Raw genomic sequence first — 72,089 nt, 5'->3', positions numbered from 1 at the left:
AGAAATTAACGCACCATCAGTGGTTTGAATTTTCGGGACTCCAGTAACCATAAGGCTTTGGGGACAATAGACCCGCCCATCAGAAGGGTTTATTCTGCACTTATGGATGGTGACCGGAGCGTGCATCTATGACCGACTGCCTCTGAGGAAGAGGGAGAATTCCTTCGAAACGCGTCAGGCAAAGTCGCGTTATGGCCGTGTGATCGTAACTGCCTCAGCTGACTGCTCATACTCTTGATTAAAGGCTTGCCAACCTTGGTAAATGTTCGAGTGAGGCTCAATCTTTAGGGAAGGCAACGAGCGAACATTTAAGGCGGCGCCCAGCCGTCGAGCCTGCACCACCATGGTATGAGAGGGGGCCATGTAGCAGGATATATTAAGAGCCTCTGCGTGGAGCACTTACCTGAGATCAGAGCAGCCACTGAGGGCGGTGGCCCATCTGAGGGCTTGCAAGGCACGGAAATGAACGCACCATCAGTGGTTTGAATTTTTGGGACTCCAGTAACCATAAGGCTTTGGGGACAATAGACCCGCCCATCAGAAGGGCGTATTCTGCACTTATGGATGGTGACCGGAGCGTGCATCTATGACCGACTGCCTCTGAGGAAGAGGGAGAATTCCTTCGAAACGCGTCAGGCAAAGTCGTGTTATGGCCGTGTGATCGTAACTGCCTCAGCTGACTGCTCATACTCTTGATTAAAGGCTTGCCAACCTTGGTAAATGTTCGATTGAGGCTCAATCTTTTGGAAGGCAACGAGCGAACATTTAAGGCGGCGCCCAGCCATCGAGCCTGCACCACCACGGTATGAGAGGGGGCCATGTAGCAGAATATATTAAGAGCTGCTGCGTGGAGCACTTACCTGAGATCAGAGCAGCCACTGGGGCGGTGGCCTTCTGAGGGCTTGAAAGGCACGGAAATTAACGCACCATCAGTGGTTTGAATTTTTTGGGACTCCAGTAACCATAAGGCTTTGGGGACAATAGACACGCCCATCAGAAGGGCGTATTCTGCACTTATGGATGGTGACCGGAGCGTGCATCTATGACCGACTGCCTCTGAGGAAGAGGGAGAATTCCTTCGAAACGCGTCAGGCAAAGTCGCGTTATGGCCGTGTGATCATAACTGCCTCAGCTGACTGCTCATACTCTTGATTAAAGGTTTGCCAACCTTGGTAAATGTTTGAGTGAGGCTCAATCTCTTGGGAAGGCAACGAGCGAACATATATATATATATATATATATATATATATATATATATATATATATATATATGTATATATATATATATATATATATATATATATATATATATATATATATATATATATATGCAGGAAAGTCGACACTTGAAGGCAATGGAAGGACGACAGCAGACCCAGGAGTTGAAGGTGCAATTTTCTTTATTTGTGCATAAAACCCCGCACCTCAGCCATGACGCGTTTCGGGCCTACCATGGCCCTTGATCACATGACGATTTATATATATATATATATATATATTTAATTAACCAATTTGCAAAATTCGTAAACAATGGTATACTATTATTATTATAGATTTTATAAAGCGCTTGGTTACACCTGCTGGTGTGTCCCCGCGCTTGAAGCTGCTGTCCGTTTCCTTAAGAGTGGAATTCTTGTTGCGGCTCGAAGCCCTATTTGAGGCCTTGAGAGTTGGGAAACAGGATTGTTTTCAGTTCTTTACGGAATATCAGTTCGGATTTTTCCAGTCGCATCTTCATTTTCAATTTAAAAGTAATGGTGATTTTATTATTTGATTAACTTGCAACCCCTGCAAGCCTAGCAAACCACAATTAAATAACTATTTAACAATAAATAAGTAATTGTTAATTAATAATTACTTAATTAACTTCCCACCCAGCAACCTTGCAAGCTCAGAAACCCGCACCTAAAATATAACCAAAATATATACTTATGACACAATGTACATCATTAATAATTAACTAAATATTTAATTTTACATTGATATTTTTTTTAAATAATATATAATCAACTTCTCACCCTATATCCCTTCAAAACAAACCAACCAGCACCTAAAATATAAGTAAAGGAAAACAATATTGCATATTATACATATTTAATATAAATCAAATGCTTCCTTAAAATTATTAATTAATTCATCATTAATTATTACTTAATTAACATTCCACCCTTTCCCCCAAAAATCCCAACAACCAGCCATGACACTATAAATTACCACTAAAAATTACATTCAAAATTCAAAATCACTTAAAATTACAAACTACATTTAAAAAACATAATAACAACTATGCAAATAATAATAACATAAAATTAATATATGAACAATAGCACATTAAAATAATAAAAAAACAATATTCTTTACAACTCTTACTAAAAACGATATTACCAAGAACGATATTCTTAATAACATTATTACTTACCTGAAAAAATGATATACTTCACAATCATCTTTCTGCATCAAAACATTTTTATATACCAATATTTACTCCGTTATTTTTGCCTTTCGAGATTTAAAACTCAATAGCGAAAAATATCGCACCGCTTGGTTAGCGGCCGAAATTATATCGCCGAGCATCGCCGATTTTTATCGCTTAGGAGCCTTGATATTATCAAGGTTTATCTCCTAAGCGATAAAAATCGGCCGAAATGCATGAATATCGCTGTAAAGTCAGCGATATTCATGCATTATCGAGCAAAAGCTCTTAGCCATATAATCCACCTACCATTCGATTACATGGCTAAGAACAGCTCTGGGCAGGCGTTAGCTTTTGGAGATAAACGCGCTTAGCGCGATTATTTCCAAAAGTTGGTAATAGGAGCTAGAGATGTTAGCGACTGTTTCCAGTCGCTAACATCTTGGCACGCCCACTTTGCATGTCATTAGCGATAATTATCGCTGACATGCAAAGTGGGCACCTAAATGCCCGCTATCTCCTACTAGCAGTCGCTAACTGGTGTTAGCGACAGCTAGGTAATAGGGCGATGAAATTATCTCCGCTTTGGCGGGAAAAATTCCTGCTAAAGCGGCGATAAGTCCCTTGGTAATATGCCCCAATATTTTGTTCATATACCGTGTTTGATGACCAGAGTGGATTTTTGGTAAACCGTCTCCAAGCCATTGGTCTGTTTGCTTCTGATCCCTCAGCCATGACCGTCGGACATTTTTTTGTCATTTCTTGGATCAACCAGGCTGAGTATTTTAATTTCACTACCATACTACTGGTTGATTGGATACGTCCTCCTGCTTCAGTGCTTCTATTTGAATTCATGAGGGACTATTTTACATCTCAAAGGACATTCATTATCACTATGTTTTTCGAATTTAATCACACATGCATCTCATACAGAAAGCAACCATTTGTTCTTTTCAGGAATGCAGACATTTTTACATGGTTTTCTTCATAACTTGAGTGTAAATATGCCCGGGAATGTCCACTCCACTGGCGTGTCCCTGCCTGGAGTGAGATGGTTTGACCTCTGTTAGATCTCCTTAAGCAGATACTATCGCAATTTCGTGAGTCTTTGGGTGTGCCTCTCGGGATCAGGCCACTCAAGCTCTAATGGACTCAACCAATCCTGACACCTTGACGCTGCTACAAGCGCTGGTAAATCCGATGAGTCGGGTTTACGACTCAAAAAATGCAGGTCACAACGCTTGGCTTAGCAAATGCTTGGTTTATTCGTTGCCAATAATCCTGGGGCCTCATTTATGAAAAGTGACGCATCGTTGCGTGAAAACAGCGATGCGTCACTTTTCACTGCGCACTCCTTGCGACACCAATGATGCGTCATATTTAATGTATGACGCATCATGTCGCAAGGACTTACAGATACGTCAGTATTTCTGACGTATCTGTAAGCGCAAAAGTGACGCATTGCTGGAGTGTGTCACAAAAGTGACGCAACTCTAGCAATGCGTCCTTTCACATAGGGAAAGCCCCATGTGAAAGGGCTTGCGTCAGTCTTACGCCTGCTGTGAGGCAGGCGCAAGATTTTGACGCAACAGCATCCTAAAAGTGACGCAGTGAAATCTCATAGATTTCACTGCGTCACTATTATGAGGCTTTTTGCGGGGGAACGCCCCCTCTGCATACATTATACCTGAAGCAGGTATAATGTGGAGCAGGGGTTTAAAAAGTGACGCATCTACCTAGATGCGTCACTTTTTAAATATGGCGCAACAAGGCGCATTTTTTTACGCCGCTGGTGCGTCACAAAAAGTGACGCACCGGCGGCGCAAAACTGACGCAAGGCCTGATAAATAAGGGCCCTGGCACTGTTCTTATTAGTCATTAACCGTTTGCTTTCACACGCAGAGTTGGTGCACGCAGTACAAAGTTTCGTCTTTTAATGTGGTTTCATAATACAGTGTGATGTTTTCTGTTATGTTCAATAAAAGTTAAATTCAATCAGATCTTATTCTGCGCGTGTGGTGACTGATTGTTAAAATGGTTGCTTGCCAGGAAAATGAAATCATTCAGTGTTTTCTCACAGACTTGTAGAGCCCTACAGTCGACTCATTATGTAGAATTCAGTAATCTGGCGAAGGGTTGACAAACACGCAGCAGAATCCTTATATATTATGCATGTGTTTTTATGTCTTTACACAAAGGCAGGTGCGCAGGCCATCAAAGTGCAGCTGGATCCTTAATGACCTGTGTAGGAATAATGCGTGGCTGGCGCTCGGCAGCTTTCTTCAGCACAAAGAGCATGTCAAATATAAATTGGGCCAGTCTTGAGGCAGAGAGGCCTGCAGGTTAGGGTTTACACGGACTTAGCTGGTTCAGATCTGTCACATGAAACAGAGGACAGCTTTAAATCTGCAGGAAAACAGACCCTTCATTAAAACCACGGTGAAGAGATACCTTAAGTGGGAGAAAAGCCTCCCTAATGCTATTTATATTTATTAAAAACACACCTGCTATCTGAGTATGTAGTTCCTGCAATGCACAGACTTGAGATTTCTAGGGTTAGAAATTTTTCGTGTTTGTTAAATTTTGTTTTTCTTGTTTCTTTTCCTTTTCATGTCATTATCCATAGAAAGCTTCTTCTCCCTAAACACCCTTTCCTGGTGAATACTGGGGTCCAATTTATAAAGTCTTTGTGTCAGCTTTCCTTTACATTTTTTGTGTCTTTTTATTAAAAGTTAAGGAGACAGACATGCATCACCTGTATAAGGCATATGACAAATAAATGTTGTAGAATATCCTACAAGAAAAGTAGCAAGAGCATTTGACCAGTGCTATACATGCCTAACGTCGCAGGAGCTAAGTCTCAATACACAAGCATATAAACGAACATGTCCATAGCGATGGGTATAAACAAAACACCTTGAATGAATGGACAATTGCTCCCTGGAACTCATTGTGGATACGCTCAATTCCTCGTTAGAACTTTCCACAGGTCTGGCCCTCTGGAAACACTTCATGATAACGCCACTGTTAAAGAAGCCCACAGCAAATCCAGAACTTCCGTCAAATTATAGACCCATATCTTTGCTCCCTGCTTTCTCCAAATGCTTAGAGAGACACGTCCACTCGGTCTTATCCACCTTTGCGGAAAACAACTCGCTCTTGCACCCTTTGCAATCGGGTTTTTGGGCTGGTTTCTCGACAGAAACAACCCTCCTAGGAGTTACAGAACATATCCAGAACCTCCTGGATAATGGTCAAACCGTCGCACTCGTGCTCTTAGACCTGAGCGGCCTTTGACACCATATCCCACGAAACACTCATCAAGGCGTTATACAGAAACGGTGTCCGTGGGAAAGCGCTCAAATGGATCCGGTCCTTCTTGGCTCAACGGACATTCCAAATTACATCCTCCTTGGCCTGCTCCGACACTTTCAAAGCCCCTCACGGAGTGCCACAGGGATCTATCTTGAGCCCTCTGTTTTTTAATCCTTACCTCAGACCTCTGGCCGACCTAGCGGAAAGATCCGGACTTACCCTCATGACCTACGCCGATGATTCCCAAATTATTTTCTCCCAATCAGAATCTTGCCCATCATCTCCGTCTCTCCTCAAATTAGGGCTTCAAAACATCCTGAATTGGATGACAAGAAATCAACTAAAGCTTAATGGAGACAAAACAGAGATTCTTCTCTTAGGGAAACAACGAGATCTCTGGAATCCCTCACACTGGCCCAACCAAATGGGCAATCTTCCGACCCCAGTTACTCAAGTACGTAATTTGGGAGTCATCATGGATAGCTCCCTCTCCATGAACCAACAGGCCAGCAAAGTTGTCGGCCTATGCCTTACCATCATCAAATGGCTGAGGAAAATCCTCTGGATGCTGCCTTCCTCCACTCAAAAAACCGTAGTCAATGCCCTCATAACATCACGGCTTGACTACGGCAATATTTTGTACCTTGGTTCCAACAAAGCTGTAGTCAGTAGACTACAGCTTGTCCAAAACGCAGCTGTTCGACTATTGTGCAGAATCCCCAAAGATTCGGGAGTCTCGAGCTACCGCCGTGAACTCCACTGGCTCAGGGTAGAAAGTAGAATCCATTTCAAAGCCCAGAACTACATGTTCAGAATTAAAGCTGGTACTGCACCCAAATACCTTCTAGCGTTGGCTCATCCTTACACTCCCAAGCGAAACCTTCGCTCACAATCAGCTGCCAACTTCTGCGTACCAAGATTCAAACTGGCAAAAATGGGAGGCAGATCTTTTGCCCACCTTGGACCATCCCTCTGGAACGCACTCCCTCCCTTCATTCGAAAGGGAGAAAACCATGCTAGGTTTAAAAGGCACGTAAAGACTTGGCTATTCAAACAATAACTAGAATAGCCAGTAATTCCTTGCCCTCATTTTGCTGTGTCTCGGCGCCGGGAAACCCTTTTTGGGTAGCTGTTGCGCCTTACAAATTTAAAAAATAAAAATAAAAATAATAACTGGGGAGGGGGAGGAGAGGGAGAGGAAGGGGTATCAGGGAGGATGCCCAGGAGTGCTGTTCAGGGTAGGGAAGTGGGGGACAAAGATCCTGAGGATAAGGAGTAAAAGGAAAAACTGGGCAAGAGATAGAAGGACGATAAGGGAGGGAAGAAGGGAAACGGTGGATGGGAAGGGAAGGGTAGGATGTCGCGGGAGGGGTTCGAGCAGTCCTTGTGCAAGAGCTAGGGGGGTTATCCATCTTCACAGAAATGGAGATCAAAAGCTGGGGAGAGAGGTAACAGGAGTGCTCTAAATCAGAGAAGTGGCAAGCAATGGTTGCCAGGTGTGAGTGAATTTGGATTCAGGATATGTAATCCAGCATGTTAGAAGCTCCATCGCCATGACATGCCAGAGACGTGTGAACCATGAAGAGATAGGTGGGGTGAAAGGCTTCTTCCAATAGAGAGCAATGACTTGTTTGTCCGGCACGTGCACGATGAGGCGCCAATCGCAGTGAGTCATGGCTGCAAACTGATGGGGACAGATTCCCACGAGAATCATTGTGGGTGAGCTCGGCACAGAGAAGCCTATAGTGTCTTTGATGTGGCTCAGGACGTATTTCCAGAATATAGTAAGTAATGGGCAGGGCCATAAAAAATGGAGGAAATCACCCACCATCGACTCATCAGCATTGGGGGCGAAGCGGGCGAAAACATTTTCTGTGTCTGCTTATAAACTTATTCCGTGTCATAAGTTTATAAGCAGATTTGCGGTTGGGGATTCTCCTGTGTATCTTAGGGATATCCCGCCATAGTTTCTAGTGTTCCGGGGCAATTTCCTCTACGAAGTCTGTGCACCATTGCCTTTGGAAAGTATGGGAGTGAACGGGAGAAGAGTGCTGTAAGACCTGATGTGTACGGGAAATCAAGCCCCGCGTCCCATCGAAGGAGCGACCATCGCCTCGAAGGGGTTGATCGGCATTGTTGCCCCCTGTACATAGGCTAGCGAAAGTAGCCAGTGTTAAAGTTGATATTATTGTAGCCTGGACATATCTGTGAGGTAGAAGGCTCTCTTGCATCTATCGAACGTTTTGAGCATATCCCCTCAAAGAGATCCTGGGCCTTATTTATGAAGGCCTTGCGTCAGTTTTGCCACTTTTTGTGATGCACCAGCGGTGTAAAAAATGCGCCTCGTTGCGCCATATTTAAAAAGTGTCGCATCTAGGTAGATGCGTCACTTTTTAAACCCAAAAAGCAAAAAGCTCCGTAATAGTGACGCAGTGAAATCTATGAGATTTCACGGCGTCACTTTTAGGACGCTGTTGCGTCAAAATCTTGCGCCTGCCTGACAGCAGGCGTAAGACTGAAGCAAGCCCTTTCACATGGGGCTTTCCCCATGTGAAAGGACGCATTGCTGGAGTTGCGTCACTTTTGTGACACACTCCAGCAATGCGTCACTTTTGCGCTTACAGATACGTCAGAAATACTGACGTATCTGTAACTCCTTGCGACATGATGCGTCATACATTAAATATGACGCATCAGGAATGTCGTAAGGAGTGCGCAGTGAAAAGTGACGCATCGCTGTTTTCACGCAGCGATGCGTCACTTTTCATAAATGAGGCCCCCTGAATCTTGCGACATTCGCACTCCACTCACGTTGAGAATGATTGGGGCAGCAAGGTTGGAGGAAAGCTAGTATTAATGGCCACTGGGTTGTTGGGAGAAGGAAAAGAAGTGCGGCCCGTTGGGATCGCAATCTTATCCTAGATGTCGAGAACCGCCCTGGTTGGGATGGCTATGTATGCGCTTCGGGCCGGGTATGCCTCGAGAGATAAGCCAGGTCACAAAGAAGTGTACAGGCGACAGCGCAGTCCATGTGAAACCAATGTTTTCATTTTCTCGGACAACCCACTCCAATATATAGGGGAGGTGTGACGCCCAGTAGTAATCCAAAGGATTGGGACAGGTTAAGCCCCCTCGGTACCTGGGTAATACAAGTAGCTTGTTGGGAAACCTAGGGCATCCCTTCCCCCAGATTAAGGAGTTCATGTCACGCTGAAGATGTTGGATATCCACCTGCAGGATGGGTGTGGGTAGGGTTATGAATAAATATAGTACTTTTGGTAGAAGGGACATCTTGACCATAGTAAGGTAGCTGAGCCAATATATAGGGAGCTATTTCTAAAGGTGCAGGTCCACTAAAACAGCCTGTTTACAGGCCAGCCAATTTGCTTGGCATCATAATTGAGAAGGGGTCAGGTTTAGACTTCGGTAACAAATTGAGTGAGAGGCCCACTGAAGTGGACAAGTGATTGCAGGTCAGGCACTTCCTGGGTGGAGAGTGAAAAATTCAGTGCCTGCGTGAAGAGTTAGAGATTAAGCCATATTGCTTTTAAATCCTGAGACCTTCACAAAGGAGCGGAGAAGGGATACTAGCGTGGGCAAGGACGTTCTAGGGTTAGTGAGAGTAAAAGATCATCCACGAATAAGGCGACTTTGTGTTCATGGACTTTGAAGGGGATGCCAGTGATATCTGCCATTGGCGTATTGCTATCGCCAGGGGTTCTACCACTAGGGCAAAGAGTAAAGGGGAGAGCGGGCAACCTTACCTGGTACACCCTTCTATACATATTGGTGGGGAGAGATGGCCATTTACATAAATCCACGCTGTGTGGGCAACGTAAGAAGACATAATTCAAGAGATCACACTCGGCCAAGGCCGCTTTTTTGTAAGACTGCACGCAGGAAGCCCCAGCCATCCTGGTCGAAGGCTTACCAGGCAGGCTGGGATGTCCCTACGTTGGACCTTCTCTACTAGGTGCACTACTCATCGGATGTTATCTGTGCCCTCCTGGTGCTGAAATATTAATCCAGCCTGGTCTGGGTTTACCAGACTGGGGAGGGACAACTCAATGCAATTCACTAGGTTATTAGTATAGATCTTGGCGTCTGTGTTTAGCAGGGCAATGGGTCGGTATGACACATATAGAGAGGGATCCTTTCCCGGCTTTGGTACCAACACAACTTCCACTCCAGACATTGTGGGGTGAGGCCCGAGGTTTTGGAGAACTAATTGAAGAGGCGTAGGAGGTGTTCCTGCATTTGGTGGAGAAGCATGCAGTAAAATAAGACTGTAAGGCCGTCTGGGTCAGGGGTTTTATCCACCAGGAGATCTTTTAGCACCTGCCATAATCCACTCAGCGTGATCAGGGCTTTAGAAGTTGGGCATGGCAGGGATCAAGGGGTTTCCGAGGGCATGTGGCAAGAAAGGAGCTAATGTCCTCTGGGAGATGGGTGTCATTTTTATATAGGGTTGGGTAAAAGGTGTGGAATGCTTGCTCTTTATCATACTCGGAGGTGGCAGATATACCATCTACTTTTTTCATCTTTGAGATGTGATTTCGAGCTGCCCTGGTGCGAAGGCGGCGGGCCAGAAATGATCCCACTTTATCTCCTCTTTCATAATATGTTTGCATTAATGCTATGTGCAAGCGCTCTGCCTTGTTTGTCCGGAGGATCCTCAGCTGTCCTCGGAGCATTGCCAGTCAATTCTTGTCTCTCCCACCGGGCGCTGCATGATCCAGTCGCTCTAGAGCCTTAATGTCCTCAGCCAAAACGATTTCGACCAGGCGAGCCTCCCTGGTGTAGGCGATTGCAATAATGACACCCTGAATGGTCTCCTTAAAGGCATCCCAGAGGGTAGGACCTGATGTTTCAGGAAGAGCATTTGTTTCAAAGAAAGCTATAATCTCACGCCGTATCTCACCTATGTTGACCTGGTCATGCAAGAAGTAAGGGGGAAGCCGCCATCGGGGAAGGGAGCCCATGGCCCCCCTCGGCAGCGCAGCACAACCACAAGATAGGCATGGTCCAAAATGGAAATGTCTGAAATATGAGCCTACTCCAGGGTTCTTTCAAGGAATGAGAGAAAAAGCAATAATCAATACGTGATTGTAAGTGGTGGACATGGGAGAAAAAGGAGTAGTCTTGAGTCTTTTGGGAATTTATATCTCCAGGCATCCGTGAGTCCCAGGTCAGTAAGGCCCCTTTTCAGGGCGACTGACATTGCCTCCATGCCCAGAAAGGAGGCAGCACTGCCATCCAGATCCGGATCCCAAACCAGATTGAAATCCCCTCCGATGAGCACTTGCCCCTCTATCCGTTATAGCTGTGCTTTTAGAAGGGTTCTTAGGAATATGTCTTGTGACTGATTAAGCACATAAACATTAAGAAGAGTGAGGGGCTGGTTGTTGTGTTGAATTCTAATTTTAAGGAAATGGCCTTCCCTGTCCCGCATCACCTGCGAACCCCCATACCTGATTCTAGCTTTGCATAGGATTGTGACTCCTGCAGTTTTAGATCAAGAAGCCACCCAGAATTGAGCCGGATATTTCGGGTTGGCCATGCGAGGTATGTCGGAGTGAAAGAGGTGAGTTTCTTGTAAGAAAATGATATCTGGGTCTTGTATGAGCAGGTAGCGCAATATCTGTTGTCTTTTATTAGGAGAGTTAAGCCCCTTCATGTTGAGAGGGAGGAATTTGATATGTGGTGTTTCAGCCATACTGCAGGGTGGAAGGGTCAAGAGCTATAGCAGGGCAAGATTGGTGGGTAATTGCAGTGGCCACAGTATAGATCAGAGCATAGAGCCTCAGTATGCAAGAGTGATGTGCCCAAAAAGGGGCGTCCACACTACAGGGGAGGAGAGCAGAGTGAAAGAAGATGGCAAAATGTGTCGCAGAGAATGGGAAGAGTCGCCTAGTGCAAGGTAGATGGAAGGAGGTACCCAGGGGGTCCCCATGCCCAGTCTGAACCCTACCAGGAAAAGGAAACAGGGGTTGTAAAATTGGGGTGCAGTAACAAACTTGAGAAAAGTTCAACCAGGCCTGTCAGTTCTGATCATGTCCTAGAGCAGCCCATTTGTCTGGGCAAAAGCCATTCTAAAGAAGTCACTCTCCAAAGGAACAAGGTAAGCACTGGGGGCATGGAACAGAATATTACAAATGGTCTGGTCTCCGGGACCCACACCCAGTGATCAACAGGGCAGAAGAGGAGTGGTATCCGTGGGCCTGCTCCAGTAACTGGCAGGCTACTGACGGAGCACTGGAGAAAGGTGTTCTGGCCTGGGAGCAACAGACTCTGAATGAATGACTCCACCACTGACATTATTCTGAATGCAGAAACCAGGTTGGTCCCACACTTTGGAGGGGCAAAGTATTAGTGCAAGCTCCAGTCAGTGACGGTGTGGAATGTCTACTACTCAGATGCGCTGGGGAGTTGGTCCCGTCCATAGTGCGGAGGTGTTGAATAAACTCCTGTCTAGCTTGGGAGGTTGTTTGATCTTTGGTGCATACTCTGTGTTTAGGGGGAGGCACCGTGGACCATTCATAGCATATAGACTCACCAGGGGAGGCCTCAGAAAGGGATGGACTGGCGACGCCGGGAGTTGTCGGGAGGTTTAGGAATTGCTTTGCATCTCACAGGGAGAGGAGCATCCAGCATTTGCCTTCCTGGATAAAGATCAAAGCGGAGGAAAAGCCCCATTGATATATGATGTTGAGGTCATGTAGTTTGTCAGTAACCAGCTTAAAGCCTCTACATCTGTGGAGTGTCACTGGGGTGATATCTTGGAAGATCGAGATGGGGTACCCGTTGTACACCAGTTCGGCCTTGCTACACTCTTTCTGTAGGATGGACTCCTTTTCAGTGAAGAAATGAACTTGCATGAGAATGTCAGGGTTAAAGCTTGAGTGGCCCCGGGCTGAGGCGACCCAGTGGGCCATGTCCAAGGTCGGTGGGGAAGCATAGCATCGTCATCGCCTCTGATTGTTTTGAGTAGGATTGCCGTGAACGTCATGTTGTTGGAGCACGCAGCTCCTCGGGGGACCCCTCTAATGTGGAGGCTGTTTCTCCTGCTTCTGTTTTCTAAGTCTTCTTGCTTCAACTGAATATCGATATGTTAGTCTACCAGGGTAGCCATTCTGCCCCATAGGTTCGCCTGATCTTCTGATCGGGCGTCTACTATGCGCTCGAAATCATCAACGCTGTACCCAATCTCAGCAAGTCAGAATATGAACAGCATGCTGACACATTCTGTCACAAATTGGAAAGCAGAGGATATACTAAAAAATTGTTGAAAAACTCATTTAAGCAGGCACGATGTACACCACGTGAATGTTTACTACAAACTAAATCAAAGGTAGAATTGGGCCGGCTGGTCTGTGTCACCACATTTGGGCCTGACACTAATAAACTGAGACAGACTGTGCTAAAAAACTGGCACTTACTTGAAAATTTAGATTGTCCTTTCCCCCGTCCGCTGTTTGCGTACCGGAAAAACAGAAGTATTGGACAACAAATTGTACGGGCCGACATAGCATTACCTAAACCCAAGAGTGCCCTACTGTCACAATGGGGACTAAAACCCATTGAGGGACACCATAAGTGTGGGTCTTGCGCGGCTTGTGGGACTACTGTAGAAGGGAAGGAATTTCAACATGGGAACATTAAGTGGAAAGACTTGAGTATCTCAAACTGTAAAACACGTAATGTGGTGTACGTAGTCATCTGCCCATGTGACAAAATTTACATAGGCAAGACAACACAGCAAGTAAATATGCGCATAACGCAACACAAATCAAGACTGAAGAACAAGGTGCTAACCGCCCCTATGGTGGAGCTCTTTATTGAAAACAAACACACTGAGAATGACCTCAAATGGTCAATTCTGTATGTATTACAACAGTCTAGACCCATGGATCATGATAAAATTCTACTGCAAAAGGAGGCATACCTGATACTTAAGTTTAACAGTGCACTAACTGGCCTCAATTCGCTATCTGAAATATCCAGATTGTGAACCATATTCATTGGAATGCTTTCATGTAAATGAGATAACACCCATGCGCATATTGAAAACAAATACAGATACGTTTTCAACGCAAACGGAATTCACCTTCCTCACACATTCAAAAATATCTTCCTTTAGATACCCCACTGCAAGATGGCCGCCACAAAAGCTGACTGATGTAAATTTTAAAACCACGTTCAAACATGGCTGCCGCACCCAGAGACTGAGAGCCAGCCGCCGGGTCGCAGCGCGATCAAGTAAGTCTAAAGACCACACAGTTAAAATCTGCCCCAAAGTGTACTATAACTTGAAGTTTAGTAAAACGATGCCACTTCCTCTAGGGAAACGAATGTGACTGATGAGGACTTCACAAGTTGTGCCCGCATTTTGGAATAGCGCTTGTCGCTATATGAAAACAGAACACAAACAGCCAAAGCAAGGAGTGATCCTAAGCAGGTATGCCGAATAGAGCATTGGGCGCCTTTCTCTCTTATCTTTTTCGCATAAAATTGCCTAAAACGAATGTTCTATTAATTTCAGGCTGTAATTAACACACAAGACTTGAAAATAAAACAAAATTGACGAAACCGAAGGATCACAGAATCGATCCCGTAAGGTATGTCAATCATGCATGTGTCCCATGTTTGTCTGACAAACGAGACAAAATAGATCATGATGTCCGTATTTATTTATAGATACAGAAAAGAAAGAAATCCAGTCAGGAACAACATTCTACCTATGGACCGGCGACTGCTGGTAAACAGGTAACACGAGTGACATGAATTTAGTATAGTTGGAAGCTAAAACACTCACCAGTAAGGCAGCTAAAACAAGCTTTGCTTTATACACTTTCAGATACATCGTATAAAGACAGAGCCCTGAGGAGAATCCGTTGAGTTGACATACCGGATTCGAAACGCGTTGGCGTAAAAGAGATTAGACAATAATCTGTCAATAGACTGAAGGAATTTATTTTTTGTATAGTTAATTACATTAAGTTGTAGTTTACTCATTTATGACTGCAATCAATTGTCTATTCTAAACTTTGAGTTCATATTTTGACTCTTGTCTTTGCGTGAATATGAATGTTTAATTGTGTATATATCAAAGCAAGTAATTTTGTATATACGATTTGTTATTTGTATGTTTTCGTGTTGTAAATAATTGTCAGTGAGTATGAACCATAAAAAATACGATAAGGTGTCTTTTTCATACATAAAACAGTAAAAAAAGTAAGAAAATTAAATAATAAAAGGGTTATAGTAATATACCCGGATCAACCAAGAAGTCTCATTTGTTTTTTTCCTCAAAAATTGAGGATTCAGAGCAATTGTGTGGTTGGCATTCTGTCTTCTCTAAGTTTATCCAATGGTCCAGCCAGCCTCACGTCCCAGGACCTGACTCCCCCATTCTCTAGCCTGTATCGCAGCATGGTCCGGAGTCATAGGGGGAGTCAGTGTGGATTTTTTCATCCCCTCTGTCGCAGCCCTAAGAGAGTCATCATCGGGAGTGCAGGAGGTAGGTTGCAATCAATCAATCATATTATTTGTATAGTGCACTACTCCCCCGTGAGGGTCTCAGGGCGCTGGGGTGGAGAATGCTGCTATTGCTCAAAAAGCCAGGTCTTGAGAAGTTTTCTGTAGGTCAGCAGGTCTTCGTTCTGGCTTTAGAGGATGGGGAGGGTGTTCCAGGTCTTAGCAGCGAGGTGGGTGAATGATCTGCCGCCAAAGGTCACTCTACGGAAGTGGGGGACTGTGGCAAGGGCAAGGTCGGCGGAATGAAGCTGGCGGGTGTAGAAGCTAAGTCGTCTGTTGAAGTACGTTGGTCCGGTGTTGTGGAGTGCCTTGTGTGCTTGGGTGAGGAGCTTGAAGGTTATCCTCTTGTTGACCGGGAGCCAGTGCAGGTCTCTCAGGTGGGGTGTGATGTGGCTGTGGTGAGGGATGTCAAGGATCAAGCGTGCAGAGGCGTTCTGGATGGTTTGGAGCAGTTTCAGGAGTTTGGCCGAGGCTCCTGCTTAGAGGGAGTTTCCGTAGTCCAACTTGCTGCTGACGAGGGCCTGGGTGACCGTTCTTTTTGTTTCAGTGGGGATCCACTTGTAGATCATTCGGAGCATGCGGAGGGTGTTGAAGCAGGAGGAAGAGACGGCGTTGATCTGTTTAATCATGGAGCGAGTGGAATCGAGTATGACCCCTAGGTTGAGTGCATGGTCGGTGGTGTTGGAGCGGTTCCCAGTTCAGTCGTCCACCAGGAGTTGTCCCGACCAAAGGGGTGGATCCGAGGGTGAGGACCTCCGTCTTGTCTGAGTTCAGCTTCAGTCGTCTGTTCCTCTTCCATTCAGTGACGGCCTTCATTCATTCATGAAGGTTGGTTTTGGCCATGTGGGGGTCCTTGGTGAGGGAGAGGATCAGCTGGGTGTCATCGGCGTAGGAGATGATGTTGAGGTCATGCCGACGGGCGACGTAGGCAAGCAGTGCCATGTAGATGTTAAACAGAGTTGGGCTGAGGGATGAGCCCTGGGGTACACCGCAGATGATCTCGGTGGCTTTGAAGCGGAAGGGGGGAAGGCAGACGCTCTGTGTTCTGCCGGAGAGGAAGGAGGTGATCCATTCCAGGGCCTTCTCTTGGATCCCGGCGTTGAGGAGGTGTGTTCGTAGTGTGTGGTGGCAGACCATGTCCAAGGCGGCTGACAGGTCCAGGAGGATAAGGGCCACCGTTTCTCTGCTGTCCAGCAGGGACTTGATGTCAACGGTGGCGGCGATGAGGGCAGTCTTGATGCTGTGGTTGCTGCGGAACCCGGACTGGGAAGGGTCCAGGATGTTGTTCTCCTCCAGGTAGCGGGTCAGTTGTTCGTTGACGTCTTCTCAATGACCTTTGCCGGGAACCGGAGCAGGGAGATGGGACAGACGTTCTTGAGGTCCTTGGGGTCTGCCTTGGATTTCTTGAGTAAGTCCTTGATCACAGCATGATTCCAGATTTCCGGGAAGGTTGCTGTCTCAAAGGAGATGTTGATGACTTTCCGGTGATGGGGTGCGGTGGCTGTGCTGGCTTTGTTGAAGATGTGGTGTGGGCATGGGTCTGACGGAGATCCGGTGTGGATGGTGTTTATGATCTTGACGGTAGCGTCGTCGTTGATGTGAAGTCACCCTTGCAGAACCAGGTGATCCCTCGGCAAGCCACACTTCCCTGTGGTTGTCAAGATGGTGGCTCCAGCTGCAGATTCAGCCCCAGTCTAGGTCTTCGGGTCCTTTTAGTCAGGCACAGGTGCTGTGCAGCATGCTCCCAACATGGCCTACAGCACCTTGATTGTCATAGCAGGCCCACAGGCTGTGAATCGGGACAGGATGGCTATGGATTAGCGGAGGCCGACTGCGAGAGAGCAGAGACACCGCAAGGCATGTCTCACTCCATCACCAGCTAGGAATTGCCCCCTCCATTACTTTTTCAACACAAACCTGAGGCAAAGTGTTGTGACAGGCTTTACAATCCAATGCAACTCGTGATTTGTGCTAGATATCAAAAGTAATGCTAACCTGCGTTCCCTTCCACCACCCAAGGGTTTTGATGCCAATGCCTGGCTGCAAGAATTTTAGAGCGGGGACCAGATTCACAAAGGTAAATGTACGCTTTTTTGTAAGTTTATTCTTTTAGTAATCACAAAATATGGTAGGCTTATATTTTTATGTGCAGAGTTCTCCGTTCCACCTAAAGAGTATCTGCAGTCATAAGGTTACTATTACATCGAAGATTGTGAATACCAAAAAAGAGTAAACTTTCATGTAAGTTTACCTTTATGATTGAGGCCTATTGATTTGAACCAAAAATGTGCGCTTCCTTGTGGAAGTCACTCCAAGGAGTTAGGTTTTAATTTCTCCTAATTTTGATCTATTTGCATGTGTAATGCATTGTACAGCACACATACAAAGGAGGAAGCATCTTAACCCCTTCAGTCTGGAGGACGGAACCACGGAAGTCGGAGGTTCACTTCAAAGACAATCAGATACTATCATGGTTCCAACCATATGCAATGCCAACTACTGATCTGGCAGCGTTATTCCCATGACTCGCTGTGCAGCTTCTGAAAAACCAAAGTCTTTGGGCTCTAAGAGGAAGTATGCTTGCAATGCCGAAACTTAAAGGAATTGATTGAAGGGCACCACCAGTAGTGGAGCCAGCAGCTTAATTTGGCTCAACAAGGCAAGCCGCAACCTCATCCGGCCCGGACACAGAAAGGATTAACAGATTGAAAGCAACAATAACACTGAAAACTTTATTTCGGTCAATAGAGACCCTAAAAGTACAGAAAAATAGGTACATAAAAACAGAGAAAACAGAGAAAGTTAAAACAATAAATTACATATACGCTAAAACTTGGAGCTAACCCGGACCCGGAAGCAGAGGACTGCCCGGGACCAGGGTTCAATCCCCGACGCGGCAGGGTTGTGAACCAGGGTCAGCGGGCTTGATAATTCTCACCTCGGTGCCTACTCTAACCAGGGAACACACTCGGCAACTCTGGGCATTAGCTTGCCTCATCTCCACAACGGCCCCCCACAAACGCCGGGGATGCCTGGTTTCACCTTGGAGATACCCAGGAGGGAACATCTGACAGGGAAAGCCAGGACGGGTTCCCCAGCGGTCTATAGTGCCAGGACACCTCCGGGTAGCAGTGCGCTTTACAAGACACACACATTTACATTTACATTTAAAATTGAATTACATTTGATCGTTATCAAGCTATACAGTACATTTGATAAGATTAATAGAATAATAGATGAGCAGAGATATTTTAGAAAACTTCTCCTTCTACGCCACATACCCAACAGGAACCTTGATACAGCAAATACAATGCGAGGATGGGTATCATATCTGAAAACCCTAGCGGCTTGGGCACATTGGGTAATACCTAAATTCCTGTGAGTGGAACCAGCCAAAATTTTCTAATTATGTGAGGAAATGTTGGCTTGTTCCACTCTGGAGGATTGATAGCTCTTTCTCGATTCAGTTGATGGTGGTGCATGGCTGTTCTTAGTTGGTGGAATGATTTGTCTAGTTAATTCCAATAACGAGCAAGACTCCTCCATGTCAACCAAAGCAGTCAGCATCTAACTTCTTAGAGTGATAAGTGGCATTCAGCCACATGAGATCGAGCAATAACAGGTCTGTGATGCCCTTAGGTGTCCGGGGCTGCACAGTTGCTACACTGAATGGATCCGCGTGTGTCTACCCTTTGCCAACAGGTGCTGGTAAACCGCTGAGCCCCGTTCATTATAACGATTGGGAACTGCAATTTATTTCCATGAACGAGGAATTACCAGTAAGCTCACATTGATTAAGTGCCTGATCTTTGTAAAAACCGCCTGTCGCTACTACCAATTGGATAGTTTAGTGAAATCCTCGATCGGCCTCACCGGGTTGGCAACAGCCCTCACAAATCTCCAAGAAGACTATCAAACTTGACAATCTAGAGGAAATATAAGTTGCAACAAAGTTTCCATAGTTGTACCTGTGGTAGGATCATTAACGGTGGAGTGGTCCGAGTGACTGATGGCGCCAACCCAAAACCCTTGGTTGTCTCCCAGATGAAAATCACCTGGTAGAGTGGTTTGCAGCAGTTGGGGTGCTTAGGCGAGGACCAGGAGCGTGGCAGGCTCCTCCACCCAACCAACATAGGTGTGTGGGACCGGGGATGGCCCCGGCCCCACTAGGAGCGACATGATGGAAAGCCCTCCCGAGACAGAATCCATACTCACCCAGGACAACCAAATAGCAATGCCTCCCTGGGCTGGGACCACCCCCAAGGCCCTGGCACCAGTTGCTCTCTCGAACTTGATCCTGGCCCAACTTGGGTTTCAGGCGACTGCGGAGCGGCTGCTCTTGTGTGGCAAGGTAGCCTGTATGAGAAGGAGCCAGGGCCTCTCATTGGGGGTGTGAGGTATGGGGAGAGCAACCCAGCTCTTCCCTTCCATAGCATCTTACCAGGGCAGTGGGTGGGCCATGGTCCAGCCCACTGCCCTAGGGCACTCGATGCCGCAAGGGTCGAGTTTGGTGGCGGATGGCTGATGTGCAGGTGGGGTGACCCGCGCACATTGCCAGGTACCTGATGCATCTTATTCCCGTGCTGTCAAGCTGAAGGTTTGAAGACTTGCACCGTCCCTCCCAGTGTGGGTGGGACCGGCAGCAGTGGGTCTGCCTGCCTCCTTCCCTCTGGGACCCCCCCTGCCTGAAGGTGACAGGGTCTCCTGGGCTAAGCATCTGAAAATGCTCTTTGAATCATGGAGGCCGACTCCCAGAGAGGAAGCCTTGACTGGGCACTGGGCTGTCTTGCCGCAAGGGCAGCAGATGGATGAATGGCATCACCTTCCTCCCACCTCTCCTGTGCCTGCAGATAGGTAAACATTGTGAAACATAGCCAGTGGCTCTGGTGGGTCACTTGGCTCGCATGTTCATGAAGAACGCAGCTAGCTGAGAGAATTAGCGTGAATTGCAAGACACTTTATTCTGGCTGCATGCCATGTGTGGCTGTCTGTGGTGTGCCGCAGCTGCCCCCTTGCACTGCCTTGGGCACCCACCACTGTGTCCAGTTTCTGGGGACAGTCATCCCCCCTATCAGGCCCATGGGGGCTCGCCTGCCCCCAAGGTCTCTGATCCAGGAAAAAGAGTGCACTGCTGCAACTACAGCCCCTGCAGCCCTGGGACGATGGTCCCCATCTCCCCTATGCTTTGGCATCCAACTATGACTTCGGATAAGAGGTAGTGACCTACTGAATTTAAGCATATTACTAAGAGGAGGAAAATAAACTAACCCGAATTCCCTCAGTAATAGCAGGTGAGGAGCCCAGGGGCCAACGCCCACCCAGCGGCTTTTGAGAGAAATGTGGCATACAGAAGACTGAATTCCCTGCGTCACTCTGGGGGCCCAAGTTCAAGAGGACGTGATACTGTCGAAAGTAAAGAGGTGGGGTCCATGCAGTCCGGCCAGAGAATCAAACAGGGTAGGAAGTTTGGTAGCCTGGATGAACTATGCCTGGGCAGGGCGATCCAGAGGAAACTCTGGTGGAGATCCTGAGGTGCAAATAGGTTGTCCGACCTGGATATAGGGGTGAAAGACTAATCGAAACATCTAGTACCTTGGAACGCTCAGTTTTATCTGGTAAAGCAAATGATTAGAGGTCTTGGGGCCGAGAAGATCCCAACCTAATCTCAAAATTTAAATGGGTAAGAAGCCCAGCTTGCTGACTCAGAGACGGGCATGGAATGCAAGTGCCTAGTGGACCACATTTGGTAATTAGAACTGTTGCTACAGGATGAACCAAACACTGGGTTAAGTCACCCAATGCAAGCGCTCATCAGATGCCAGAAATGGTGTTGGTTGATATAGACTGCTGGATGGTGGCCATGGAAGTCGGAATCCGTTAAGGAATGTGTAATAACTCATCTGCTGAATCAACTACCCTTGAAAATGGATAGTGCTGGAGCATCGGGTCCATACCTGGGAGCTGCTCAGGTTAAGCCACAATGACATGGGGGGCTGCTGGGGTGTAGGTAGTAGCAAATATTCAAACAAGAGCGTTGAAGGCCGAAGTGGAGAAGAGTTCCATCTGAATGGCAGTTAAATATGGGTCAGTTTGTTCAAAGAGATGAGCAAGTTCCATTCTGAAGGGATGGTCGATGGCCTTCATTGCCTTCACCCGATTGAAAGGAAGTTGAGTTCAGAACAGTTGAGTTCAGATCCAAGAATCTGGAGTGGCGGAAACGGGCACCCTAGTTGCATTCAGTGTGGTAACCAAGTAATCTCAGAGAATCTAGCAGGAGCCCCGGGGAGAGCTTTCTTTTCTTCATGAAGGGCAGGGCACCCAGGAATGGGTTTGCTTGGAGAGAGGGGCCCGAGCCTTGGAAATCTTTGCAGTTCTGTTGGTGTTAGATGAGCTCTCACTGGTCCTTGAAAATCTGGGTGAGATAGTGTGAATGTAAATGTATGTAAATGTATTGGCATTTATATAGCGCACTACTTACCCGTAGGGTCCCAAGGCGCTTCGACCGCTGCGAAACCCTTCCTGGCTTCCCTGAGAGATGGTCCCTTAATGGGTATCTCCAGGGTGAGACCAGGCATCCCCGGCGGTCTGGTGGGGCCGTTAGTGAAGATGAGGCAAGCTAATGCCCAGAGTTGCCGAGTGTGATCGCTGATCAGAGTGGGCACCGAGGCGAGAGAATTATCGAGTCCGCTGACCCTGGTCCAGAAACCTGCCGCGCCGGGAATCGAACCCTGGTCCCGGGCCGTCCACTGCTCTCGGGTCTGCCGCCTCTAACCAGTGAGCCACACTACTTCTTACGTCGGGCCATACCCATATCTGAAACAGGTCTTCAAGGCGAACAGCCTCTGACATGTTGGAACAATGTAGGTATGTTAAGTTGGCAGGTCAGATCTAGAACTTCGGGGTAAGGATTGGCTCTAAGGGCTATGTCAGTCGGGCTGGGGTGTGAAGCAGGGCTGGATGCGTGCTGCGGCCAGATAAGGTATCGCTCTTCGGCGCAGCAGTGACTCTGGACACAAGCTGGGTTCTTCCTGTGGATCGCTCTAGCGGTGGTGGTTGCCTCTTCAAGTACCCCTCCCTGGAGTACAATGGCAAGCCTCAGCCAGAACCTAGCTGCTGACATAGAACTGGTGTGGCCCTGGGAAATCCAACTGTTTAATTTTTAAAAAGCATCACAAAGGCCCAAGGTGGGTTGTAGGAAAGTGCCTCTTTTGACATGGTTATCCCTCACTTTTTGCCTGATGTCTGCTGACATTTTTAACTGTAAGTGCACTGGGTCCTTGCTAGTCAGGTTCCAAATGCCGGATCTCTTTTCCAAAACCTGTACCATGATTGGCAGAAGATTGGCCCACCTTCAGTAACCTCTGATAGTCCCTAGCAAATGGTACCCCTGGTACCTAGGGCATGGGTACTGAAGAGGGTCCTCTGGGGCTGCAGCGTTGTCTGTTCTGCCCCAGGAGCCTCTCACCAAGGCTATGCAATCTGCCATTGTAGGATTTGTGTCTTGGCATAGAGAAATCCCAAGGGTCGCCATGGCACACAGCCCTATGTGTCATGCCACCCAGAAACTGCATAAGATATAGGTAAGCTACCCCTCCTGCAGGCTTATCCCGAAGGCAGGGTGCACTATATCATATGTGGGGGCATATCAGCATGAGCAGATATGTCCCTACAATGTCCAGTCTGTTCTGATATGTTGTAAGTGCACAATGAAGCTCTAAGGAGTACATAGATTGGATACTTGTCAACACACGTTTCATAGCTCCATGATGTTTTTACTGATTCCTAAGGTGTTTGGTACCAAACATCTTCTCTTAATAAATTCTCTCTGATGCCAGTGGTGGATGTATTAATACATTCATACAGGAGACCCTTTTAGAGAGTCTCCGGTAAAGCTGCTAAGCACTGGTGTGGTTCCTGACTTGTTTTTGCCAGCCTGCCCCTACCAGACATGTTTCTGACCTTGTAGAATGAGAGTCAGTGCTCTCAGAGGACCGAGACATAGCCTGCTCCAGGACAGGTTGGCCTGCCTGGGCGGTAGACTTGAAAGGAGCTTGAAATCCAAGCCAGGATCGTCCAGATAGCCAAGCCACCTTTCCTGCTCCACTTTTGGAAGGAGGAAAAGTGGAATTTCTTTTAGATAAGAAGGAGGGTCCCCACTTAGCCTACACTACCTCATAGGGCAAAGCCAGCAATGTGAACCCCTCTCCTGAACCTCAACCATCTTGCAATGGTGGGAAAATACCCTATTAGGGCTAGGGTTGCCCACTTCCCACTAGAAGTGGGCACAAGAGGGTGTAGACACCCCAAAGGTAAATAGCCCATTGGCTACTGCCTGTCTCCCCTTTTAACTCCCCTACATTCAGCATTTAGGGGGCACCTGAGGCCTGAACATCAGATTATATGGCCAAGAGAAGACCAGGAAAAAGAAGACCCACTGCACTGAAGTCCTGCTGCAGAAGAAAAAAGGCACCAAACCCTTCCTGCAGCTCCCAGGACTCAAAAACCAATGCTGTTGTGTCATCCTGAAACCTGAGAGGACTCCAAGAACCCCAGAGCACATCAAGACCTCAATAAATCACAGAGAAGTTCCTTTGGAGAGAAGGTATTACTCCCCTGCGCACTGCAGACACCGATCGTGTGATGTCTGGTTGTACCTGACGACCTCGACCCAGCGCAAAAGCAAAAGATGAACCACAGCTCTGGAGGGTCAGATCTGTTTCCTCACCAAGGGCCCGATGTAGGTAATTAAATTTTACCACTTCTTAAATACCGAATGATACCGATCGGTATTTAAGAAGTGGTAAAATAGAGGGGGGGGGATGTAGGTAATACAGATTCGGTAAATACCGAATCGTTAAGATTCGGTATTTTTCCGATTCTGCAAATACCGATTCGGTAATGCCCATTGATTCCAACGATTTCAGCAAGGATGCAGAGGGTGTCACTTTGACACCCTCTAGCACCCCAATTCCGGACTTGTGTGCCATGTGGCACACATACATGCCCTAAGGGCATGTCTGTGTGTCACAATGCACAGGTGTGCATGCACAGATGGGGGCCTGTGGCACTCTTAGGAGTGCCACCTACATGTGGATTTACTGAATCAGTAAATATACCGATTCGGTATTTTACCGATTCTGTAAATTTACCGATTCGGTAAATTTACAGAATCGGTAAAATATAGGCTCCCTACATCTGAAAACCCATTTTCCGCTCGGTAACGGGCGAATTCGGCCGTTATCGGCCGGTAAATGGCCACCTACATCGGGCGAATGCTTGAAGCACAGTCAATGAGAAAGAGTATAGAAACCTCTAAGAGAGTCACTTAGGGATTTCTAAGGAAGCACTCACTCACCACCCTGAGTGGTGCAATGCTTCATCATCGGGCCCACTATGAGAAGCCGAGTGCCTCCCTAGTGTGCTGCAACGCCAGATTGCTGCGGAGCTGGTTTTTCGTGACAGTGGTGTGAAAAAGTGAGATAAAAAATGCCAATAAGCTGTACCAGACAAAACTTTATTCTGTGGTTAGCCAGGCATTGATTAAAAGGTATGTGTGGGGAAATTTACCAACTTATGTGTTGGGTATTTCCCACTTAAAGTGGGGTCGACATGTTTCTGCCCTTATGTGTATAGATTTACTGGGCTTTCATCAGGACCATGTAACAGTGTACCTCGGAGGTGTAGGCGCGCTAAGGCCCACCCGTACCAGAGGACGTGAAAGTTAAAAATAGTTAAGTGTAAAAATATAAGTGCAAAAAAGAACAAACCAGAAAAAATGTGAGGATTCCTTCAAAATATGAGGAACCTGTGGTCTGAAAGAGAATGACAAACACACATAAAAGACAACAAAGAGTAGATGTTAACATTAAAACTGGAACGTATTTTGCAAATACTGATCTCAATGCTCTGTGCTTGGGCTAGTCAATATGCGTGCCCATGGTGAGGGATACTGCTAACTTAGTGCCTGGAGCGATGTCCTGGGGGCCAGGCAAGTTCGGGGCATGCATTGAAGAAAGGAAACGTGATCCCCGGCTGACCGGATAAGTGATGACACTTTACTCGTGCTACAGCGATCAATGTGCCCAAATGCAGGGCTATTGGTGATATTAAAACTAATAGCTCTAATCACACATATTTACAAGAAGGTTCTCACTTGTTATTTAAAAGATCCTCACCCCATGGGTCTCTGGAGGGGGGTGGTGGCGACAATGGCACACCCTGGGAAGGGATGTAAAGAGATGGAAAACACACTTAGCAAGGAAATCGAGTTACAGATTACTTAGCTGAGCGCTGATTGAAGATGGTCAAACTGTGCGCTGATCAGGAAGGAAAAGCTCTTACGCCCGCAACGCCAAACACCCGCTTAGCACCTAGCGATACCTTCGACCGGACCCCGTGGATGGTAATATGCTGTATGCGCGGGGCCCAGGGCGTTGCCAGGTCCGGTGGTGTGTGAGGCGGGGACAGCGCCGGGATGACGTTTGCATTCCAGGCCTCCAATCGCTGGACCGGATCCAAGCGAGGCTTGGAATGCACGTGTTCACGGGACCCCATCATAGAGCGTGGAGGTGCGAGTGTCAAATGACGCTCGTCTGTCAGCATCCAATGGTCGGGTAGGGGCAATTCGAGGCTTGGAGAGCAAGCGCTTGTAGGGTTGCCAACGTGACCAGGAAGGTAGCTGATCAACTGATATCCCACAGCCGCCGGGTGGTGGCACTGATGGTCGTGATGGGAAGGGTAGTGTTCTCAGATAGTTTAGTCGGACACTCAATAACGGAATAAAAAAGGGACCGAAGTTAAGGTAGAACACTCGTATGATAGTGGGAGTTGATGATGAGTAAACATACTCAAACGTTAAGAGCCAGAAAAGACTTAAGTTAGAAAAGGCTGGGTAAGTGACTGGATATGTCAGTTTCATAAGAAATGTCATATAGGGAACCCAAGTATCATCCCAAAATAGGGGTGGAAGATAAAACCATTGGATGGGGACTTACAGTAAACATGCAAGGGTGCATAAGTGGAATATGTCAACGCCTAAGCACCGAGGACCAAGGAATTTGGTCATTCAGATCATCCTTATGGGTTCCAAGTCTGTACACCCAGCGTTGTTCTTTTTCGAAAAGGATGTTCGTGGTATTTCTTTCCGTAGTGATCTGTTCAATTATCGTCCAGCGGAGATCATTTGGGGTGTGGTTTTGTGGAAGGAAATGTTCACTCATCCTTGTTGTTGACTTGCGGCACCTGATGTTACTACAGTGCTCGCAGATCCGTTGTTTCACCTTGCGTGTAGTCATTCCTACGTATCTCTTTAAGCAAGGGCATGTTATCAAATAGACAACATTTGTTGAGTTACAGCTAAACAACTTTCACTGGAACGGGGCAAAACATGGATACAAAGGAAACACACTAACTGTAACTCAAGAAAATTGGTTGTATTGGGGAGTGAGTGGGTATGTCACTGGCTGTGTGGGTGAGTGAGTTGCTGTATAGGTTGTGAGCATGTAAGTTATGACTGTATGGGTGAGTGTGTGGATTTATGAATGGCTGTATGATTGTGTGACAGAGTGAGTAAGTGGCTATATGGGTGAGTAAATGGGTGTTTGGTAAATTGAATTGGTGTTTGAGTGGCTGTATTAGAGAGTAAGTTCTGTGTGAATGGCTGTATGGGTGAGTGAGCAGACGTGTGAGTGCTTTCATCGATGTATGAATGAGTATGTAAGTAGTTGTATGAGTGTATGAGTGAGAGTGTGACTGCTTGTGTGGGTGAATGTGTGACTGTGTTGACTGCTTGTATTGGTGAATGTGTGGCTGTGTTCAGAGATTGTATGGGTGAGTGAGTGAGTGTGTGAGTAGCTGCATAGGTGTATAAGTGGGTGTGTGAGTAGCTGTATGGGTACGTGAGGGATTATGTGAGTGGCTGTATGAGTGAGTAGGTATGTGAGTGGCACTGTGGATGAGTGAGTGGTTGCGTGCATACTTAAATGGGTCTGTGAGTGGGTATGTGAGTGGTTGTGTGGGTACATGAGAGGTTGAATATGGGTGTGAGTAGGTGTGTGAGTGGTTCTATGGATGATGTCATTAGTGATGTAATCAGTGATGCCATTTGAGATATCATCAATAATGTCATCAGTTATCTCACTGACCATGACATGAGTGATGTAATATGTAAGTTCATAAACAGTACATTGTGGGTGGGGGGGGGTAAGTTATAGTAGCTCAGATAACAAAACTGCTGAATTTCACCGGTTTTGTATTGTTAAAATGCAAGCCTAACTATAATGTCACTGTAACTTTTAGTATTTTAGTACATTTCAAAATTTTTCTAATGTTATTTCCTAACTATAATGTCCCTGAATCACTGACAAAATATCGACCTAGAAAATATCGACCTACAGAAATATCGATGCTGAAATATCGAAGGCAAGAATATCCACATCCTATCTACAACATGGTAAGTACAAAAATATCGAAATAAATATATAGAAGTTAAAAATGTCGATGTTAAAAATATCGTTTTTTTCTGTAAAAATATAAATGTAAAATAAAGTAAATAACAATAATAAATAAAATAAACATAGTTAAAATATCTAATAAGGTTTCGAATTAATAAATAATACATATGTAATAACAATACATTAATTAAACATATACACAAAATATATAATATATACGTACTTAACAATAAGTTTTAATAATTATTTTAAGAATTTATAAATTAATAAAAAATATTATACATTACAAATACATTTACAAACAGGAAACAAAAACATAAATAAAAGTAAATATTTATGTTTAATAAATTAACAAAATTGAATATACTTTTAATATTTTTAAAATTATTTATATACTACATTAACTAAAATTATACAAAAAATATGAAATAGCTAAATAAATGAAAATGCTATTCAAAATCCATAAGTAAAAAAATACAGTCATAAAAATGTTGGCTAGCATAGAACTTAAAATTACCAATCCCACTCCAGAGAGCGCAACAGTAGAGAAACCATTGGATAGCGTAGGGGTAAAAATTACTATTCCCACTCCAGAGAGTGCAACAGTAGGGAGTGTTTTGGATACCATAGGGGTAAAAATGACTATTCCCACTCCAGAGAGTGCAACTGTAGGGAAAGCATTGGATAGCGTAGGGGTAAAAATTACTATTCCCACTCCAGAGAGCGCAACAGTAGGGAAAGCTTTGGATAGCGTAGGGGAAAAAATTACTATTCCAACTCCAGAGAGTGCAACAGTAGGGAAAGCGTTGGATAGCGTAGGGGTATAAATTACTATGCGCACTCCAGAGAGTGCAACAGTAGGGAAAGCGTTGGATAGTTTAGGGGTAAAAATGTATATTCCAACTCCAGGGAGTGCAACAGTAGGGAAAGCATTGGATAGCGTAGGGGTAAAAATTACTATTCAAACTCCAGAGAGTGCAACAGTAGGGAAAGCATTGGATAGCGTAGGGGTAAAAAATTACTATTCCCACTCCAGAGAGTGCAACAGTAGGGAAAGCGTTGGATAGTGTAGGGATAAAAATTATTATTCCAACTCCAAAAAATGCAACAGTAAGGAAAGCGTTGGATAGCGTAGGGGTGAAAATTAATATCCCAACTCCAGAGAGTGCAACAGTAGGGAAAGTGTTGAATAGCGTAGGGGTAAAAATTACTATTCCAACTCCAGAGAGTGCAACAGTAGGGAAAGCGTTGGATAGCGTAGAAGTTAAATATAACATACTTATAAATAATTGTTGTGAATAAAATTATTAACAATTGAATTTTTAAATAACTCTACATCATTTTCAAATACCCATTAATAATTACTAAAAACATAATTACAATTGAATAATTAATTGACAATAAATTAACAATAAATACCAATAGATATTAATTAGTAAATATTGATTACCAAATAATAAATATTGAACACTAAAATATTTTTCAAAACAAAAAACATACTAATTAAAAATTGGTAAACAATAAATGTATTTTTAAATCAAAAAATATTTTTTATGAAAAAATATTTACCAATTAATAAAATATAATTTCCAATTAATGAAAAGTTATTAACAATTAAAAATATGAATTACCAGTTTAAAAAAGTAATTACCAATTAAAACAATTAATTTTCAATTAAAAATGTAATTACCAATTACAAACATTAATTACCAATTATTTTTTTTATTACCAATTAATAATTAATTAAAATAAAATAATTATCAATACCAATAAAAAGGAAATCATTACTTAATTACAATTACGCTACTTCCCACCCAATTTGCCTATAAACCCACACCCCGCTACAGAACTTAAATGCAACAATTAATAAAAATTAATTTACAATAACTAAAAATGAATAATTAATTTACTATAATTAAATTACTTCCCACCCTATTCCCCTATAAACCCACAACCTGCTCCAGTACTAAAACATATTTTAAATTAAAAATAACATTGTTAATATATAAAACATAGTACACATATAATTTAAAACAAAGTAAATACTTAAAAAAACCATATAACACATACATATAAAATGCATATTAAAATACATAACAAACAAATATCGATATTAGTAACATTGAAATTAGTAACATCGATATATTTGATATCGATATTACTAACTTCGATATTGCTTACATCGATATAAAAAAATCGATATTACTTACCTTAGGGTCGATATTCTGACCAACGATATTCCTGACCTCGATATTCTTCACCTTCGAGATTTACCACTCAATATTACTGTAGTCGATATTTAGGAATCGATATTTAGACTGTGCACCAATGTCCCTGTAACCTTTGTTTTTTTAGTGAATTTCTAAGGTTTTTTAAATTTTATTTCCTCAATGAAACCTGTAACCTTTGAGAGTGAGTATCTCAATGGGTGTGTAAGTTGGTGTGTGCGTGTCCGAGTGGGTCTGGGAGTGGTTGCATAGGTGTCACATTGGGTGTGTGACTGGGTGCATGAATATCTGAGTGGGTCTGTGAGTGGATGCATGAGTATCTGAGTGGGTATCCTAGTGGTTGCATGAGTGGCTAAATTAGTATCCGAGTAGATCCCTGAGGGGATGTGAGAGTATCTGGGTGGGTTTGTAAGTGCCTCCATGAGTGTGTGTCAGTCTGTGAGTGAGTGCATGGGTGTCTGAGTGGGTCTGTGAGTGGGCACATAAGACTTTCAGTCAGTCTGTGAGTGGGTGTGTGAGTCTCTGAGTGCATTTGTGAGTCAGTGCGAGTCTCAGAGTAGTTCTTGAAGGGGGTGTGAAAGAATATGAATGGTTCTCTAAGAGGGTGCATAAGTGTCCGAGTGGGTCTATGAGTGGGTGTACATGTCTGAGTGGGTCTGTGAGTGGGACATTAGGGTGTACATGGGCCTTTGGGTCTGGGAGTGACTATGACAGTGTCTGAGTGGTTCTGTGAGTGGGTGCATGAGGTGGTTTGTGAGTGCATGTGAGTGTCTCAGTGTATCTCTGAGTGGGTGCATGAGTGTGTGAGGGGGCCTGTCAGTAGGTATGCAAGCGGGTCTGTGAGTGGGTGGGTAAGTTTGAGTGGGCATGTGAGTGGGTGTATCAGAGTCTGAGTGGGTCTGTCAGTGGGTGTGTGAGTGCCTGAGGGTGTGAGTGGGTGTCTATGTGTCAGTGTGGGTGTGTCAGTAGCTGTGTCAGTGACTGGGCCACAATGGAGCCACACCTGTCCCTTTGTCCACACTTTTGCGTGAAATATCTACCCAAGTGGAGTACTTTTTACTGGTTAATTGGTAAGTGCTTGGGTAAATGCCTAGTACGTATTCTACACTACAGCTGGATAATGGAGCACGAGGAAATGTCATTAGTGACCTTGAATGTGTGTCATTATCCAGAAATTTGTGATCACATGAATCTTCCTATACAGAAGATGACAAGAGTACAAAGAGGTAAATCTCTGCCAAACAAGGGTCCTTCCTCTTAACTATATGAAGCAATTGCTTCTTTGTTTGGTGAAGATCTCGTCATATTCCTCGGCATCAGGAATGCTTCACGAAAATCATTTGGAAACACGCTGGGGGGTAAGCTGCCCATCATCCTGACAAAAGGCCGGAAGTCCATTGTATACTACTAAGGTAAATGGGGAGGGGCTAAATGGGTGTAGCTTCAGGTAATTTGCACATTTGTATACCCATAGTCATTTAAACGGTGAACCATGGACTCTGCTCTCACCAGGTATGGACAAAAAATAACCCACTTGTCACAGTCGCTACACATTGCTCCAATAGAACACCCATGCATTCAATGCCACAAAGCATTTCAGATCATCTTTTAATGTGGAAGTGCTCAGAAAACACACTTTCTTTGCCAAACCCAGGAGGTCAGGATACTTTGCCCTTTACAAAAGTGGAGCTTCAATTGGAGCACGTGCTATGTTTATATATGTGTTTCCGTTGAGGTTTAATTTCTGTAAAAATCAAGCAGGTTCTCATGTTTGCTCCCCCTGCGACATCTCTCTTGTCCTGCTTGCCCGCTGTTCAATACCTTACCTGCTGTTCTCTGTTTGTGCCTGCTCTGCTCATTTCTTGGTCTGTTTTACTTTTTATTTTTCAGCCCTACGTTATGCCTTCACTGCTCATTTTCTTGCCCTCTATTATGCCCTCTTCTACGCTGTTTTTTCTTTTCTTCTTGTTCTTCCACCATCTGTTTGCCTTTTCTGCTTGTTTTACTGCTTGTTTTTCTTTTTCTGCTTGATTCTTCCAATGTTTCCCTTCCCAGGCCAAAATTCAATGAGGGAGAGAAGTCACAAGGCCCTCCTCACCCGGCTGATTTGCCCCTGGGACAGGGCCATTGCTACCTGGATGTCCTGGCCCCACCCAGGGAACCCAGTGTGCTATTATGAAGACCACATGAAGATCCTTCATGCCAGTGCAGTCGTAGCAGGCTCCCCTCCTCATGCAGAAGTCAGCATTGCTTTTGCACATAGGGAGCTGGTAAATATGAAGCTCCCTGTGTGTGAGAGCAATCTTTTCTCTTTTTCCCCGTCCACAAGACAGCAAGTGGAGAAAATTCCATTTCCACCAAGCGGCAGCAGTTTAACAGCCCCTGCTTGATGGGAGCAGATTTAGTAATTGCTCTCGGTTGTTGGCAGCTGTCACAGGTCCTGCCAAGAAAAAGCAAGCAGTTTTGTCCTGGGATGGGTGGAGGCATAGGGAGCTGGCCCTGGGGGGTGGAGGGCCCGAGGACATAGGGAGCTGGCCCGGGGGGGCGGCAGGCCCAGGGACATAATTGGCTTTAATTTGCATGGGCGGGCCATGGGGAGGAGGTGGTTGGCGGGGCTGCATATGGCCCGGGAGGGGGGCCGCACGCCCACCCAGGTTCAAATATGTATTCGGCCCCTGGGAGCTAGTGGTCCTCAGGTCCCGGAGGGACCGCCCAGACCCCATATCATTCTTTATTTTTCCCCGAGGCATATTAAACCCCTCCACTATTAATAAAAAGTTCCGGGAAGGTGGTGGTCCCCGGGCTCAATGAGCCCAATGCAAGTGGTCCACATGGCCCCCTCCCATATTTAAATAAAGTCTCAGCCGATCCTTGTGCCAGCTTCCTGTGCAAAGTTCTCCTGTCCAGCTTGCCCACAGTCCCCTACCCTCTGTGGCCTGTCTACCTGCTACCTTCTATTTGTGCCTCATCTGCTTGTTTCTTGCTCCATTTGCCTTTTCTGCTATTTTTTCTGGCCTATATTTTGCCTTTTTCTGCTTGTTTTTCTGCCCACTGTTTTGCCTTTTCTGCTGATTGTTCTGCCTTCCATTTTGTCTTTTCTGCTTGTTTTTCTGCCCTGTTTTGCCCTCTGTTTTGCTTTTTCTGCTTGTTTTTCTGCTCCCTGTTTTGCCATTTTCTGCTATGTTTTGCCTTTCTGCCCATTTTTATGCGCTCTGTTTCACCTTTTCTGCTCATTTTTTGGCTCTCTGTTTTGCCTTTTTCTACTTGTTTCTTCACTCTTTCCACCGGGGCCTGGTCAAAATTTAATGGGGACAGGGGGGCTGTGCGCCCCCCTCTACGGCCAATTTCGGTCTCTGGAAACCTATCCCCAAGGCAGTTTGACCTCTTCTGCCTGCTGGGACCGGAGTTAGTGTTTGCTCTTGCTTGATGGGTGCTGTCATAGCTCCTGCCAAGCAACTGCAAACACCTGGGTACCAGGGGTGTGCACCCGGGGACATATGGAGCTGGTCCCCAGGGCCATAATTGGCTTCAGAAGGGGGGCTATGAGGCCTACTTCCTTTACTTTGCATGGGCCAGCCCCACTCCTACTTCAATTTCTGGCCTGAAAAGGTGGTGGTCCCCAGTGGTAGGGGTCCGCCTGGCCCACCCCCATTAAAAAAATGTAAGTCCCAGGGAGGTGGACGTTCCCGGGGCATATTATAGCCTCCTTTATTTTATAAAGCCCCGGGTTGGTGGTCGTCCCCTGGCCTCAATGAGCCCAATGAAGGAGTGTCGGCATGCCCCCCTCCGATTTTTAATAAAACCCTAGAAGATGGTCGTCCACAGGACTAAAAGGAGCCTTAGGAGGATGGTGTGGTATCTCTTATGCATTTTATGTTATGCTTACCAATGCTTGTTTATGTTCCCTTTTGTGTGTGCGTGTTCACATATGAATGGGAGAAATCTATATATATGCCATGATTTTAAGACTTTTGTTTATTGGAACATCTTGTTCAGTGCCACTGGATCCTGAGTTAGATGTACATGATTGGGGTGCTCTCAATAAAGAACCTACTTTTTGGGAAAATCTACTGTGTGGATTTCACTTTATTACACTGGCGACGAGCGGAAGTGATAGCACCGCAACATTTCTATATTTTTGAATTCTTCTCTTGGATTTATATTTACATGTTATTCTTCTAAAGGAGAGTTGCAGTGCAGTTTTCTTATGTGGATTCACCAACTGTGCATATGGCTCTTCAAGACACCTGTGGCTGCCTGCCTACACCTATGCATCTCCCTGTGGAATAATTATTCACTTTATTTGCTGCGACCTCAACCTTGATCTACAGCTCACCTATTTTTGTCTTTAGTTCCTCTAACAAGGGAGGGATTCACCAGCTGTGCTTTGATTGTTTTCTTTTGTTCTGCTTTGTTCGTGATTTGATTCCAGGTTGTGGTATACAAAGTATAGACCAGTACCTGGGTAGAAACGTAACGTTTGTAGTATATGCCGGTACATGGGCACTAAGCATCTTTCAATTTTCTTCTCATGCCGCAATATATTTTGTTCAGACAGGTTCGCGCCATTACATTTAGCTGCCAGAAATCTCCTAGCAACTTGCTGCGTTCCTTACTTTGGATCGTCAGCAAGATCTAGTGCTCATCAGTCACGTTATCCTCAAGTTGTTATTACATTGCTTGAACGTTCTTCTTCCAATCCCAAATTTTCTGTGAATAATGTAAAGGGAATGCAGCCATCTTGGTAGTGTCTGCAAACTGAGGGGCATATTATCAAGGGGGCGATAGGCAATTTTCACCGCTTTAGCAGCCGTTTTCGGCCGCTAAGCGGCGAAAATTCTATCACCCTATTAGCAAGCTGTCGCTAACAGCAGTTAGTGACAGCTTGTAGGCGATAGCGAGTGGTTTGTGGCCCGCTTTGCATGTCAGCGATATTTATCGCTAATAACATGCAAAGTGGGTGTACTCAAACTGTTAGCGCCTGAAAGCAGTCGCTAACATTGCTATCGCCTATTAGCAAGGCAGGCATAGCAATGGAAATATTCGCGCAAAGCGCGAATATCTCCAAATACTAAACCTGCCCAGACCAGTTCTTAGCCATGTTATCCAATGGGAGGTGGATAACATGGCTAAGAGCATTTCGTCGCTAATGTGTGAATATCGCTGTATTCTCTGAGATATTTACGCATTTCGCCTCTATCACCATGTATTTTATCACTTTTGAGATAAACGTTGTTAATAGCAAGTTATCCCAGCGATAAAATCCGGTGATGGTTGGCGATAGAAAAATTGTCGCTAAGCCTATTTAGCGATAATGTTCGCTAGTTATTGATAATATGCCCTGACTGTACTGAAACGCAGTATTTCCGCATTTTGATGACATGCTGATAGGACTTATCTATTCTGTTAAATGTATTAGCGTTTCATCACAGCTACAGCTGTAGCGTTCTCTGTGCCAGGCATGCCACCATCAACAGCAACCAGTTCAGCTGAGCGTTGTTACAGCATAACCGAGCCTCTGCCTGTCACAACCACTCATGTATGAGACAATAGGCACACCTCTGCCTATACCCTGTTTTCAAGGCTACAAACATTGACGACAATGAGGTACTTTCATATCATCAAGAAGTTCCTATTCTTAAAGTAGTTCAGAATCATTGTTATATATATAAAAAAAGAAATAATTAAAAGTGGGCACTGTTGGCATCAAGGACATACATTAAATCCTGCTGTGAGTTTCATTGGCGTTGGTTCAGCAATCTTAGTTGTTCATTTCTTTTTTTTCGGGGGGGGGATAGACTGTGTATTCTTACTATCCATTGTTGTTCTAGCATTGCTTCTCCATGCAACATGCTATATCTCATTCTTTCTGTCTTCTGACTCCAGGAGAACCTTCTGTTATTTGGTCAAAATGGAAGAAAACGTTTCTGCATTATGCACAGGTTTGTGGAATGACATTACCTTGTGAATGTAAAACATCACTTTTGTTGCATTGTTTCAGTTGTGAGGGGCAGGAAGGTTTTGAGAATTTGCCAGATTTAGTTGATGATTCAGAACTTTAAAAAATGTGAAATGTGCTTGAAAAAACTGGGTCTTCATTTTCTTTCCAAAGTTAGTACTATACTGGAATGTCATCATTTTGGTATGAGGGAACAGAAGTTGAGTGGGAATACGGAGGAGTGGGTCACAAGCCTCAGAAAGTTATCTTCTAGGGACCAGTTCATGCTGATGTGCCGCAGTGACAAGGTCAGGCATGAACGGTGGATTAAGGATGAACCCCCACTGCAGGTAGTGTCAATAGCTTAGCGGGTTGAGCACACATTAGCCTGTGTCGATGAGCTTGAGAAGGGGAAGAAGACTAGTGCCTGGAGCATCGTTGAGGGTTCTTAAGGCACAGTGGTGCCGGTACCTGTTTTCACAGCTGCCTGCACGAGCGCAGGCAGCTGCAATGTTGTGGCAAAAGTGTACAGCCTTGTTGGTACCCCTTGAGTATAGTGGGTGCCGGTGTCTTCATTTATTAACGAGGCACCAGGAGGAGCCCAGTGCAAAGGGGCTCCCCAGGCACAATGAGTACCAGCATTCATTAGGCCAGTGCCATTTTTCACCAGCTGCCCCACTCGACAGTGGGCAGCTGCAACGTTTTGCCCCACTACTCTAAGAACCCCAGTGGGGTTTCAGTAGGCACAGTGGCGCCAGCCCCATTCTTTTCCTCTGGGCCCTTGTTCTGTTTGAGTCCCAGGGTTGGGGCTTACATTCTTCTACAGCTGCCCATCCTGGCAGTGGGCAGCTGCAAAGTTGCACATTATTGCTTAGAGAGCCCCAATGTGGATTCCTGAGGGCACCGAAGAGCCCGTGCCCATCATTTGGATTCTACAGCTGCCCAGCACTTAGTGGGCAGCTGCCGCGTTTATGCCTGTTCTTTAACATTTTTGCTTTTAGCCAGCCCTGACTATTTTGGACATAGGGAGTTGATGCCCTGTGAGAGGCCAGTTGGCCTGGGGACAGTCTTCATGTGCTGTGACCTCGCTTGGGGCACACTATTTATGCCTAAATGTGGATATCTAATGCGTAATGTATGTATGCACCCTGTGTTAGGCCTCTAAATGTGTTTTATGATTAGGGGGTTGTTTTGCCTAGTATGGTTTATGCTAGCGAGTTTATGTTTACCTACGTGATCTATGCCTAGGTGATTAGTATTGCGTAGTGTGTTCCTACCTTTTACCAGTGGTTACTGGTTGTGTTCTACAATTGTTATTTTGTGCTTCAGTTATTCTAGGTTCTACATCTACTATTTCTCCTAAGTGCTGAGTCTGACGGCGTTCCATGTGGCCCTGTCATGTGTATATAATCCCCTGTAAATACTGCCCGGTGCCAGTTGGCACAGTGTATATGTGTGATTATGATCTAATGTGTTTATGGTAATACAAAGGCTATTTTTATATATAACCTTGTGTGGAGTTCCTGTTTGTGGTGTGCCCAGTGTGTTGCTGCTGTGTGTGTGTGTGTGTGTGTGTTGCGCAAATGCTTTACACATCGCCTCAGGGATAAGCCTGGCTACTCGTGCCAAGCTACCAAGAGGGTGAGCAGGGGTTATTTTTGGAGTGTAACTCCCTTGCCCTGACTAGAGTGGAGATCTCTACCTGGCTTTGGCGCAAGCCTTAGCCAACCAGAGATCCCATTTCTAACATTGGTTGTCAGCAGTGAGGATAGGACTTTTGTTTTGCGCAATACCACAGTATATTCACTTAATCTCCATGCCCTTCCCAGAACACCTCCTGCACCTCGCAGATTGTTTGTATTCTAAACATCTGCTTTTTGCTCCCTCATATGAGCTGCTGCTGCCTCCCTTTTATACATCCTATGTTAAAAACAATAAATCTGTGTGTCCCCTCTCTTGACGCGGGTCTTCCTCACAGGAGCCAAATAAGAAGCTTATGACATAGGGCAGCGGGTTTGTGCGCTTACTGTGAGACTCCTTTACACCCTGTGGTCTCGACGCAGACTCTGAGTACATTCAGGGCGAGCTAAGGGTGGACTTATGACAGCAATCTCTGTAAAACATAATCTAAGAACCGTTAATACATTGGTGGAAACACCTTGGTACCAATTACTTATTAATAAGAACCTTTTCATAGAAACTGTTCTTCTTATTAATTGGTATTATAACATATTTGATCCTAATGAAACGGAAATTATTGATAATTTGCAGGAAGAGATTGCCAACGTGAGAAACAGAATCTTCCCCCTCCTTATTATGTGGTTAGGTGATTTTAATTGTGAGTTGTGTAAGTTTAGTGGGTCCAGAGCCTGTGGGATGATGGATTTAAATGACCATCCTATGGCCCATTTCTCCCACACAAAACAAGGCGAGGCCATAAACAGTATTCTAATAAATAATAATTTATGCATTCTCGATATGAACAGTTTTTCGGGTAATGTGAATATACCCACCTTCCAGGGCACAAGGGGTAGAACAAGCACAATTGATTTTGCAATAGTATCCATGGGACTTTTTAATCATCTAAAAGACTTTAAAATTGAGGCAAATCCGGCTAGCGACCATAACCCCCTAATCCTGAGTTTTACCATTGCTTCTGACCTAAAATTGTATCAGGAACAACCCATAGTATATACTCAGAATCAGGGTGTCACTGTGAAATGGAATAAAGTAGCCGTGAGGCAACTGGAGATGGATATTTTTAAGGAAAATGTGGCCCAGATAGATATCTGCCTATCATTCAATCCTGACCCAGTCCATATAATCACTAGTTTTGAGAAGCTAATGGAAAATGTAGCTACACATTTACTAGTAAAGGTAGGGGGGAAGAATCAACACCAGGGGCCTAAATGGTTCAACGCTGAATGCTCTGCAGCCCAAACTACCTTAACTAAAGCTTTGCGCCAAAATCCAAGAGATAGAAACATGGTTATACTGGCTAGGAAACAATATAGGCAGGCAATTAGAAAAACGAAAAACGAACTGAAGTCCAAAGCATGGGAAGACCTAGACAAGGCAGTCGATTTAAGGGATAATAGACTCTTTTGGGAAGTAATAAATAGGCCCTTTTTATAATCAGGGGACGAAAATACTATTCGAGTTCATTTACCAGAGGAAACCTGGGTAACTCATTACAATAAAATTTTTAATCCCAAAGAGATACTACATACTGCTACCTCGGAGGAAGACGATTCCCGTTATATTAATGTGGAATCAGCTAAGAAGCTTAGTGAATCACTAACGCTCGCAGAAGTAGAGCTAGCTCTGACTAAGGGGGCATCCTCAAAGGCCCCAGGCCCTGACTCAGTACCTTTAGATCTTTTTAAATGTAATCGAGAGGTTTGGTCCTGTAGGAAGGTACCTCCTGACTATGGTTGCCCCCAACTTTTTGCCCTGTGTTTTAGCTGGTTTTGGACATAGTCGACCTGGGACCCTGCCAATCAGGACCCCAGGCCTACTGCTCTCTCTTTAAAATGGATTCCATGTACCCTAGGTGCATTTCCAATTGGTACTGGGCCACCTTATCAGACCCTGTAACTCAGGGCATAGGTGTACCCAGGGCTGCCAGGGGCTGCAGCATGTATTATGCCACCCCTGGCTGGCCTCCTAAATTTGACACAACTGGCTGCATGACAGCTGGGGCAAAGTCGTGTAATCACCCTTTGCTGTAGGTGTAGTATACCTATACCTAACCCTAAAATGGACGCACAGATTCCTATCAGTCACTCCTATGGCAGGCCTTAACAATCCTGAAGGCAGAGTGCTTGGAATCGTGTGAGATGGTGCTCTGGCATGAGCTGAGCCTGTCTGCAGCTTGCGGAACCAAATCCTAATAGCTGTTCCATGATATCGCATACCATATACTCTTAAGTGCATTATAATCCTCGCGGTTAAATGCTAACTTTGGTATTGCTTTATCAAAACATGTCGAGTAAGGTGTCATACGAATTGGAATACTAACCCCTCGCCAATTCTGGCGACGGGGTTAGCATTCCACCCTTCTAGAGGGACACGACATGTATGTAACTGTGAACCCCGGTTAAAGTTAACTGAAGCCTCAGCTCCACAAAATGGATGCTGCCACCACAGACACGAGTCTGACCTCCTGCTGCTGGGAGTCCTTCCAGCGAGGGAGGCTTGGACAAAGGGTTTCCTGTCCGGGGCGGTGCTAGCACCATCCCAGACATGGTTTTGTGTATCCTGGGTAGGCAGGGCTTTTCAGGAAGGTGACTGCTGAGTGGCACCCCGGTGCTCACTACGCAGAGGCCAGTCAGAACCAGTTCCAGGGGCACACCAGCCCCTGGCCTGGGGAAGTCCGGCAGGGGAGAGGGGTGTAACCACCCCCCTCCTGGTCCCACCCATAGGCAGGACCTAGTCACCGGGTCAGCCCCCTTTTTTAGTATAAAGATAGGAGCGGGCCCCCTGTTCAAATTAGATCATCTTTGGAATCAAGACACGACTTTCTGCGAAAGGACTTCAAGATTTCTTCATCAAGATTCTCCCTTGTGGCTAAGGAGTAGTCACCCTGCATCCGCAGGCACCATCCTAAAGAACACTGCGGTCTGCTGCAAGTCCTTCATCACGAATCCGATGACCCAGCTCGACGAGACCCGGCTTCCCTGGCACCTCTGACCTCTACTCACCTCTACAGCAAAGCTGAGAACCGTGAGTGCGACGAGACCTCGAGGGACCGACGATCGCCAAGACTGCACGACATCTTTACAACAAGCCCACCGTGTCCTCCACGGGTGAGTGCTTTGGGGTCCGAGAAGCCCCAACCCTGCGCAGCTCCAGCACCCAAGGTCAGCCTCCCTGCATCTCCACGATCTGCGTGGGGCCCTTCTGCTGTTTGCTGTGCACCGCGTTGTTTGGCTACTAGCCGGCTGGCTTGTGGCCTTCTGAACGACGCCCGACGACATCACTGCTGCTGGTCTGGTTGCTCCAGACTGGCCCTTGCTTCCTTCTTCAAGAGAGGCACCCCGGACCCTCCTGGTCCACTCCAGACGCCATTTTAGGTCCACCGCGTGGGCTTGAATTTGCCAAGGCTTTGTTGCCCAATCCTGGGTCCAGCGACGCCGACAGCTTCTATCTTCGTGGGACAGCTCGATCCTCCATCCTGGTTGCCGAGAACGCCTCCTGGTCCGTGAGATCTCCGAGCACAGCGTCACCCACTTACCTAGTCGAGGTGGCTACCATCCGGTGCCCTCCTGGTGCCCACTGACTACTGGCTAGTAGTCTCGAACTTGGTCCCCTCTGCTTTCAGGTATCATCTTCCATCGATCCAGGCTTGGATCCACCGAACTTTCTTCACTGGTCGCCTGCCAGCAACTTCTTTCTTCCAGGCTCCTGGTCCGTCAACGAGGATTCCCGACGTCTTTTGAGTCCTATGCAGCTGCAGCCCCTGGGCTAGGTAACTTCGGCATTTCGGTGCCCCAGCATAGCCTCACTATCCAAGGGTCAGAATCTACTTTCGTTTTCCTCCTACCAGGTTGGGTTCGCCCGAGAACACTAACTTTGCAATTTCTAGCTACCATAGACTTTGTTCCGCATCTCGCGTGAGAGTGCACACACTGCACCCGAGTCCCCTGGGTCTCCTAGAAGTAATCTAACGATTCTATAGTCAAGTCCTAGCGATTCCAAAGCCTATTAATACTGTACTTACCTGCTAGTAATTTCGCATTCCACTTTTCAAGTATATGGTTTTCCGTGCCCCTCGGGCATTTGTATATACTGTGCTAACTTAAGTATTTCTGTAAGAGTTTTGGTTTGTGCTTAGTACCCTGTCCTCATAAAGAGTACAGGGCTGTTGTGATTCTTAATAAATAACTGTTTATTTTCATAACACTTGTGTGGTGTCCTTTCACTGGGTATTCAAGGGGTATATGTGTGGTAAACAGCTGGCTTAACACGCCCTCTCGAGTCTTTAGCCTTAGACTGCTCGTATCCACGCTACTAGGATAGCTGGTCTATAAGGTTGACTTACAACCAATCATCAATAAGGGTTGCTGGACTGATACATAGTGTTCACTAGAATAGTGAGCACTGCATATCAGGCCACCTTCTCACATTGGTGAGCAGCGGTTGGGATTTGAGCTTGCTGTTGTTTTACCACACGTATCCTAAGAATATCTTGTTGAAAGATCACATAATTACTTCAGGTACATATAACTAAGCTTAGAATACTCTGAGTTCTACTGAACCAGCTGTTGCAGCTCCTCAAGGCTTAGCACACCTTGGCTGCAACTCTTAGCAAGGGATCAGTAGGCAAACACATCGTGTAGGTAGGTGCATCACTTACACCACACTAGAATCAGCATGTCAGACAAAGGAGGAAACTCTGAGTATCCCCTTGTGTCAGTGGACCCTCCACAGGTCACTTCTAAATATGCTGCTCTTAGCTTCCATGAGATGAGACAAGTGTGTACCCTCAGGAAACTAAAACAGGGGTCTAACCCCACAACTTCCTTTCTGATTGGTCTCTTAGAGACTTATGATGCCAGGAGGGCTGGTAACCCAGACCCTTCTAATCCAGATGGGAGTTTGCCCTCCTTACAGGGACCCTTTGATAGCCAGGACCATCCCCTCCAGGAAGCAGATGATGCTGAGGATGAGGATGAGGACCAGTTGTCAGGGGATGAGGCAGATAAGGGACAGGTAGAAGTCAGAAGACTAACCAGGTCCAACTTAAGCAGACATGAGATTGGTACTGGGGGACCCCTGGGGCCACTCTCAGGTCAGCTTAACATTGGGAATGGACGAGTTAGGTCTCCATCAAGAGGCTCTAACAGATCCTTTCGAACCAATGGCTCTCTCAACTCTTCTCACAGAGGGATGTCTTCCCCTAAGAGGAGAGTGTATGAAGCTGAAGAAAGGGCAGTCAAACTGAGGATTGAAAGGGAAGAACTTGCCCTGGCCAAAGAGAGACTTGCCCTTGCTAGAGAGCAAAAATTATGTGGGCTACAGCCCACTGGTGGCAGCAATATACCTAGCAATAGGGAAAGGAGTTTTGATACAAAGCACCTGAATAAGATAGTGCCCCCCTTTAAAGAAGGGGATGACATCCACAAATGGATTACTGCTTTGGAGAGAGCCTGCACTGTGCAGGGTGTTCCCCAAAGTCAGTGGGCAGCTATCTTGTGGCTCTCCTTTGATGGTAAAGGTAGAGATAAGCTCCTCACCACAAGGGTGGAGGATGCTAACAATTACAAAATCTTGAAGAATACACTGGTTGATGGGTTTGGTTTAACCACTGAACAATACAGGATGCTGTTCAGAGACACCCAGAAAACTCAGTCTCAAGATTGGACTGACTTTGTTGATTGTGCCACTAAGGCTTTTGAAGGCTGGCTACTGGGTAGTAAGGTTACTGATTTTAAAGGATTGTACAATCTAATTATGAGGGAGCAAATCTTAAATAATTGTCAGAACCAGTTATTACATCAGCACCTGGTAGACTCTGATCTGACCTCTCCACAGGAATTGGGTAAGAGGGCAGACAAATGGGTCAGAACCAGGGTCAGGCCTAAAAACCAGGGTGGTGACAAGAAAAAGGAATCAACCAAGCCTCAAGAGAAGGGTGGGGATAAATCCACAGAGAAGACTTCCGAAGGGCCCCAAAACTCCAACAAGGGTGGTGGGTCCCAGAACACTCCTTCAGAACAGAAGAAACCTTATTGCCATACCTGTAAACAGGTGGGTCATTACAAAAGTGATGCCAGTTGCCCTAAAAATGGTAATAAGGGAAATATACCCCCAGGTAATACTCCTAAACCTCCTGTTACCACTAGTGGTAATCCCCCAGGTGGTGGGAGTGCCCCCAAGAATGTGGTGGGCATTACTTTGGGCAATCAGGAGGACTATGGCCTAGCCAGGTTCCCTGACCACACTCTTGTCTGTGAGACTGGCATGGGGTTTGCCAACTTCACTACTGGACCCCACATTTTGGGAAAGTATAGACAAGAAGTTTTAGTGAATGGTCAGAAAGTTGAGGCATTCAGAGACACAGGGGCCAGCCTCACCATGGTGAGTGACCATCTGGTCCCCTCTGCTCAACTGACCCCTGGTTTTACTTATCAGGTGACAGACATTCATGGAATGAAGAGAAGGCATCCCATGGCAGTAGTCAAGCTCAGCTGGGGTAATGTCACAGGGCCCATGAGAGTGGCAGTGACAGATAACCTACCTGTAGATTGCTTACTGGGGAATGACCTGGAACTCTCAGCATGGGCTGAGGTGGAGCAAGAAACTCACTCCAGAATGATAGGCCTATCCAGACAGGTTAGTGGGGCAGTAATAGCTACAGCCCCAGTCCAAGCACCATTCCTCCCTGAAAAGGTTGGAAGGGCAGTGGTAGCCACTGCCCAGGCTCAGACAGACTTTCCAGAACAGGATAGGAGGGCTGTGACAGTCACAGCCCAAACACAAACTGAGTGCCCTCCTGAAAAGGTTGGCAAGGTTGAAATGGTCTCAGCCTCCACTCAAACAGATAGTGAGGTTGTGAAGCCTGAAACAATGGATCACTCCACTCAAACAGAGAGCATTGAGGAGGAAGAAGAGTCTTCCCCCTCCCAGACACTAGGTGAGAGCCAGCCTCCTCAGGGAACTGACTCTACCCCTGTTGAAGGAACTGCCCCAGAGGTAGTCAGGCCTAGCCTGGCAGAGCCCCTGATGGCAGTGGACCCTTCCCAGGTGGGACCCAGTCTGGAGCAGGTAACCTGCACCTCTCTACCCTGCCTCAGTCAGCCCAGGGCTGAAGAGGTCAGGGAGGCCAGTGGTGGACCCCAAAGGGCCCCCTGTCCAAAAGAACCCCTTAATCAGCAGATTAGGATCACTGAAGCTGGTAAACCTAGCCAAGTGAAAATAAAACAGACTCCTGAGGGATCCCCCTTAAAAGTAGTTAGGGACCTCCCACAGCTGGACACTGTTGGGCACAGCCAAACATGGGACCTAAAAACCCCAGACTTGACCTGTCCCTCCAGTAAGCCAAACAGAGGGACTCAGCCTCCAGCTTTAGGTAGCCAGAGGCTGACCCTGAGAGCTCAGTGCATCTCAGCTAAAGAAAGAAAGGCACACATGATGGATGGTGATTGGAGGAAGTTGAGCCCAAAGGTAGAGGAGCCTCACTTCAGTACTCCATTCCAGCATCAGCCTTCTTCTTTCCCAAGACACACCAGAGACAGAGATTCCCTATGGTGGAGACCCTCAGATACCCTTAGGGTGAGGGGTTGCCTAGTGGACCATGACACAGGGGGAAACCAAGCCAGAGCTGGTCCTTCCTTATATGGCCACTTAGGTAATAGAGGCTTACCTGGACAAGGATAGCCTTATCTCCTTTCGTTTGGGGGGGGGGTTGTGTAGGAAGGTACCTCCTGACTATGGTTGCCCCCAACTTTTTGCCCTGTGTTTTAGCTGGTTTTGGACATAGTCGACCTGGGACCCTGCCAATCAGGACCCCAGGCCTACTGCTCTCTCTTTAAAATGGATTCCATGTACCCTAGGTGCATTTCCAATTGGTACTGGGCCACCTTATCAGACCCTGTAACTCAGGGCATAGGTGTACCCAGGGCTGCCAGGGGCTGCAGCATGTATTATGCCACCCCTGGCTGGCCTCCTAAATTTGACACAACTGGCTGCATGACAGCTGGGGCAAAGTCGTGTAATCACCCTTTGCTGTAGGTGTAGTATACCTATACCTAACCCTAAAATGGACGCACAGATTCCTATCAGTCACTCCTATGGCAGGCCTTAACAATCCTGAAGGCAGAGTGCTTGGAATCGTGTGAGATGGTGCTCTGGCATGAGCTGAGCCTGTCTGCAGCTTGCGGAACCAAGTCCTAATAGCTGTTCCATGATATCGCATACCATATACTCTTAAGTGCATTATAATCCTTGCGGTTAAATGCTAACTTTGGTATTGCTTTATCAAAACATGTCGAGTAAGGTGTCATACGAATTGGAATACTAACCCCTCGCCAATTCTGGCGACGGGGTTAGCATTCCACCCTTCTCGAGGGACACGACATGTATGTAACTGTGAACCCCGGTTAAAGTTAACTGAAGCCTCAGCTCCACAAAATGGATGCTGCCACCACAGACACGAGTCTGACCTCCTGCTGCTGGGAGTCCTTCCAGCGAGGGAGGCTTGGACAAAGGGTTTCCTGTCCGGGGCGGTGCTAGCACCATCCCAGACATGGTTTTGTGTATCCTGGGTAGGCAGGGCTTTTCAGGAAGGTGACTGCTGAGTGGCACCCCGGTGCTCACTACGCATAGGCCAGTCAGAACCAGTTCCAGGGGCACACCAGCCCCTGGCCTGGGGAAGTCCGGCAGGGGAGAGGGGTGTAACCACCCCCCTCCTGGTCCCACCCATAGGCAGGACCTAGTCACCGGGTCAGCCCCCTTTTTTAGTATAAAGATAGGAGCGGGCCCCCTGTTCAAATTAGATCATCTTTGGAATCAAGACACGACTTTCTGCGAAAGGACTTCAAGATTTCTTCATCAAGATTCTCCCTTGTGGCTAAGGAGTAGTCACCCTGCATCCGCAGGCACCATCCTAAAGAACACTGCGGTCTGCTGCAAGTCCTTCATCACGAATCCGACGACCCAGCTCGACGAGACCCGGCTTCCCTGGCACCTCTGACCTCTACTCACCTCTACAGCAAAGCTGAGAACCGTGAGTGCGACGAGACCTCGAGGGACCGACGATCGCCAAGACTGCACGACATCTTTACAACAAGCCCACCGTGTCCTCCACGGGTGAGTGCTTTGGGGTCCGAGAAGCCCCAACCCTGCGCAGCTCCAGCACCCAAGGTCAGCCTCCCTGCATCTCCACGATCTGCGTGGGGCCCTTCTGCTGTTTGCTGTGCACCGCGTTGTTTGGCTACTAGCCGGCTGGCTTGTGGCCTTCTGAACGACGCCCGACGACATCACTGCTGCTGGTCTGGTTGCTCCAGACTGGCCCTTGCTTCCTTCTTCAAGAGAGGCACCCCGGACCCTCCTGGTCCACTCCAGACGCCATTTTAGGTCCACCGCGTGGGCTTGAATTTGCCAAGGCTTTGTTGCCCACTCCTGGGTCCAGCGACGCCGACAGCTTCTATCTTCGTGGGACAGCTCGATCCTCCATCCTGGTCGCCGAGAACGCCTCCTGGTCCGTGAGATCTCCGAGCACAGCGTCACCCACTCACCTAGTCGAGGTGGCTACCATCCGGTGCCCTCCTGGTGCCCACTGACTACTGGCTAGTAGTCTCGAACTTGGTCCCCTCTGCTTTCAGGTATCATCTTCCATCGATCCAGGCTTGGATCCACCAAACTTTCTTCACTGGTCGCCTGCCAGCAACTTCTTTCTTCCAGGCTCCTGGTCCGTCAACAAGGATTCCCGACGTCTTTTGAGTCCTATGCAGCTGCAGCCCCTGGGCTAGGTAACTTCGGCATTTCGGTGCCCCAGCATAGCCTCACTATCCAAGGGTCAGAATCTACTTTCGTTTTCCTCCTACCAAGTCGGGTTCGCCCGAGAACACTAACTTTGCAATTTCTAGCTACCATAGACTTTGTCCCGCATCTCGTGTGAGAGTGCACACACTGCACCCGAGTCCCCTGGGTCTCCTAGAAGTAATCTAACGATTCTATAGTCAAGTCCTAGCGATTCCAAAGCCTATTAATACTGTACTTACCTGCTAGTAATTTCGCATTCCACTTTTCAAGTATATGGTTTTCCGTGCCCCTCGGGCATTTGTATATACTGTGCTAACTTAAGTATTTCTGTAAGAGTTTTGGTTTGTGCTTAGTACCCTGTCCTCATAAAGAGTACAGGGCTGTTGTGATTCTTAATAAATAACTGTTTATTTTCATAACACTTGTGTGGTGTCCTTTCACTGGGTATTCAAGGGGTATATGTGTGGTAAACAGCTGGCTTAACACGCCCTCTCGAGTCTTTAGCCTTAGACTGCTCGTATCCACGCTACTAGGATAGCTGGTCTATAAGGTTGACTTACAACCAATCATCAATAAGGGTTGCTGGACTGATACATAGTGTTCACTAGAATAGTGAGCACTGCATATCAGGCCACCTTCTCACAGGTCCCCTCTACTTATGAATGTTTTTAAGGCATTAATAGTTGGCCCTATTCCGACCTCTTGGAAAGAGGCCGTTTTGGTTCCAATTTTTAAAAAGGGTGACAAGTATGATCCAAGATGCTATAGGCCAATATCACTAATAGACTCAACATGTAAGTTAATGGGTAGGGTGATATTGGCACGGCTGGAAACATGGGCTGAGTCGTCAGGGGTAATTGTAGAATCTCAATATGGTTTTAGGAAGGGGAAAGGAACTAACGAGCAGTGCCTGAACCTTGCATTGATTATGGGCAAGTACATGGGTGCCAAGAAAGGTTCTATACACTTGGCATTCATGGACTTGTCCAGTGCCTTTGACACAGTATGTAGGGACAAATTATGGCGCATGATGGACTCCATGGGTTTTGAAGAACCACTGGTCACCCTGCTTCGCAGGTTACATACTGCCACAACGGTAGGATTAGATATGGCCGTGGTGGAGAGAAATCAAAACCTATATTATCCACTGAAGGTGTCCGACAAGGATGTATTTTAGCACCCTTCCTATTTCTGGTCTATACAAACTGCTTAGAGGGCTTCTTATTAGAAACGTCTGCTGATTTCCCAAAGATAAACGGAAAAAGAATCCCAATGTTGTCTTATGCAGATGACACTGTTTTAATGGCACTTACCCCCAATAGCATGCAGATTTCTCTGAATGCTTTTGATACATTTATGGGCAAATTAGAATTAGGTGTTAATTTTACTAAATCTTTTGCCATGACCTGTGGTCAAAAAAATGTTAAAAACCCGGAAATATGTGGTGAAGAACGCTACTATTGAGAAAGTGGATAACTTCTGTTATCTGGGTAACCTTTTTAACAAAAAATTGAGCTGGGAACCTTTGCTGACAGCCCGGGTTCAGAAGGTTGCACAGTTAATTAAAGCCCTCTTCCGCTTTGCTAGCAAATTAGGCCAGCGACGTGTTGCAGAAATTACATCATTATATAAAGCTAAGTGTGTTTCTGCCTTGACCTATGGCGCAGGGGTTTGGGGTTCGTATAACTGTGAAAAAATACAAATTGTGGAAAACAAGTTTGTTAAACGTTTATTATCTGTTCCAATGGGCACATCTAATATATTTTGCCACGGAGAAGTCGGAATCGAGTTTATAAGTGATATTATTCACGTCGCCCCTCTAACATTATGGGCTAAGGTTTGGCGATCTGAAGAACTGAAATTAACAAAAGATATTATTCAAGATTGCCTTAAGCTTGATTATTACACCCAAATCCTGTGGCTACGATATGTCAGAGAGACTTTTAATAACATAGGTTTAAGTAAGATGTTTACAAATCCCGAAATGCTTGGTAGGGATGCCAAGGAGATTATTAAAAATGCTTACAGTATTAGCTTAGGTTCTTTTAAGACAAATGACCATGCATTAAGTGTACGGGGAAAACCAGTTCGCCAGTTTTATTTGTCATATATTATGAACACGCAATGGCGTTTTTATCTTACAAGATTTCGCCTTGGCACCTTACACTTTCTGTTTGCATTTCCAAAGCAGGGGGGTTGGTGGGAGATCCTACCCTGCTGCCCCTGTAACAATAGGGTTTCACAAAATACTCTTCACCTTCTGCTTTTTTGCACTTTGTATAAAGTTCCAAGAAACACTTTCCTTAAACCATTATTAGAATCATTTGGAACGCGTTATTATAAGGAAGCGTATGATCGCTTGTTATCTTTGTCAACTGCACATATTTGTAATGCCGTTTTAAACTTTATTAGATCAGCTTTGGTGATTAGAAATAGATATTGATGGAACTTGGTTTTAAAAATTGTGTAAACATGTACTGTGATTTTATGGTTGATTAATTGCAATGTTTTTTAAAATTGTCTATGTATACTTTTATGGTTTCTGCATGAAATCGAAATAAAGTTATTTTGACTTTGACTTTGAGTACATGGGCTACTGTGAGCTTGGTAATATTTGTACAAATTATTGCGGACTGTGTGCTAATATTAAAAATAAAACACGTGATTGTTATAAGATATGTCATTCAGTGCCAAAAGGCCCTGGCGACATATATCACGGCAACCAAAATGTTCACAATCTGAACTAACGCGAAGCGCTGTAGCAACAAACATCACATTTTGTGTTCACTTCCTGGTCTCCCATCCTCCCTCCCTCCTTTACCCCATCCACCTCCCCTTTTCACGGCAGAATACAACGCCCGATTCCACACAGCAATCATCATGCTTTGGCACTGTCATCAGCAGCCCCCGGGGAAGATATTACCAGGCGCTCCTAAGGGCTGGCCCTTTCACATTCTGCAACAATGTGGCCGCTCACCTTGTACTTCAGAAAAAAAGGCAGGGCCATTGGGATGAGAGCGGTGGACTGGGGCTGGCCCCAGACGCTGTCCTATGGGAACTGAAGACATGTTTGTGGCATTAGAAGGGGTTGAGGCTGGACCCAGACAATGTCCAATGGGCACTGAAGACATGTCTGTGGCATGTGATGAAGGGGTTGGGGCTGGCTCCAGACATGGTACTCTAGGCACTGAAGGCATGTCTGTGGCACGTGATGGTTAGGCCGTGGAGGGCACCAGACACAGCACTTTGGGCACTGAGCACTTGCCTGTGGCACGTGATGGCAAGGCCGGGGATGGCACATGACACAGTACTTTGGTCACTGAGGGCATGTCTGTGGCATATGATGGCTGCGCTGGGCTGGAGAAAAGGATATTTCTACGGGTACTGAAGACATGGTTGTGGCATGTGAGGGGGTCGGGCTCTAGAGCTGCAGGAAAGTTACTTTGGTGAAAAGTTTTGATGTTTTTGGAGGTGGGTGCCCAACTGCCTTGTTCCGTCAAATTACATTGCCCCTCTACCACCCTCTCTCATTTGAGGCAGCTTTCTCCAGGGATATCTTGTGGAACAAAATCCCTAGCAGAAGTTGATGTAATAACAGCAGAGGCCTGTTGTTTAAAAACAAGTCTACCGACACTTGAATTGGAGGAGTTTACCCAGTATTTTATCCTCCCAATGTTGATAAAGCGACTAACGTGTAGTGAGTGATAAACAACACATATTGTTTAAAATATTGCAAAACTGTGACAATAAGCATAATTTGTTATAAAGAGGATCGCAACAATATAGGTAGTTATTGTAACAACAAGCATTGTGCCAAAAAACATAGGGCCATATTATCTAGAACAGGCGATAAAATTATCGCCGCTTTATTGGCAGGAAACTGCCGCTAAAGCAGTGATAATGGGCGTGATAATATGTCCTTGTGAATTCCCATAGCAGCCCAGGTTCTGGTGTTAACCTGGGCTGCTATTGGAATTTACAAGGGCATATTATCAAGCCCATTATCTCCGCTTTAGCGTCAGTTTCCTGCCGATAAAGCATCGATAATTTTATCACCTGTTCTTGATAATATGCCACAACAATTATTAAACAGAGGACCGCAACAGTATAGGTATTTATTGTAAGAACAAGCTTGATGTAAAAATGCTAACTTATTACAAAAAGGATCACAATAATATAGGTACTTATTATTATATTAATAATAACGGTGTGCATAGTTCACACCACTAACCAAATTATCTCTCATGGATCTTTAGACAGCAAGTGTCATAAATGCAAAACTCAGTAGCACCCATTTTACTGACTTATTAGGAATAACAAACCAAGCCGGCCCTGTCAGGTAACAGGTTCGAACCTGTGGTACATTTTTTAATGTATTGCTGGCCTCTTATCAGGGCAACCGCCATGCTGGATGGCACTGAGAGAAATTCGAGTTGTCGAGTTGCAAATGGCTTCTTTCTGATCCAGTTGCATCCATGGGTTCTAGGACAGTAAAGTACCTCTAAAGAACACATGAAACAAGTAGAACTGCACTTAGAACTTTCATCCGAAACAATAAAAAACATTATAAAAGATACCCACTTCCGGATTCCACGTGGGGTCCACTGGGAATCAGTTCACTGGACCTCCAAAAGGTTGCAGGGCAGCCAGAGCCTGGATCCAGAGATCAGCTGTTGTAACTGCTCATTCCACCAGGGACATTAACTAAACAAGCAAAGCCAGAGGGCAGACTAGGTCTAGGGGAGATTTAGAGTGCAGATTGTTTTGCACAAATCTCTCATATCATACCCAGTGGTGATTCCTCATTCTTAGTCGTCTAGACAGTGCTGCTACATGCTACTTTGATTTTGTTGGTAATTCCTCATTCTAAGTCCTCTAGGCAGTGCTGCAGCGGTATCTGGTCACAGTGATAATTTCGCATTCTAAGTTCTCTAGACATTGCTACAGCTGCTTCCTTGGTCCCAGTGGTAATTCCTCATTCTTAGTCTTCTAGACAGTGCTGTAGCTGCGTCTATGGTACCAGTGGCAAATCCTCATTCTTAGGGGTATATTTATGAGTTCTGGCGCATCTCTGCAAATCAGCAGGGATGGGCCAGAACAAATGCGTCACGCAAAACTACCCTTGCGTCACGGCGGATGCGCCACATTTACAATGCGGCGCGCCATGGCGCAAGGGTAGGCAGATGGGTGACGCATCTCATGACGTAAAGGCGGGCATCGGTTGAATCGCGCCACTGCGTCGCGTGCTGCGTCAGTCCTTATGCCTGCTTCAATCATGTAGATTTCACGAAGGCACTTTTGCAAGGCGCATCTGCCCTGGAACGCCCACCCTGCACCGGAACTCCCACATGTGGTGCAGGGATTTACAACGTGACGCATCTGCCTAGATGCGTCACGTTGTAAATGGGTCGCAGGGATGCGCCACGTTTATGCCGCCATTGCATCACGCAACAGTGGCGTAAACGTGGCGCAAGTGCCTTGTAAATCTGCCTCTTAGTCCTTTGGGCAGTGCTGCAGCTGTGTTTCAGGTCCCAGAGGAAATTCCTCATTGATAGTCCTCTAGGCAATGCTGCTAGCTGCTTCTCTGGTCCCGTCGGTAATTCCGGATTCTAAGTGCTCTAGATAGTGCTGCAGCTGCTTATGTAGTCCCAGTGGCATTTCCTCATTCTATGTCCTCAAGGCAGAGATGCAGCTGTGCATCTCTTCCCAGTGGTAATTCCTCATTCTTAGTTCTCTAGTAAAAAACATTATAATTTACAACGCCAATAGCTCTAACTTTCATAAATGCAAGACCGATTGCATTGCAAATGCCTGTTTCAAAGCAGCAGTGTCTAGATTTCTGTCGAGGTCAATTAATATTTTTGAAGAAGTTAGAGTGATTCCTCAGTGGTTAGTGTATTGTTTGTCGTATGGAGTTGTACAATTATAGCCTCAATACTACTTTTAAACAAAATGCAAATTATAGTTGGAGGGTCAGTGTTCGGACCAAGCTACCCACTTTACTTACTATGAGGAGAAATGTTGCTCAGGGTATAGTTAATGACTGTTTTAGGACTTGCATGTGCTTCTAAGCGGACTTCCATGCGCATTGAAAAGAGGGGTTAAATACTAGTGAAACTGCAAGGCATACCATTAATTGCCGAAGAGTTAAATGTAACTTCAGGTAATAAATATAAATGTGTCACAATCTCTTTAAGAAAACCCAATCGACGGGACCTGGTGGGTGCAAATGACGTGATAAATGCCAACATGAGTCAGACCAATGTTCAAATCCACTGGTTGCAGAGTGCCAGAATCCTGACAATCAGAAATCATTTTTGAAGCATTAGCTGGGTTTGAAGACCCAAATACTGTGCATCATTATAGTAATGAATATTGCTTTTAGTTTAATTAGAATACAGTTACAGTTTTAGTTAATACTTTATCATTCAGTTAATTAAAACCATTGATGAGATGTAAAACGTATTAATGAAGCAACATCATTCGGAATCGGCCTTATCATAAGAAGTTACAATATTATTAGTCATGAGACCTTGTAAGATTAATAATCCTCATCATAAAATATATTGTTTGATTAAGAGAACCAACATCCAATAATTATACAAAGTTAATGTAAGTTACAAATGCAAATAGTATAACGCCTTGTAAAGCATTAGAAAAAAGATCGTCTTTAATAATTGTTTCAAGAGATGCACATTAAAGTCAATTGTAGCAAATTCTAAAGTGTGTGTGATTCGATTCGTTTCTTAAAGGCAGCATCCACGAATTTCACAGATTCGCGTGGAACTTGTAGGATCTCACAGCGTAGACTAAAATGGACAGCCTCCTTGTGTGAGCTTATAACACTTTATAAAATTGGAAGGACACAGCAAAAGATCCGTGTGAGATTAATAAACCTCCTCATAAAATATATTGTTATGTTAAGGGCACCAACATCAAATTATTATACAAAGATAAACTAAGTTACAAATGTAAAAATGTAAATATTATAACGTCTTGTAAAACAGTATAAAAAATCGTCATTAATTATTGTTTCAAGTCAAGAGATGCATTTTAAAAACAATTGTAACAAATTATAAAGTGTGGGTGATTCGATAAGTTTCTTACAAGGCAGCATCCACAAATTTCACAGATTTGCATAGGGCTTGTAGGATTTCACAGCATAGACTAAAATGGATAGTCTCCTTGCGTGATTTTATAAAATTAGAAGCCGCAGCAAAAGTCTGTGCTCAGTGGCGTAACAAAAGTTGAGGGGGCCCCCCTGCAAGGCACACGGAGGGGCCCCGCTACGGGTTTAATCCGGAGCTCTCAGGCCGGAGTACTGTCCTGAGGGGGTCCCCTGCATTCGGGTCCCCCCGCACCACGGGTGATGCGGGGTCCTGTGTTACGCCCCTGACTGTGCTCCTCAGCTCTAAAGCACAGGTGCATAAAGGTAGTTACATTGATTTAGTTCCATAGTGGCATAAATGTAGGTGGTTCTTTCACCACAATAGGACCAGTTTCCTCTAATTTGCACGATTGGTATCAGAAGGAACCGAAGTCTGGTTAAATTACGCTTAATAGTCTTTGAAAGAGCTGCATTGAGGCAAAGCTTTTACTAGAAGTAAAGTAAGAATCAATGCCATGTTCTCCAGGCTTCTTTCAATCAAAGTCGCCGCAGTCCAAAGCTTGAAACTTATATAAGTTTTAAGTGCTTCTTTGCTATCTCTTTTCAATTATTAATAAATAAAGTAAAGGGTATGTGTGTTGAAAAGTGCATAAAAGTGCAAAAAGCAGATAGTTTTCGGTTGGAGGAGAGGGGTCTAGAAATGTTGGAGACTTTGGGGCCGAATCACAAAGAGCCACCGCACTTGTGGCGGAGGCACCGTAATCCAGGAAAGGGGGCCGCACTCATGGCGGGGGCCCTGCAATGGGTAACTGCAGGATGGAGGTTTCGCCACAGCTGCCGGGAATCTGCCACAAGTGTGGAGGCCTTTGTGAATTGGGCCATTAAAGTGTATCACTGACTTTCTTGGTCACTGTCAACTGCTGAAAAAAACAAGGTAGCCCACGGATCCCCGTTTGAGCTTATTTAATAAACTCTTAACCTTCCTCACTTTGGGATGCTCCTTTCCACAGACCCAGGCTGCTCATATGCCCATCTGGCACCTACTCTGCACTCCTGGTTCCCAGACATCGAAACCCCAGCACATTCTTTAGCCCTGCTCATCTCGGCACTTCATCCAATGCAAGGGGCACATCTTTTGACACCCCTCTCCTCTTTATATGCAACCCCTTTCTCCTTCATGTTCTGCCTCCTTCCCCTTCACTTTGTGTCCCCTAAGATGCTTACCTCTCATAGTGGGGTCTTTCTCCATGCAACTGCCTCTAGAGTGGCTTCCTAGGCATTTAGGACCAAATTTGCTAAGTTTTCATGCAACACAGTGAAATAACCAAAGTTACTGTGCTGTGTAAAAGGGAAATAGCAAAATATATTAAGATAGGATGCTGTTTCTCTCTCCCTCTGTGCTGGTGCCCTTTAGGCTGACTTGCACCAATGGACTCAAAGCAAGCACAAGGAGATGATGGATGGAGAGCTGAAACATTTCAGACACTCACCTATAGTCACAGATCTGGGTTGAATCTGTCATCATTCTTTAGCTCACTTCACCACCTCAGTTCAGACCCAGCTATATGCAAATCAGTCTTGACCCAGTGCCTTATGGGAAAAGTCCAGCCCGACCTGCGAAGCCACGTCTTCCCTGGACTAGAAACAAGCATCCTGGGACTGGTTTCGGGGTAACACCCCTCTTCAGCCAGGCTAGCTTAAATACAGTGGAAAGGTGGGCAAGGGACCCATGTCTGGGCATACCCTGCCAACTTAGGGTGAACACAGCAAACACAAGGGGATGATGGACGGAGCACTGACATTTTTCAGACACTCACCCCAAATCACAGATCTGGGTTGAATCCATCATCGTTCTTTAGCTAACTTCACCACCTCAGTTTAGACCCAGCTTTATGCAAATCAGTATTGACCCTTTGCCTCATGGGAACAGTCCAGTCTGAACTGCCAAGCCAGGTCTTCCCTGGATCGGAAACAAGCATCCTGGGACCGGTTTCGGAGTAATACCCTTCTTCAGCCAGCCTAGCTGGAATCCAGTGGCACAGTGAGCAAGGGACCCACATCTGGGCATACCCTGCCAACTTAGGGCGAACAAAGCAAACACGAGATGATGGACGGAGCACTGAAACTTTTCAGACATTCACCCCAAGTCACAGATCTGAGTTGAATCCATCATCGTTCTTTAGCTCACTTCGCCACCTCAGTTCAGACCCAGCTATATGCAAATCCGTCTTGACCCTGTGCCTGGTCTACCAATGCACTCACCCATGCACCATAGTGCAAGGCTGTGTGCATGACGTCAAGCATAGGTTTTGTACTGGAGGGTACCCTTCCAGTACAAAATACTCTGCTTTGACATGATTTCACACTTTCAACACTATGTATGTGTGCTATACAGTGCAGCACACATGCTAAGTTGGAAACGTTTGAAAAAGAAACGTTATGCCTACTGAAGGATGCGTACATTTTTTGAAGCAAAGTACTGTCTACCTTTGTTAGTATCGAAATTCATGGGTGGGTGCAAAGGTACGCCCATGAACCACTTACGTAAACTGTCTTTGACACAAAGTAGGGCACAGCATTACTTTGCATTACAATTAAGGCTATATTTGAACGCTAAACAAGATTTGCATTGGAAAGTAAATCCCAATCCAACACTGTTGCTCCAAGTTTTAAACACGCTGCAAAGTGTTAGTAAACCCCCCCCCCCCCCCCCCCCCCCCCCCAGTCCTCTTACTTCCTCGCCCGTGGCTTACTGTTCTTTGGAGTCCATCCCAGCTTTTCCATTCCTTTACTGGCGGATGTCTTTTGTTGTCTTATCATACGTTGTAATAGAAAACTACTGTTTATACACAACCTTTTATTTGAGATTTTCAGTTTTCACTGTTTTAAACAACTTTATTTCTGCATAAATAAAATTGTTCTAGATTTTTTCTGCACTTTTTTTTATGCCGAGCACCCTCATCCATACGCACCTCGGTTACTGTAGTATCATCTTCCGCAGAAACTCATTGCCACAAAGACTCCAAAGCCTGACTGCGCCTTCACCTTTGCAAGTGACACCGAAATAAATCAATCCTTAACCTCTCCACTGGCTCCCCATCGATGACACGTTCAAAGTCATGGCCGTTTGAGCCTCGGTAGGTGCACCCACAGAAACTGACGCTACACTGTACCTTAACAAGAGCTCTTCGGTCAGAGAAGAATCTGAGTGTACAAGAGCCAAGAATTAGGAAATACCTCAGACTGAATTTGAGATCTATACACAACTACATGTAGAACAGGACTCTGTTAAAAATGTAACTTTTTATACTTAACTTTTTTTTCTGAACTGGGTACCTAACAGGGGTCGCTGCAGAAGAATTCCAGAAACCAATGAACACCTGTCCATCTGAGTTCTAACTGTGTCCCATACATTTCTTTTATTAACAGCTCTTTTAGGCACTCTGAAGTAACCAAAACAAGACATATTGGGGCATATTTACAAGCCCTTATCGCCATCACAACGCCAATTTCAGTGACGTTGTGAAGGCGATAGGGGCCTCGCCTTCTTTACAAGGCATTGTTAAGCCACTTAACGCTTCCTTGTAAATAATGCATCATTTTGCGCTGTAATTAGCATGAAAGGGGAGGATGATAGGTGTTGTGATGGGCGTTCTACCGCAACACCCATTGATTTTGACGCTGGCCCCTGTTTACAAGGGCAGCGTAAATAGGAGGCAGCGCCAAATTTAAGACCAGGGAAAACCTGATCTTAACTTGGCGAAACGAGGAGAACTGCTTTATTTCTCCATGTTTTTGCTGTTTCCATGTGTGCTGCCTTGAGCATCACACATAGAAGCAGCAAACTGCCTTTTATTGTCTATGTGCCGGAAGGTCCCCCTACCTGCACATAAACAATCATTAAAAAAAAAAAATCTATTTCGCAACTTCTATGTGTGCTGCGTTAAGCAGCACACATAGAAGTTGCAAAACAGCATTTAAAGATTGTTTATGTGCAAGAAACCTTCCTGCATATAAACAATCTTCCCCCCTATGCAGCAAGGGGGCCTGCATTGTTGCTCGGCAGCTGAACTCAGCTAGGGGAAATTCAGGAGTGCACCGGATTCCTGTGAATACGCACCGCATTTTCAGTATGGAGAAGAGTGGTGTTAGCAATGTTTGCTTAACACAATGCTTCTCCATTTTGCTGTAAATATGACCTGTAGTGTTTGTGAAAGTTTTGGTATACACGAACAAATGATTAAATTAATTGATAAATAATTGAAGACATGTTAATGACTGATGTGGGTTAAGGAAGGAATTTTTGTGGATTTTTTCTTTCCTGTGAAAAGGAAAAGGGAACAAAATGTATTATTTGCATATCTTACATTTCGCTTATTTCCCAATCCTACACATATCATTAGACCATTAGAAAAAAAAACCAATATATATACATTACCTACTGGCGGTCGCCAGTAGGTAGTTATAGTTAGGATTTTTTTCAATGTTAAATCTCAAAATTCTATTTGGAATAACTTTGGCGCCGGTTGACAAATCTGCCTGAAAATATCCTCAAAATGGCCTCGTCGAGCTCCGGTCCTTCCCTGAAAGTTTGGGGGGGATGCGTCAAGCAGGGGCCGAGATAAAAGGGGGATCCCAAAACGCGTTTTCCCCATGTTAATTTCCATAGGGCGGTCGACCTCACTTTTAGCCCGAACGGCTGAATGGATTTACATAAAATTTGGCAAAATTGTAGGAACTGGTAGTCCGATGTGCCTTTGCTATGTCTCAAGATATGTGCTCCAGTAGATTTTGAGTAATTTAGGTTAAAAAAAATATATATATCTATGACAGCGCCCCGGTACGCACACCGGGCGCGCCACGCGACTTGCGCGCAGAAAGCTGATTGGTTCTTGGTTGTCTGTAAACATTCGAAACAGTCCGGAGCGGCCACCATCTTGTGTCTCGGTAGGATGGAGACACAAGAGGTGGCCAAAACAAAGGGGGAATTGACCATAAGGGGGCAGAGTAGACCCTCCCTGACCCCCTAGGTTTGATGTGGGGGCTTTAAAAGGGCCCTGCGGGGCTTAAAATTCTTTTTTTTTTTCAATTTTTGCGTGGCGAGCGCCCGGTACGCGCACCGGGGAGCGCACCGGGAAGCGCACAGCAGAGAAAAAAGAATGCCAGAGTTTAAAAATGTTTGGCAATATTTTATAAATGGGAGGTAGTTCTGAAAATAACTTTTTTTAATTCTTTTTGTTGTTTTATATTTTTTTATTATTTTTCTGAACATTTTTTAATTTTTTTGTATTTTTTGAACAATTTTATATTGGGGGGAACAACGAAAAACAGGCATTAGAAAGGGCTCAACAGGAGCAAAATAAAAAATTACTTCTTGGGGCATTTCGAGCACTTGTGGTTTTCAAATGCTCTATTAATTAAAATGATACTAATCGCCCCATAACAAATTAGTGCACCACAATAAATGCACACTAGCTTCATGTGCGAAAATTTTTTTGAATATTTGGGACCGTCTCCCTCCCTTCTGGTCCCGATAGAGTTTCCTGTGATGATGTACTGGCCACAGGAGTTAGTGGGTTATCCTAGAGGTGGCGCACCTCAGCAACGCTATCATTCATTGGATTCCACCTGTGCATGTGGCGTTGCATAGTATAGTTTCCAAAACTATACTGTTTGTCTGTGCCTCGGGACAGAACTGCATTGCAAATGAGGCATGTCACCAGCCGGGCATTGACCTTTTTTTGCCCTCGAGGGTAAGAAAAAAATTGACATATAAAATGGTCTAAGCGGTGGGATTGCCGGGGCTCTTCACGCAAGAACTGCCTCGGCTCTACCTCCTCTTCCTCTTCTTCTTCCTCTTCCTCTGGGTTTGGAAGGAACTGTGCAGGTGGTCCTTCCTTCCTAGGTGGTTGTGGTGGTGGTGGGGGTCCACCAGCTGCAGCTACTACAGATGCCATGACTGAACAAGCAGAAACAGGTCTTCCTCTCACAAAGATGAAAGTCAGAGTGAGGAAAAAAGGTGGGGGCTTTCATCATTTGGGAAAAAAATGTTCTAAACCAATGAAAAGTGTTATTTACAGGTCACATGACCCGATGCGCTTACGTTACACGCTCCGGCGCGCTTACGTTACGCGCTCGGGCCGCGCCGCGGAGCGCTTCCGGGTGCGTTCACGCAGCGCATCATAAGATGCATCACGCGGCTACGCAATACGTCATGCTTACGCGACGCGTCACAATGTTGTTTTCGATCGCGACATTGGCGCTAACGGGACGCTTCCCGGTTCGCGCACCGGAGCGCTTCAAAATAGTAAGCTTTCTGGGGCGCTCACCGGGGCGTGCACCGGACGCACTCCAAGACAAAATAAAAAAAAAAAAAATATTTATTTAAAAAATTGTAAGGACTGATAGCTATGTCTCAAGATATATGCTCCAGTTGTTTTTAAGAAAATTAACTTTTAAAAAATATATATTGGCCTATATTTGGGCTTTATATATGTTAGAGCCCAAATGTAGCCCACATGTAGCCCAATGTAGCCCAAAGATGGCCACCAGAGACAAAAAAATACAAATGTAGCCCAAATATCAGCCAGATGTAGCGCAACTATAGCCCAATGATAGTATGTACCAGAGTGTTCTAAAGAACAACTAGAGCGGTAACAGTCTTACTTATAAAGTGAGACTTTTAGTTAGGAATTAGCATTAAAAAAACCTATGAAATTCACTTAAAAAACCATAGGATTCACGCCAGTTATAGTTAGGAATTAGCATTTAAAAAACCTATTAAATTCACTGAACAAACCATAGGTTTCACACCAGTTATAGTTAGGAATTAGTATTTAAAAAACCTATTAAATTGACTGAAAAAAAACCATAGGTTTCACACCAGTTATAGTTACCTGTAAATTTTATTGGCATAAAACCATTGAAATTCCAACGTTATAGTTAGTTGGACTCACTATAACTTGCGCGTGAAATGCACTGCTGATGACATCACATATTACATCACTCATGACATGGTCAGTGACATCACTCATGACATCACTGATGACAATATCCTTGTGACAGAGAGACTGACCTCCTTTCACTGTAAAGTAACCCTTGAAACAAATATTAAAAAATAGAAACTACCATTTTCAAAAAAGTGGAGATACCTATACCAGTTACAACAACCAATTCAGTAATTCCACCATTTACATACACATCCACTCATTCACCAACAGTTCTATATAGTCAGTCATACATATACTCACTCATCATATGTAGGGAGACACCTATACATCCGTTAACACACCGACAGTCTTCCATAAGTTGCTCACACACATATTCACACATGCAAATAAAATATTGAACATTCATTTTTTTGCATATACAGCTATACACACACTACCACCTTACTTCTAAGGAAACTTACACATACTTACTCTCTTAAACAATCACTTATAGAAACACATACTTATTTAAACAAGAACTCTTTCAATGTCTGACTCTCACATATACTCACTTATATACACCAATACTCACATATACTAGATTAAAACATATGTAGTTACTGATAAAGACACTAGTAAGACAGTCATTCACTTACAAACACATACATATACACACTCACTCACCCATACAGTCCTGCACATATGCTGTCTTCAAAACACATACAAACAGTGAGTCAGTCATTGATGCATCTGTGTGCTAAGTAACACCCCCACCAAATCAAACAGACATTTATACTGATACTAAAAAAACATCTAATAAGCCATAGAAACACACATGTAGCTACTCACCAACCCATGCACCCACTTATACACAAAGTGAAACACTAATACAAACATTTAAATATTGAAACAATACTCGCTAATATATGTATTCACTATGATACACTCAATAAGCCAGCTAACCAATCTTTTTTTTCATAAAAAAACATCCATTAAGACACTTATTTAAACATTTATTCTTCCATTGACCTTTACATATACATATATAAAACATGTTTATTTTTCAGAAAGGCACACATTCAGTGGATGGTGTCATCAGTGATGTCATGAGTGATGTCACTGACCATGTCATGAGCGATGTAATATGTGATGTCATCAGCAGTGCATTTCACGCGCAAGTTATAGTGAGTCCAACTAACTATAACGTTGGAATTTCAATGGTTTTATGCCAGTAAAATTTCCAGGTAACTATAACTGGTGTGAAACCTATGGTTTTTTCAGTGAATTTAATAGGTTTTTTAAATGCTAATTCATAACTATAACTGGTGTGAAACCTATGGTTTGTTCAGTGAATTTAATAGGTTTTTTAAATGCTAATTCCTAACTATAACTGGTGCGAAACCTATGGTTTTTTCAGTGAATATGTATATATATATGTGTGTGTGTGTGTATGTATATATATATGTCTTTAGAAATTGAAGAAGTGGTGTAGTTCCTCAAAGCAGCCTGTGATGAAGACGAATTCGACAATGATATGGCCAAGATGGACAGCAGACTGGAAAGGATTGAGGAAGACATTTGGGGAAGAAACAAAGAAATTTTGTACAGGACTTGATAGATTACGAAAAAAGGTCAAGTACTGACTTTTGCGAAAAAGTACGATCATTTGCATGTTCAATCCACTGTCCGAGTCCAAGAATCTAATACAGCAAGCACATTGGCCGGAAGTGAAGTACAACCAGCCGAGCAGAGAGCTGATGGGTAACAAAGAGAAGAGGGGATGATGCAAAATGATCAGGAGCAACATGGCAGCCCCAGCATCCTGAGCCCAAAAGAGCAAATTTTAAAAGAGTTTTCTCTGGTAGCCCAAGGAAGATTGCCAGCCCAGAACAAATCCAACTTCGGAGGACAAAGAGGACGCGGACGAGGAGGCAGAGGAGAAAACAGAACAAATGCATCAGTAATAGATGAGCTGACAAGCCCCGTGGGATCAAGAATGAGGGGGCAGAGAAAAGCGAAATGAAGGACAAGAAAACAGTAATTAACCTCTCCACACGGAAACTCAGTGATGCAGAGATTGAGTAACTCTCTTCTGGTCTATCCTTCTGCCCCTCAGCTACCTTTGATTATACCCAGAGTAGAATAGATTGATATCAATTCACACGCAAACTGAGACTCAAAAATGGTTCACCACGAAAGTCACCCAAGAACGAGTAGGAGTTCAAGCTGAACCCAGTATCTTTGACATAGGGGATGTAGATATGCTACATTTACTACATGAACTTGGAGATGACCCAAATATCATTGATGATCCCACCCTGAACTTGATTAATGATAGCCTAAGACTTGATTTGAACTACAAAAGTGGGTTTAAGCCCAAGTCAATTTTTCTCCCTCAAATTACTAATGAGGCTATTGATGTGTTTGAGAAGGGGGTTGTAACTGAATTTGACAAACTGTCCAAGAAAACAAAATATGGTAGAAATAACCTAACCAAAACACAAATTGCAGCTATACAGAGCCTTAAAATGACGGTACGATTGTCATAAAGAAGTCAGACAAAAGAGGAAACATTGTTGTACTATCCAGAGAAATGTATAATAATGAAGGTCTGCTGCAGTTGAGTGACGTAAACAAATATGAGAAAAGTAACAAACAAGTGTAAGAGGATAACAAAACTAAATATCAAGAACAACTTAATGATTGGAAGGAGAGAGGGTTGATTGAAATTGAAGAGTATAATTTTTTTCTTTGTAAACACATAATAAAAACATAATGAATCCCCCAGAAAGCCTATTGTTTCATCGAGGGGTAGCTATTTGGAGAACACGTCTAGATATGTGGATTTTTTCCTACATCCATTGGTGCAGGAACTCCCCGTATACCTGAAAGATTCAGGATATTTCCTGCATAAAATCGAGGGAGTTGAATGGAGTTCAGGCTGGCTCCTTATGACATTAGATGTCAACAGCCTGTATACAAGTATACCGCATGAATTGGATATCATTGCGTGCAGGCATTTTCTTAGGAACAGATCTATATTTTATCTGTTCCATACTCAGATGTTACTTGACATGGCATACACCTGTCTTACACAAAACTTCTTCTTGTTCAACGGGACCATCTTTCATCAAACCTTTGCAGTTTTGTACCTGGGCTGGTGGGAGGAGCAGGTGGTCAGACCCCTCCCCCAATTTCAGATGAAAGTCAAAAAATGGATCTGTTATATTGATGACATTTTTGTTATCTGGGACGGTGATGAGGAAGAAGCGAGAGATTTCGTGAATACCCTGAATACTAATACCCTCAATCTCTCATTTACAAGTCACATTAATAAAACATGATTGACTTTTTGGATTTAAAAATTAAAATTGATGGCAATAGACTTACAACCATTTTGTACAGGAAAGAGACTGCTGTCAACTGCCTACTGCACGCCCAGAGCTGTCACCCCAGCAGTTTAATTAATTCCATCCTTGTTGGCGAGTTACTACATGCCAAACGGAATTGCACTTAGCTTGAAGATTTTAAGAACGAGAGCTTGATAATGTGTGAGCGTTTCAGACAAAGAGGCTATAGCAAAAAATGCATTGATGTTGCTATAGAGACAGTTGCCAAATGGGAGAGATGAGAGTTGATGGTAGAGAAACGCACAAATGAGGATACACAAGGGTCGGAGACAGCCAGGTTCATTACTGATTACCATCAACAGTCATCGGAAGTAAGAAAAGCGATTGATACATTCTGGGACGTGCTCAAAACTGACAAAGATGTGGCAAAGGGGATCCAAGATCAGTCACAAATAACTTACCGTAGACCCAAATCCCTAAAAGACATGATTTGCAAAACCTTGATTCCCGCAGCAATCAGAAAAAATCAGATTTTATGTATGCGGTAGATGTAAAACTTGTAAGTACAGCAAACATGAAGGAGGTTAAACTCTCCAATCACTGTTAACGATTCAAAATCCTCAAACACTTCACATGTCAAACTGATCATGTAGTATATGCATTTAGATGCCTGTGCAACAAATTCTACATTGGCAGCACAACCCATCCAGCAAAGAAACGAGTGTTAGAACACCTCAGGGCTATAAAAAATCTTGATAGACAGTACCCTGTAGCCAGGCATTTTGCCACCCACCACAAACGTAACAACAACCTGATCTCATTCTGTGTCCTAGAAAATGTCCCTGTAAGAGAGAAGGGAGGGGACAGAGTGCAAGAGCTGAGAAGGCTTGAATCTAGATTAATCATTCAATATCATACGATGGAACCTGAAGGCCACAATTGTGACGAGGCACTGGCAGTACACCTAGGGTAGGAGTAGGTAGCTGGTGTTCATTGGCACGTTGAGAGTAGGTTTCATTGAAATTACTGCTATTTTATGGTTTTATATGCCGTTATTGCTTCCTTCTGTAATTTTAAACAGGTTTTATGTGGTGTATGTTTGGAGTCACGTATGAAAGATGCACGTTCTCATCACTTTCTTTATTCACGTTATATTGCAGGTCCTGGATGAGTCCGTTTAGGGGATTTTAAAGCAATACTCTGAAATAAATGCACGCAACGATGAAGAATTGAGTGAGGATTATGCGCTTAAGCACTATAGACTATTGGGGTATGACTGGATTTTGAATAGGACATTTATTTTTTCCCCACTGGGGCGAGTTGACTATTTTCTGACGTGAGAAGCATTGCTCTTTATTGCCGTTCACAGCAACATGAAATGTCGGATGCGACGAGTGATAGAAATTATTACTTTCTGCCCAGGGGGCTTTAAATGCCAAATAGAAATGCGGGATGATTCAGTTATGGAGCCAATCCCTCCTTACCAATGAATGACACCAGCAATGCCTGTCAAAAGGTATGTTTCACCAAATGCGGAGCAAATTAATTCACTTTATTGCACCTTTTTAGTTTTCATTTTACCGCATAAAGAGGTAATGAGTTTAGCGCTGAACTGTACATGGTCGCGCTCAATTGTGCAATAACATCTGTTTTGAAATCCCCAATGCATGCAAAAAGAGTCTGCCTTTCAGCTCCGGACGTATCAATCTGCTCCGGGAGTCTGTTGTTTATGTTTGCACTTATGGTGAAATCACCTGACCTGTATTTAACTGTTGTGAAAACATACACTCATACTCGTGATCAAGGAGGCTTGTTCCCCGAAACGCGTCGAGTAAGCGCTACTGAATGAAATACAAGCTGATGAATTGCACAAGCGGCTGGACATTGTTTTGTTCTTTGTGACGGCAAACAATTTTGGTGGACCCAGACCTTTCTCATGCAGTTAGAAAAAAGGATGAACACACGACCCAATGTTCTTTGTACCGTTTATTTCAAACACCCTGCATCAAAGCCGCCATGACGCGTTTCGGTCCCACCAGGACCTTGATCACATGACGCGTTACGTGCAGTGAAAAGGCTTTTTAAAGTGCTAGTGGAACTCAAATTACATTCAGCTGTGCTGTGCCATGATTGTAATAGAAAACAGACTATACATGTGTAATATCGGCACAAATGCTCAATAATATTACATTTAAATTCATGTATACAAATAGTTATAACAATATTAATAGATATTTGCTTGAAATGCATAATATCCGGCAAAAACGTGGTACATAGATATAAAAAAGGAATATATATGTATATAAAATTATAAATGTATTTATAAGAATATTTATAAAATTACAGTTAAATAAACACGTATTTCCACTATTAGAATGTACAGGCGGTAAAATTAGGCAATGTTCAATTTGAAACTTCTCAAATATATATACATAATAACATGAGAAATATCAAAGGCTGGATCCCTCAAAATAGAGACACCAACCAACATTTCGCCAAGTATTCACATTAACCACGTTTCAAATTTGCCAAGCATTCATTTGCAATTACAGTCTATCAAAGATTGGAAATTACCATATCCCATCAAGAACTCTCAATAGTACCCAAGTGGGCAGGCACAGCGTGCCAAGTCTGATTTTTCAAAAGCACTGGCCGAACTTTTTGCAAATAAAACCCTTAACCAACGGCAAGAGGAGAATTTGCTAAAGATGAATAAAATTATATTAAGGTGACACCCTAGTGAAAAGGAAAAACAAAATATCAACTTAAAATCTTCAGTTCATAGTGCACAATGATTCTCAAGCTTCATAAAAGGAGATCATGATCTACATAGCGGTCAAAATTCATCAGAGCTAAAATTACAAATAATCATTGATTAAAAACCAATTCATAAACATGTATATAAATCCTCAGTTGCATTCAGTCCAAAAGGGGATTTAGTATGTAGCTCTAATATGTACTTGGTCTCAAGTATACAGAGTGCACTCTCCCGATTGCCCCCTCTACGTGACAACGGTATGCAGTCTATAGTAAAATAACTTAAATGAGCCGGTTCACTGCCATGTACTGCCTCAAAGTGCCTTGCAACAGGATATGCTTGATCTTTATTGACAATTGCCCGTATATGTTGAAGGACTCTTCTGTGTATAGGCAGTTTTGTGCTGCCCACATAACGTAGTGCACATGGACATTCTAAAACATATACTACATATTCTGTTTTGCAGGTGATTCTTTTTTTCATTTTTACTAACCAGGGTAAAAATGGAGTATTGTACATTTTTACGTTTTTCGCATGTTTGCACGCTTTACAGATAAGGCATTTATAGAATTCCTTTTGCTTAGATAACCAGTTAGATGGCAACTTAATCTCGGGACTACTTCTAACAAGACAATTGCCCATAGACCTAGCTTTTCTGAAGGTCAACTGGGGCAAGCGATTATGCTTGGCTAGGTCCTCACCGATTATTGTGACCCTTAGGAACAAATTCCAATGTCGTTTAAGAATCTTCCTGATGGCCCCTTGCTGTTTATTAAAGGTCAGGATGACTCTAACTTTAGGTGACTCTAATTATATATTGCCTGGATTTGCTTCTTTCGGGATTAACACCTGTTCTCTAGTGATGGATCTAGTCTTGTTAATAGCCTTGTCAATAACTGATGCTTTATATCCTCTCAAAAGGAATCTCTTTTTGCAAACTTCCTGAGCTAGTTTACATTCATTGTCACTGCTGCAAATGTGTTTTACCCTGAGCATCTCCCCATAGGGGATGGTCTGGATCAAGTGCTGTGGATGGTGACTAAATGCATGCAGCAGTGAATTACCAGCAGTGGGTTTGCGATAAAGTCTAGTAGATAGGGCACCATTAGATATAAAAACCTCTGTATCTAAAAAGACACCCGATTCCTTACTCATATGAGCGGTAAATTCAAGATTCAAATGGTTAACATTCAACTGCTCGATAAATTGTTTGGCTAGTTCTTCCGACCCCCTCCAAATAATGAAAAGGTTGTCTATATACCTTAGCCATAGGGGAACATGACTGTTTAAGATGTCCTCATGTTGCCGTTTGAGGACCTGCTCTTCCCACAGCCCCATATACAAACAAGCATAACTGGGGGAAAAGCAGGCCCCCATCGCAACTCCCCTTATCTGTTGATAGATAGTATTATCAAAGCAAAAATAATTGTGTTCTAGACACATTTTAACCATATCATAAGCATCTTATTGTGCAATGAAAAACATGCAGGTCTACGGTTTAAATAAAATTCAACTGCTTTGACCCCGTCAAGATGCCTAATGGAGGTGTATAGGGAAGTAACATCCAAGGTAATAAGAATTAAATCACTCCCCCACGGTATGTCTTGAATTTTACGCAAAAAATCTGAGGTATCCCTTAGATAGGACGGTAAAGATGTAACCCATTCCTGCAAAAAGTAATCCACATATTTTGATGTGTTTTCCGTAATACTACCTATTGCAGAAATGATCGGCCGTCCGGGTGGCCTCTGATTATTTTATGAACCTTTGGCAGAAAGTATAGGGATGGAATTATCGGATGGTCATTCCATAAAAAAAGTTATTCATCATTACTAAGTAACCCACCACTTTTCCATGCAATCAATCTACCATAGTAATTCAACCAAGAGGTTTTTACAATTTGTAAATTGCTTTGTTTATAACATGAAACATTATTCAATTGTAAATAGGTCTCTTCCATATATAGTGACCGTGGCCACAAGACTATATTCCCCCCTTATCTGATTGTTTTATAATGAGGTTTTCATTATCTTGCAGATTTTTCATCAGCTCGATGTAACAACGCTGATGATGACTCAGTTGGATACTTTCAAGGTTGGTTGACTTATAAAGTTCTTTCAGGTCAGAGGTCACTTGCTCATGGAAGAGATCAAGGTTGTCATAGGGCATTATAGGTTGAAACACCGATTTGGGTTTAAAAGGCATTCTGATTGTCCCACCTAAATCCACGCCCTCCAGTCCCAAATCGCTCATACTTGCACTTGGTTCATTCTGCAACTGTTGAAGGTCCTGAAAAAGATTAACATCCCCAGCTGAAAATAAGGGAGGACTCAATGCAATGTGGGGAACGTTCACAGTCACTTTTTTTGCCTTGAGTTTATGAAATTTCTGCAGTTTTAGTTTTCAAATAAATCTGTAGACATCGATCCGAGTCTCAGAATAATTAAAACTACTCTCAGGGCTAAAGGATAGACCAAGTGCAAGAATTTGTGTCTCTGCTGGATTTAAGGTTGCATCGGACAAGTTGATTACCGTGTTAGCTGCTGTTTCAGGGTATATATATATATATATATATATATATATATATATATATATATATATATATATATATATATATATATATATATATATATATATATATTGATTATAAGTTTATCCTGTGTACATTTAGATAATCATCCGGCACTCCAAAGTATATATATATATATATTCACCAACTTTACTGCTTCGGCAGTTCCCTTCCTTTCAGCATTGGCGCCACCCGTGGTAACAGCAACCACCAAGTATCACAAGGTTTCTCACTCCACACCTCAAATACGGCTCAGAATGAAGAGGCGGCCCATCAGGAGACGGCACAATACTTTATTGTGCACTCAGTTCAGTTCAGTTCAACATTATTCGGATACGATAGAACCCATAAAAGCACAAATCATTAATATATCACAAACAGTCCATTCAAGTATAAAAATTCATATGTCTAAAGTGCATAGTGCAAAGAACAAAGCCATTATTTTTTACATAAAACAGTTAAAACATTTTCTAAATTGTATCTCAAATGCTCAGGGATCCATCATGGACCTACGTGTCCTGATCGCGATTTTAAGGACAGTGCTGGTGCGAAAAATCAGCTCAACATCATCTAAAGCTAATATACACTGATAAGCTACATCCAAGGTGATCGGTCTTCTCATTTTGAGATATGGGTGAAAAAAGTATTTAAAATAGTATTTACAAAAGAATAAAAAGTGTATAATAGATTGCTCACTACTCTCATCACAAGGGCACAGGTTTTGATTAAAATTTTGATTATATCCCAAAGGAAAACAAAGTGCAAATCTAATTGTGCCTGCTCTTAATCTGAACAGTAGGCTCCTCTCCCAACGGCTCATGGCTAAAGTCAAATACATATAGAGCGGGTGGCAATGCTGTTCGATTACCATATAGTTGCGCACAAGTATTTTCCCTGACTCCACAACATCCCGTCCTCTGTTATAAAGGGAATATAAAGCATCCTGCAGTTCCTTTTTTGAAGCTGCTTCTGCTGAGGTGGGATCTAGGAAAAAATTCTCTCTGTTAACACTACGCTGACTTTGAAACACGCCTCTTAGCCATGGAATTTCCAGTCCTTTATCACATTTTAGACAGTCAGTAATAATCTGCCATGACAGGGATGCCGCTTCGTTCTTCCACACTGACATCCAGAAGAGCGCGGGTCGGGCACGAATAAAATCAGTTATAAAATTAATATTGAGCTCCTTATGACATATATATTGAGGGGTTGAGATTGGGATACTCAGCAGTTTCCTACAAAAACTGTTTTCTTCCTGTTGAATACCAACAGGTTTAACTGTTCCCCAAATCTCGGCACCATATGTAGCCACTGGAGTACACTGAAGTTTATAGATTTTCTGAACTGCTAGAAGGGCCCTAGTAGTCTTAGGACGGGGCAGGCTCAGAATCGAATTGGTGGCCTTTAAGAAATTGCTCCTGGAATGAGCTAAATGCTCACTCCAGGAGCCGTTCGCAGCAAAGGCCAACCCCAAATACACAACTGATCTAGCACAGGTCAATTTTTGGCTATCTATTGTGATAGTGCCTATCTCACGCTTCCCTGGCCCACTACACATTAGAAAGGATTTCTTAAAGCTCCATTGCCGCCTCTAGATGTAATTGTCCTCTCTAGGGTGCCATTAAAACTAGATGGTAAATTTAGTATTGGCCTGTCAGGGGCTAGTGTATTAAATGCCATAACTAGTGGTCAATCCTGTGTGTCCAGGTTAGAGAGTGCATGATATCTGTTCAATTGAGGCACAGCTGTTTCAATGCTCCTTTATGGGATTGTAGGTGGTTTATAAAAATAATCCAAAGGGAGTACACTGATGTTAGTGGAAGGGGCAAATAAACGTTCTCTAATAGATAGACGTCGAGCCAGTTGGGGTCTGCTAAAGTTTAAGACAATACAATCTCCATCTATACACTTATTTGATGGGCCAACCAACCCCACTCTCCTAACCATGATTATTTCCTCCATCATGCGCAGATCAAAATTCTTGTGTTTACGGAGTCAATCTACC

The sequence above is a fragment of the Lissotriton vulgaris genome, chromosome 1_1, assembly GCF_964263255.1.
Source record: "Lissotriton vulgaris chromosome 1_1, aLisVul1.2, whole genome shotgun sequence".
Taxonomy (NCBI): domain Eukaryota; kingdom Metazoa; phylum Chordata; class Amphibia; order Caudata; family Salamandridae; genus Lissotriton; species Lissotriton vulgaris.
This window is presented reverse-complemented; position numbering follows the sequence as displayed.